The following is a 72089-nucleotide window of genomic DNA, read 5'->3' as shown; positions in this document are numbered from 1 at the left end:
TGCTCTGAGTTGCGGTATTCTGTTTGCTTCCGATAATAAAAGAAAGTTATGGGGAAATACATTACGACGCTCGATCTAACAAAGTTAATTTTTTCTTCATTACTGTAAATTATGTTTTGTAAACAATATTTTTTGTTAGCAATTTAATTCATCTTTGTAACAAAGACAATGTTATTACGTGGTAAACTAACCTGGCTTCGGGTACTCAGAAATAATAAAATTGGTATCCAAAATCTTCAACCCGTAAGTAATTCACTGTCTTCACTTTTTGCCAAGCAATTATAGGTACAATAAACAGCTGATATTGCACTCCGCATCGGACTCCCAGTACTAAATTTTCATATAGTAAACCGATTTAGTCTACGTTGTAGTGCAAATATTGATAAACAAACTCCGCGTGGTACAGGTATTAATCGAAACTTGGCCGGCGACTTGTGCCAACTTGGGTAAGTTATGACAGCCGCGCGCGGGCGACAGATGAAACTGACAGTAGCTATGTGGTGTGCAAATATGTAGCAACTACATGGAGAGATTTAAGATGTGTGGTTGGTTTTTTTGGATCTGATATGTATTATAATCTGAAGTAACGTATCGGGTGAGGAAATATCCGTGTGTAAGTCAAATTGTCTAGTTTGGGTAACATTATTTTATCTCTTCTTTACAATGCCTTATAGCTTCTGAAAGCTTCATGCTTTAAAATAAATGTTTGATATGAGGTGAAAACTCTATTCTGAATATCCGAGTTCCTGATTTCCGAGTTACTTTATTCATCGATATTCATTCCAGATCCGAAAACATCAAATGTTAGTTTTGATTTAGTGCTCATCATCGCATCAGCATTTGTTTCCATTTGTTTGAATATCAGCCAGTACTTACAATTTCACTGAGTTCATAAATGTTCTACTACCTGGAATGAATCAGTGTCTCATATATTTATTCCATCGCTTCATAACTATAATGCACATGTACATACTAATAATAAATCGAACGAAAAATAACTAAAAATGACAAATTCCCACCCAATACAGGTGTTAATCGAAACTTGGCCGGCGACGCAGAAGTTTGGTAACTCGTGACAGCCGCCCACTGTTGACAAATGATCCTCACTAGGGGACACAGGGTAATGCGGTGACTCCTGTACTTGTAGAAGGGACTACCTTCGGGGAAAATACTGGCTTATAATGTAGCTAACTTGGCTCGTAAAATCAAATAACCCAAGGTGTTGACGCAATAAGGAAAATCTTCTGTAGTATGTTGTTTAACAATTAAGAAAATCATTTCAATTATCAATTCACTTTGTGTTGTATTGAAAGGTAGATAATCTTAATGCGAATTAAATCAATCAATCTATAAATAATTGCAGGCTATTTAGAGGTGTGACAGCACCCTTATCAAGAACAAACATAATTACTCCCAATCTGGATCACATTTTAACAGACGCCTATTATCCACCTTCGCATAAGCTCGGAACCTTACCCCGTAAGTCTAAAATCGTGTTTGATCCGCTTTGAACCGCACCGAACCGGAATAATCCGGTCCACCTGATCCGGTACGATCCGGCGGCGACTTGCGGCGGCTTCGTGCTCACTATAAAATGATTAAGCAGAATATCAACTCAGAGCAATACATTGATACCGGGCCACATCAGCATTGTCATGTAAGCAAATTCAGCATTGACGAAAAATATGAAATGCTGAAATAATTTGAATTAATTTTGCTGAACAACGTTACCAACATAATATGTGTAACTTACAGTGTCGGTATATTTGTGATTGAAGTGGAACATTGTAAAGTGAGTATTCTGTCTTCATACATGTCTATTGTACTGTACTGTGCCTCAGTTTCATGTGAAAATGAAAAAGTTTTACCTATTTGGTTAGGGCTTAAAAGTTTTTCGAAGGCGAGTTTATTGAATAAGACTCTACGGGGTGCGGGAACTGTGAGAGATAAATTGATTCATACATTGTTTTAGGAAAAATATTTTGTGAATGTTACACTCTAGAAATTATGTAAGTTTAATGTAAACCAATGAAGTATATCACAATAATTTTACTTGCAAAAACTGGTTGTGAAAATACAGAATCTTACCAATTTAATTTGGGGTAAACAAGCAAAGAAAATTCGCCATTTTGTTCATCAAAAATTCCTCTATCAACAACTACAATAGGTAGGGGTCCAAAAGGGGTAGCAAAAAATTACTAGAAGGGGTTCCTCCGAATACCTGGCTAATTCATGCAAACGAATGCAAGCCAATTAATTAAGAGCAGTCTGACTGCGTTCAGAAATCTGCTGCCGCGACCAAACTGAGGCGGGATGGATTGGGGTCGCTACACACTGGGGCACGCAGCCGCTGCGCGTATATTTGTTTTGTAAAAATTGTTACGTAAGCATGTGCGTGGTGATTGTTAAAGTTTTGGAGTAATTATGCTGATCGGTTAGGTGAGCGTGAATATACGTGTAAAAATCATTAATTGTTGATTACCATGTGGGATACCAAGTGGCACTTTTTGCTCAACCAATACTTATAATCCTAAGTACACAGAGTCACATATTCGTCATCATTTTCTTAAAAAAACATTCAAGTAAGGTGATTCGTTTATAAAAAGCAGGTAGCGACTGCGTAGTTTCGTCTGAGCTGCCTTTATCTCAAGTAATTAATACTGCAATATCTCGTCTTTCTGCAACGAGATTCCGGAGAGATTAAGGTGTTTCATTATACTGATTTATCATCGCGAGTTAAAAATTACATCCATTTCAACGTAGATCTTTTTTATAATATCCTCGATGTCTACATTTTTAAGTTTTACTTTGTCAGTGATAGGCATTTTTTACGGCCTCTCGCTAGACTATAAGAAAAACTTAATACTTAGTAATAGTATGTATGTGTGTAGAATGTATTTTTAAATAGAAACACGATACATTATTGTATAATGGGGAGATATGTATTGTAATGTATACATAAGAATAATATACGGATATACGAGTAGGCATAATATGTAAAGCATGTGTATTAAGATAGCTACTTAAAATGAATTTTACTGTGAAACGTATTGTTTTTTCTTAAACCAACCACGTATTAAGGCTTTTTCTTCATAAAAGTTCCTTTAGATATGTTTTATCGTACAAAACTAGTAACTTCTATCCAAAAGCTAGGAGTAAAAATGAGTTGCACATCGCTACATTAGTTTGGGAAATAAGAATGAAATTGTGTGTTTAGAGACATCGCGAACGCGGCGGGTCACCGGTCTAGAACATTAGTTACGCGGGTGTCGCTAGAGGTCGACTTATCGATAATGTTAATATCGATACCTGACTTAGACCAAAATGTTGGATTTTTCGAGATATACAAGGATAATAAAGTTTATATAGCAGTTGTGTCTCTAAGTGCAGAACATTCGCTATAAACATATTATATTTATATAAATATTAAGAGGTAGATTGTTTGGAGAAAACCAGAAGCCGTCAAGGTGGTCTTCACTCAGATAACCACGATTTTGGTTTAAAAAAAGATGAGAAAAAAATACTTTAGTTTTTAGTTTATCAGAATTTCACTTATTCTTCTAACTCACTTAAAAAAAATTAACCTTCCAAAGTTAAATATTATCGATAAAGCGTACAAGCATCAACATCTCAATTCGACGGCATACGTTTATGCAGTCTGGCGTCTCGCGAATATCGATGAATTATTGTGCTATTTACATTACATCACTAGCTAGAAGCAGAATGTATTGAATGAATAATGTAATATATCAGAACTGTTTACCTGATGGCAAGGGTTATTGTTATTTATGATTCTGTTGTAAGATGTATACATTTCAACTGGAGAGTAAAAAGTATTTACACCTGTAAAATATGAAATAATATATTTTTATTATTAAATTTAATGACGAACTTGTCTGAAAGTTACATTAAACTTATCATTACGATGATGATGTGATACTAATGTGCGCTAATGTGTACAACAGCTCAAATTGAAACTGTGCCTGATCGACAGCAAGTCAGCTGCTGGAGCGCTTCTCTATTTTGGTTTGGTTTTAAAGTGCAATTCAAGACCGAATCAAGAACCAGATCAAAATGATAAACAGAAACATTCTTGCTAAAGCCCTGGCTATTTTAGTTCTTTTTTACTTTTTTTGGAATCATTTTCTTCCCACCGTCCTGCATCAAAAGTCCCCTACACATAATGTATCTACCTGTACCCCGTACTAGCGTCCCCTTTCCATCTGATAATATGAATGAGTCTGTTATCAGCGCTGATAATCTCAAGCTCATCTATCTCTGTCACTCACGCTGCGGCCTTTTTGTTTTACCTTGGATTTTTACTGATTTAGCAATTAAAATAACCGTTTATGTCATGTTTGTTTCCTTGTTTTGTTTTTTCTTGCAGTCTTTTGTGAAGCCAATGAGTTTTAATGTAATATAAGATACTTAATGAAAATGTTCCAGGGTTGAAATGAGTGAAACTATCTTTAATTAATTTATGACATAAGCTGGAACGAGCTTTATCCGAATATACTTAAAAGCTATTGCTATGGCTGCCAAATGAAGCATCTAAGACGATCCTATCAAACTAAGTATGCAACTAAATCCAGTAGCCCTTGCCAATAAAATAAATACCTACGTATCTAAACGACAAACATTACACACTTGACGTTACTCCTCTTAATAGATAAACATTCGCATCAACAACACAGAATCACTTTTAGTGACGCTCATAACAATATCTATACACACTTATCAAGCTTAAGTATTTATAAATATATAGTGAAGTATATCTTGAGGATATTCGGCCAGTACCGCGGCCCTTTATGAGTGAAACTGTATCAGTCGCTCACATACGCCATTACCTACAAACTGAACGATCACTGGACCTCATTACTGGCGTCTTAGAACCCCCCCTCTCTCGCACCCTCCCCCTTCCCGCTTGTAGGGGGAGGCTAAGTGACTCCGAACGGAAATAAAGGTGCACGCGACTGGAGGTAATGTTAATTGAATTTCTGCAGACGTTTAGGCTAGTGGTGGGCGCTGTGTCGAGTTATTGTACGTCGATAAATTATTGTTAAATGTTATGAAATCTCAATTATTTGGATTAATTAACTAATTAATTGCAATATTTGGTCTTGTTACAATTGAACTGTCCTTTTTTATAAGTTGACTTTTTGGATTCTATTAACTAAACTTTATTTTAAAAGTTTAATTTATCGGCTTTTATTTATCTTCAAACTTATTCGCTTCAATTTGGTGTTGTAAAAAATAAAGTAAAATTATCAGACTTCTGAAAAACACCTGTTCATCGTATCATTACTAAGTTTGGTATTGATATCGATATCAGCCCATCATTAGTTACGACTGGCGAGTGATACGCGCGGCGGCCGCGTCGCACGCAAGATTAAACGTCACAAACCTTCAAGATATTTCTACCAGGAGCCAGGGACCACGCACCTGTGCTGTTACCAACACCCCTATAACAGTGCCATAAGACTTTAATTCCCTTGAATAAGCTTGAAATTAAGTTGGTAAATTAACAGTCACTTGCAGAGAATACTTTAGTCATAACGTTTTGTATTGTGTAGCAATTATTGGAGGGAAAATTAAACTTGAGACTCCGTTTGCTTTTACAAAATATTTAAGTAATTTGTTTTCCTTAAAATTATTGGAGTAATGTTTTTTGACACAATATTATGATTTTTAAAGTTGTCTCCTTACAGGGATAGCATTTTCTATACTTCAAAGTTTTACCATTTATACCACTAGGTAGCACAGTTTTCTTAAATACCAAATTACAAGAGACATCTTCATTGCCTTGCCAATCTTTTGTTATTTTAGTAATAAATTATATTCATCCTTCACCCATTTTACAAGTTTTGCTAAAATATATCAAGGTACATCAAAAATAAAACTATAATTTCGACTCTCAGTTAAAACGGCGACTTGTGATTTTGGCGGCAATTGTTTCCAAGTACCCATCAATTCCCGCTAAGTAGAGTTGCAGGGAGAGAGGCACGTACGACCTCGTAATAGCAGATTATTACAGGTAATACCCCACTCCGCTAAGTGTGTTATGATTTTAGAAAGAATCCGAAGAATCGGATACTAAATTATAAGGGAGGGAAATATAGTAAATGCGTTTGGGCTAAACTGTAGAGTAGTGTGTATACTACCTTCTTGGTTAGCATAAAAAAATACTTATTTTTGAAGTCCGTAGTTTGATGACTTGGTGTTATAAACGTACCATTGACACTTCCTTTTTATATCTGTTATACACCCTTCTTGAGAAACTTGGCCTCTCTACTCAAAAATGAAGATTCCATATTTTTATGTTAGTCTAAAAAACCTAAAACATTCGAAGGAAATAGATCTTCGCATCAAAATTGAAGTAATACTTACTCTTCTGTTTCTGCTCAAATTATAAGTAAATGAATTGACAACTCTTTTTGTAGTCTCTATGAAAAAAAATCTCGAAAAAGTCATTATTCCAAACACAGGGGTCTCATAAACACAAACAGTAACATTATCTGGAACAAGGCAAACACCTGAAATGTTTACGAACGGTAAAAGGTGGTATCCGGTTCCCCCCTGGCCAGGCTCACGTTACTAAACGCTGAGACAATGCCAGGACCATATCGAGTGGACTGCAGATCGCTTTTTTATGTTTTGGATAAAACAATCAAAACGATAAGAGAAAAAATTGTAGCGGTAAATCAGGGCAATGTTGCGAAGGTTGGTTACTTTCAACGGCGGAGTGTACCTACAAACGAGAAAATATTTGAGGAAATAAAGAAATGGTACCCTGGATAAGAGTTTATACCTAAGTACTATAGAATCTAGATCAAGTTCACGTCGAAAGAAAAATGGGTGTGGTAACTTAAAATGGGCTATTTAGTACATTACTCGAAACAAAATTCAGAATTTCTCTCAGGTTTATTCTCACCAGATTTGGTCAAAGATTCTGAAAAGCAATTTTTGCGAGAATTTTTTTGAATACCCTTATTAGATTAGACTTTTACTTTAAAAAAATGACGATGTTTTTGGAATAATCAGTATATGCCTTAAAAACTACCTTCATGGCTACCTCCTACACAGCTTAATAAGTATATAGTTAATTAACACCATCAATCAGGGGCGACGTTGATTGAAGCGCTCTTGTTTTTCTGCCGAGCTAACATTTGGATAACGCAGTAAATCACTGTGTTTTACCTTAACGTAGATAACTAATGCCACTTGTAAGCCATGTACCTACTGGCAATTTCAAAATGTTTGCGAAAAAATATATGCTGCTTGAGGTCCTTTTTCACGTTCGTCCACAGAAATCTTAAAAATTTTTGCAAAACAAAATTTAGTAAAAAGAACATAACTGGATTGCGTTTGTCTTACATTGTTAGATATATGATAAGTTGTTTCCAGATTAAATTCTATTTAGTTTTCGGACACAGTAACATGAAGAATGCATGTAAAATCGAAGTTCCTCATTTACTTTAAAGGTATACTTAACATTTAAGTACACACAAATTCGTCACTAACGTCTTGATTGCTCGGCCAGAAAGCCTGAACACATCTCCTTTAACAGCCGTCCATAAAACGGCACCGGCTAAGTAGTGGCCACTATTCATTGATAGTCAATTGGGCCCACAAATCGTCCGGTTAACCGCCACGACCGCTCTTATAAAGGTACGGCATTACCTAAGGAAGGGACAACCGTTTTTCTTCGAGCTAATGGCTCACACGTTCACTTTGGTCGATCATTCCGTGTTCACTTCGACTGGAAGGTGTATTTTTGCCTTTTGTTGAGTGAATGAATTGTAAACCGGTGTCTGTGTAGGATGCCAAGGAAAAAAGGTAATCTTGGCTTATTTACTTGCAATATTTGATCGAATACTTAACGCGCAGTAAAATCCTGGCCTTCTTACTTGTAAAGCCCGCATATTTGTTCCTGAAATTATTATTCTGTTAGTTTGTTAAATACACCTCAAAAATACTTTGACAATGCAAGAACATTTTTATTAGATCGTTTTCGGGTAAATCCAAGAACAAACTTGAAACTTTTCTTCAGACACAAAAAAGAACTCTTAAAATAATTACATTTCTTTTGTAGAGTAGTCTATATCCAGAGTAGGTATGTCGGCAGTCGGTCGGTTCCTCGGTTCACAGTCGATCGGTGCCCACCTCGCTTCACCTCTTTATGGCCGCGTGGCCCGCACTCTGATAGCGCCAATTACAGCCGGACTTCTTCAAAGATTTATAAGGATACGACTCGATGAGAATTAAAGATGGCAAAGTGATACAAAATGAATGGCAACTGAATGCATAGATGGTTACCAAGGCAAATCCATTGTACGCTACGTGTCGCGAGTTTGATCCCCGTGTGCAACAATCATTTGTGTGATCCATCAGTAGTATCATCATGAGTCTGGGTATCTTTTGCATGTGACTTGAACATTTGTGGAACCCCCCGACATAACGAAGCCCATAAAAGTAGGAATAAAAAAAAAATATTGCGTAAAAATAAAAGAAGGACCTTTCAAAGATATGCAAGAAACCTTTTTTAAAATCGTATCATCTATTTCATTCCTCATTGACTTACGAATTTACTTAGCAGTGTTATGAAAGTAACATTATAATGATATTACATTCTCAGTTCATATCCATACTATTCTAACGTAACAGTAGCATATAATGGAGGTCGGTCAGTCCCTTAGACTTTGTTACCTCTGGCGGGAAATTGCTACACATTCACTATACCTAGAGCTCTGCCCACAACGACACGTGTAAGTAATCGTTGTCTACGAATGGGTAACTTCTCTTTAATAACTGTTTGTGTTTAAGAAACTCTCGCTTTCTGTTTTCTGCTCCTTATTTGTGTGATTTCGTGAGGGATAACGGTAATAGTGTGTTCATAAAAGAACTGCTACAGAATATTTTGATTTCGAAATATTTCGATAATATAGTATGTGAACAAGATACGGACACAAAAATATTCAAATTCACCTAAAGACTTTTGATACGTGATTTTTCACGTACCAATATCGAAAGCCACGTAGCGCAAAATATATTCTCGTTTAATTTCCCAAACGAGCAACACAAGTAAATAAAGCCGAGTTCCAACTGCTCAGGTTAAAGTATTGAAGACAAACTGCGGCTCCCTCGAGTGCCGTACCCAGTGAGTGCTCCACTTAATAATATTTTTCACCTTGTTTCATTTTCCAATTTTCCGCAAGTCACTCTCGTGGGTAACGGACCGTGTTTTGATTTAGAAATGCTTCAGGAGTACGGGAATGTTTAGTGCTCACGGTACGACTGCGACACGATGAGTTATGAGTGAGGGATGGCATGTATGTGGTAGGTATGTTGACGGATCGTGCCGTGCCAGTTCTATCCCCGCATGTGATGACCTTAGTTTCACACTTTTTTACAATTCATCTTTATATGCTGTTTTTTTATAATAATATGTTTCTTGAAGCCTGGTTCATGATGTTTAAGTAATTATATATGTAGTGTAGGTAGAGACAATATATTCTGGTCCTAAATAAAAGTTAAATTATTCATGACCCTTATTTTTTCCTTCAAATAAAAAAAAATGCATCAGAACAAAAAATCGAAGAAAGATTTGCGAGAGGCTTTTGCCCAGATAGAAGACTAAATAAATACGAAATTAATTATTAGAAAACAGATATTCCATATTATGATGTGACATATGTATATTGGGAATGCCTATCTAAAAAGTGGTTAAAGAAATCGTGCCATGTAAACGTTTTTTTTAGACTTGTTTGCTATTGTGGACGTTAGTTACTTTTTATTTAGTTATCTGAAATTATTTGTTATCATCGTTTCTTCGGTTTTGTTATTTTTCCTCCTTTGCGGAGTTAAAAAAAAAATATCCCAAGGTTTTATACCTTGAATTTTCTAGAGTAGATTTTAAACACAATCCAAAATTTTAAGAAGTTTTATTCTTATCACTTATTTATGCTTTTCTCATCAACATAACACTTTTATGAAACAAAAAAACATTGGGTGAGAGGGTGATGTCGTTTACATTGTTGCTCCCCACAAAAAGATCTCGGTAAGAAATAATTTTGCTAAGAGCATCTCACGTGTACCTATATTTTCCTTTATTTGATATTTCGCAGATATCATTTCATATAATATTTCTCCGTCATTGTCCGTCGTTTCGCTTGACCCCACTTGTACCAATCTAATTTTGTCCCTCTTAAAGAATGTTGGCCAAATATTTGGGCTTAAGCGCCAAGAGTTTTGTAACATGTGGTTTTCTTTGATTATAATGTCAAAATAAAATAAACTTCTTACTAAGATTGTGTATTTGGCTACCTATTAATAAAAGAATAACAGTTTCTAGAGGTAAATGTATATTTCTATGACTTTAAATCACTACAATATGAAGCGATGTATTTAAAAATTGTTGCAGATACTAACAAATTTCTGTTCGACAGGCATTCAAACCTATTCAAAACCTTAACCGACATATAACACGATCTTTATCCAATACCAACATTGGCTCAAATGTTGGGTGTCCAAAATACTTTTGTGTCGCAACGACGAACGATGGGAAGGGCGAAGAAGCAGGTAACTCGATGGAAAATCTAATTTACCAAATTGAATTACTGTGTCCACGCACCGTGGGATGTATTTCATCGGACATGTCTTTTGCTTGTATGATATTATATGGGATGGCTTTCAAGACAGGATAACTTTTAGAGTGTTTAACTTGATGTTTTCTTGGTGAACAAGTTCTTTATAACCGTACCATATATGTAACAGTATTGACATTTTGTAAGCCATATGTTTCCAAAGTCCAATCGTGGGAAGTAAAATAGTTTCACTTGATAAGGTATATTTTGTCTCTTTTCATTTCAAAAACCAGCCTGAATTTCTTCCCTCCTCTTCAAATTTGCTTCATGAAATACACTTTGAATAAAACGGTTCCACAATACACTTATAATTTGTACAAGTATTTATATATTGGATGTAACAGCGGTCGTTTCGGAGAGCAGGGGTACAGAACATTTAAAAGTAAGAGATGGCACGTGAGTTAGCTGCAATTTATATGTAAATGAGTCGCGAGCCGCGGGGAGGACTATTCCGACAGACTTGTTTTGTGTAGGGGCATGTAAGATGTCGTCATTGAAGATTATATTGTATATTTGATTACTGAGAACTTATTATTTAGTGAGGCAAATAAGTGGGGCGACGGTGCTTGGAAAGAGAAAAAGGTGTGTTTGAATTATTCTGTTGTTTTTGTCTCTGACTTCATTGGCTGTGGCTAAAAATTTGCAATTAAACCACTAAATCCTCGATCCAGAGGCAAACCCAAAACTCAATCGTGGTGTTCCACGGCTGCACTTTTGTCAGCTATACTATTACTAGCTGACCCAGCAAACGTTGTATTGCCGAATATTTTTTATCTAGTTGTATGTATTTTTAATGCCACATTATACAAAAAAATAAAAACAAACAATTTCGTCCAAAAAATTAAATATATTTTTGTAGTGTGAGCAACCCTTATCACTTATGGGTATGAAAAATAGATGTTGTTCTATTCTCAGACCTGCCCAATATGTATACAAAATTTCATAAAAATCGGTCGAACCGTTTCGGAGGAGTACGGTAACTAACATCGTGACACGGGAATTTTATATATTAGAAGAAGATATAAACAGTTAATCTGACAATGCTGCTCTGATAAGTGGATTAAAGTGATTTTAAGAACTTGTATACCGACATTATGTGATCAGCATATTTAGTTACTGCAGTCACAATAATCTGAAATGTTTTCCAATTCTTACCAGTGACATTTGAATAGGTCAGCCCTCCGTCTCGGGAGACACATATAATTGCATTTCGCTGAGGTGAGCGCGACGCAGTGAGGACAGTGTACTCGTACTTTTATATTCACCGGAGGATAATCAGATGATCGCCGTCTCTTGTCTACCGATGTTCAAGGTTTGTACCAATTGAACCTAATGTTTATGCAAAGAAAGAAATAATTATGTTATGAAGCAAGAAGTTTGGGGTCGGACTTATGACACTGAACTTTCCATAGAAATATAATTGGATACTCGATCAAATTTATTACCGTACCAACCGTTGTTTAAACTCAAATAGTATTTGTTGTTTACTTAGTATATTATTTTCGAATACGTAAATTTTGTTGGAAAATACAATTAAGCCGCATCTGATCTATTCATGTCACTAAAAAGATTAAAGTTTACCAGCACTATAAGTAAGTAAATACATGTGGAAAATTTACAATATGGTCACACAGGATCATAAGAAAAAGGCGCTTGAATATACCTCCATCAAAAGCAGTTTATCTGGCCATCAGACCTTTATCAATGGTCTCATAACACTAGTTTGGATAATACTAGTTGACATGTGTCCGGCACACCGCCGGCTAATCCGCCGGATCTGAACCGGACGGGCCGGACCGTAGCGACATAGTTTTTGTTTAACCTCCGTTTATTACAATGAAATAGTTTTGTCCAATGGATGTTGTGGACTTGTCTGTCCAGGGTTTTATGGCTTAATATCTAGACGTCGTTATAACAAAGAGGTGAGTTTACATTTTGGACCTTATATTTTTGATGAGTTTTTGATTTGTTTATGAGAAATCAATTAATTTCATGATATTCGACTCTCTTTCTTCTGTTTCGACTCTGCTGTTTAAACTGACCCTGATTTCAAATCGTCCTCCGTGGGATGCAGTCTGATGTGTGTGGGAGATGACAGTGGACCTTCCCTGGTCTTCGTAAACGCCAGTACAGCGAACTGGTACATCACGTCGACCTTCACTGGGTACACCGCTGTTGTCTCGTTACTTGGTACTACCAAAACTGTTGGAGAGCTCTCCGGAATCACATTGCTTGACATCCTCTAGAACAATTACGTATTTGCCAAATAGAATACGGGACACTCAGTTTTTAGGCAACGGCATTTTAGCCTTAATTTCTTCTGTAATCTTAAAAACGACTGCTAACTTTAGGAAGCGTCTCTATCAAAACAATAAAACGTAAAAAAATGCGCTATATTTTCGATAAACGAGAAGAACTCAGGTTAAATGCGGAGAGTTCAGTTAGTTAAAAAAATCCTTGGTGCGCGCTTCCTTGTTTGGTAGGTTATTAATCAAGACATAAGACAGTAAATGCCCCTCAGAACAGTTTAAACGTTTTGACTGTGTGAACGAACTGTGGACTGTTAGGTTAAGTGATATATATTGTAATGTGTATTGGGACTGAGATTAGAGTATGTTGGGATTCCTCACCGGGTACTCTTCTATTTCAGTCGCTACAAATTTACCTCCTTGACTCTTGTAGACGATCGTCTTTACTTTATTCACCTCCCATACTTTAACCTGTAAAACATACAATGCAATTTATTAAAAGTATTTTTTTTTAATTAGACAATGTCTATTTTGCTTCAACTAAGATTGCAGTAGAACTTCGTGGTCAAGTTAAAAAACTGATATAATATTCGTGGGTTCGGTTTTCAGATAATTAGGATTCATATTTCACCAAGTAGTAAAAATATTCCAAAGCAAGATTTATCGTGCCACGACACGAGCCATTTCTTTGTTTTTTTCTAACAAAATTATATGCATGTGAAATATTCTATACTCTGTAACTTGGAAAACTGTAGTATCTAAATTATACTCTTTAGTCCAAATTCCCATTATATCCCGGCTGTCGCATTTGTCATTCGTAAAATTGTGGTGCACCCATAAAAAGTACATAAAAAATTAAAGGATACTAACCTTGTAACCAATCACTGGATCCTGTTCATCACCACTGTCTACTGCTGTCCAGGTTAGCCTCTGCGCTGTGCTCTTGTTCGCAGGATCGTCTATACTTTCGAATTTCCAGAGATTTGGTGCCGGCAGATCCGCGTTAGGTTTGTCTACGGCTAGACTTTGACACATGGACATTAATGCACAAAGACATACTGATAGTAAATATATGAATTCCATTATGGCACAATTTTAACAATTATCTTCTTATTTCGTTTGTAAGATTTATCTAAATTGTAAGAATAAATAATTTTATCGAACGTAAAATAGAAACTAGCTAGTAAAAGTTCGTTGTTATAATGATGATAATGTTACTAGCTCCATGACCGTGAATTAAATGAGAGCATAATTGAATAGAGCGTACATTTATCGCATTAATACTATAAAACGTGTGCACGGGTCACGGCAAGCTGTCACGTTTTGATGAGAGCGTCACTCCGAAGATATCGTAATTAAGTCTTTGTTTTTGCTTAAACTAATAAGTGCATAAAGTCTGCTTTGGCTTGCCAATATTATTCACATCATAATAGGTACAAGTTTTAGAGCTAAATAATCTAATCAGCGTAACTGTTTAGCAAAAGTTACGAGAAATAAAAACGAATAATTTAATGACAATATTTTATTACAACAAATAAACAACGCATTAACATTGAGACATACGATAAAATTACAAAACTAAATAATTCATAAAATTAAAGTATTCTAATATTCAAGTAAATTAATAGCTAACATAGCTCATACAAACGAAATGAATCAACTACAAAACTAAATCTTTATCAAATAAATACAATTACTATATTAAATAGCAATCGCACTTTTAAAATTTAAAGTTGTTATTGTATTTGACCACATAACGCACAACACGCTAAGTAACAAATACTAACAAACAAAATGAATATTCGTCTACAATCCACATTGCGGAAGACAAGCATAAACTCATTTTTTTGATGTAATTAACCTGCTCCAAACACTGAAAACATATTTATCAAAACCAATAATACCAGTATTCTAATGCCAAACTATTTAACGACATTTGTTAAATTAAATTTGATAATCCATAAGTGACAGTTCATTTGGACACACAAGCACAAGAACACATTTCTCCAATGGTTGGAGAAAAAAATCCAGTGAAAAGTCCAGCTTCTACCCTAACACTACGAGAAGACTTAACTTTTCTTCTTGCACAGTTTGATCCTTATCGGCGAGGATGCCGGTCCCTCCTTGCACTTAGTGTAGGCCGCGACTCGGATCTCGTAGGTCATGTCCACCTCGACCTTCTTGTATGTGGCCTTGCACTCGTCTGCCCCCACTGTGATCTCAACCGGCTTGGTTGTAGGCTCGGCGATCAGCTCCATCGGCTGAAATGATACAGTTATTTTTTATGCTTCTTTATCTTCAATATGTTTTACTTATGGCTGAGATGTTTTGAGGCTATTTCTAACCTGGTAATGAGTTCCATTAAAAATCTTTAGTAGAACATTGTTACTCCCTATGAGACTGATTTTAATGGTTCTAAAAATAATATCACTTCTGTTTGAGAGAGTCTTCAGTTATATTTCTGTTTTGTCTTTTCAGTACTTACCTGTAATACGATTGTGGGAGGCGTGTTAACGATAGTATTTCAAATTACTTCAGATATGAAAATGCTTAGTATAGTGAACGCTGAGCATACTGCTACACATTCGATAATTTATGATGATTTTTTTGGGTTGTGATCTGAGAACGTATGTATTCAGGTTAGTTATTTTGTTCAAGGAAGCTCAACATAAGGAACGGAATACAAATAAACAATCTTAGATGAATGATAGTTCTACTTGTGACATAGAATTGATGATTATTATAAGCACCAGAAACGAACAAATTCAGAACGATTTTACTGAATCGTAAAACCACAATTTTAAAATTGCACCAATAATCTTATGAATTTTTCAGCTGCAACTGATAGAACAACAAAAAGTATAGAACAAAGTATACGACAAATTACAATGATAGTAACTTGAATATATTTACCATGTCTTCCTCCAACGGCTTTACTTCTCCGTTCAAAATAATGTATTTTGTAGTCTTAGTATTCTTTACTTCCCACACTTTGACCTGAAACATTCAAAATCATTATTAAACTGGTACAACTCATGTGAAGCTGAATCTATGTAAAGATACTGTGAAAATAAAAAGAATCTCCGATTCCTTTCGAATCCATTGTCTAAAGGTAAATTTAACGACAGCAATGAACAAAAACATTATAAGAGTCCAAAAGTGCTCAAAATTGATTAAACAACCAACAGTCAGTTTCAATACAGGACTTACTTTATAACCAAGTATAGGATCTTTCTTATCCGCTGCTTCCACCTTATCCCAAGATACTTCGAAGGCTGGTCCATCCATGACCGTCACTTTCACACAAGTAGGAGCCTCCAGCTGCGCCGCCCTCAACTCCAGCTTCATACCCTCGCAGGCAGCCACCAGCACCAGAATAAGTAGTACCTTCATATTTCGCTTGTTATTTTCAGTAACAACGGAATCAACTCGACAATTAACCGAACATGGTTTTATAAACACCGTGTAAGTTGGAATGCGTTGATCAGATCCAGTCAGATATATTTTTCAATTGTGAGAACAATCTTTGGGTTTTCTGAATGACATGAAAATATACCTGTCAGCGTATTGTCATGGTAACATCCAATCAAGTCCTCAAGTATAAAGAAGGATGTATACGCTGCAGACTAATTTAACAGAGTGACCTAATTACTAAGCCAAAGTACCATATTCTTGTAATGATAAGTAGCGAATTAAACCTATCTTCTTTAATTTTACTTTAAATTTAATAATTTTATTTTATATTATTGTCGTCTCAATCTCACAAGCTCTCAAGTTAAGGTAATCAATTTAATCAATCATGAAGGTAATCGATCAGGCTGATCATGGTGCAAACCGTAATTCTTTAAAAAACATAAATTAACGCAACATCCAAATAGGAGCAATATACATAAAACACGTTAAGTCGTCCTCCAAACAAAAGCTACTTATATAAATCACTTGGTTTTCTCGTGCAAATTAAACATTATTCTTCAACGGAATTCCTGCTAGCGACCGGGGACTTTTATTGGAATTTTTGCCAATAGCTCTACGTGCCAATACATACGTTAAACGCTTGTAACTGTTCACACCCCACGGCATTTAGCTTCTTTATGTCAATCGGTACGCACACATAAGTATGCAAATGTACACACACAGGCACACACATGTGTGGAACATGCAAATCGCGAAGATGGAACAGGGAATCCAACGTGTATTCTATTTACTGTTGCTTTTTATTGCAGCGTGAATATTCTTGATACTTTTGCAGAAACTTCAATACTTAAGTTTTAAATGTATATGTGATGAATTGAAAAATATGAAATTTTAAATTTAAGTAATTTAAAATCATATACAGCTATCGTATGTTAGAATTGAAAAAAATGCTTGTTAATTTGAAAGAATATTGTTGCAATAGGTGTTTCTTAAAATATGGTTTATAATGTAACTCTGTTTCCAGCTCATAAATATTGAATAGTATAGAACGATAATAGGAAATTATAATATTGTAAACAGCGTTCTAATTATAATGCAAAAAAAAACAAGTTAAAGAAACCAGTAGAATGAACTGTTCTAGAGTTTCTATAATGATCTTTTCATTTTATCGTGATATCGAATCTCTCATCTCAAAACGGATTCTGTAAAGAGTGGCAAGTATCAAAACCACAGGAGCGCGCTACAAATCCACTATATCCCAGTATTGTCCCTTTAACACGAAACGGAGGCGTATAACAAAATAAAATACAATACAAAAAGCGTTAAACGTGAACCTATTGATTTGCTGGAATTTTTATTAGGAGCCTACCTCCCGAGGGGACCAGTTTTATTGTAGCATCGCTTACCGGCTAGCCTTATTGCGCACTTTTAATTTTGTTTATATGGAGATTCCCGTTCGCCCTGTGACATACGATATCTTTACTTGAGGATAGCGTCGTTCATCACAGGGCTGTAGAGCCACTAAAAAATCTGTGAGCCTTTAATTGCCTCTGCTTTGAAATCTCCTTTAGGTCTTGGCTGTAAGAGATGTAAAATAAAGATTTCGTTGTTCTTATTACGTATACGTACATTTTAGGGCTTTACGATATGCTTTGAAATGACTAAATTTTTAGCTTAGCCTTACAGCTTCTGTGATAGAAACTGTGACGAAGACGTGTCTTCATCTCTATCAAGAAGAATACTGAATCCTAAAATTAGTTCCCTACCTTAACAAAGAATACCTGACATCTTAATACTTGTCTTTAAATGAACAGTACGGAGAATTAATCTGAATTGTTTGATCTCCTTAATTAATATTGAATAGAAGTCAGGAAGTGTACGTATGCGTGTAGAGCGAGCCGCAATGACTCGTGACATGACGCCGTTCATCACGGTGCAGCGCCAATGGACCGAGCACCGACGAATTTATATAAGCTCACCATCACCTTGTGATATTAGAGGTGGGGTATCGAAATATCGATAAGTGCTGTCGAGTCGAAAATTATTGTAGAATTTTTGCCAATGCCAGATTGCGATTATTTTTAACACCATAAAGGGGTTGGTTAAGGTGGCAGACATATCCGATAAATATTTGTGAGTGAGCGTTGTATCAAATGATTGAACCATAGGTACTTTAAATTTAGAGGCCTAAATTAAATAAACGTGTTTCGAGAGTCATAGGTGAAGGATACAATACGATACAATTGATGACTCTTATGTTTGTAATGTAACATGAAAGTGTTAGTCAAAGCGTAGAAGTCCAAACTCAATTTCAAAGCTTGACTTACTGTAAAAAGTGTTTTTAAACAAGAACCTCGATACTGGCCACCTCTCTATCCCCACACGTTGAAACCCATATATTTTGGTGCGATCTGTCTGGCGTTCCGTTTTGTTTTTGCATCTCACTCATTTGGCCACCTTTATTGGTCCGGCTCGTCCGACTCGTCCGAGTCGCGCGGTTCGCTCGTACGTAACGGTTTGATCCCGTCGACACGTCGATTCATCTCGTTGTTACCTCGTTTATTTGTGGACCGTTTATTGTTTTAGAAGGTGGTTCCATTTTGGTTTAACGTTTTGTCGATGTTACGCTCTGTTGTATTATCGAATTTGTGTCACTTTTGTTGTTTTGAGGTTTATGTAGAGAATTTTACTAAATTAAGATTGTTCTTTTCATGAAAACAAATTTGTTTCGTTGTATGCCTATTTATTTAATAAATAAATTAAAAGTCGGTCAGTAAGCCGACGTCAAACTATGAATTGATCGGGTTATTTTACACATGTATGCGTTAGAATGCTCACTAATGAAGAATCGAATCATCACACTCTAAAAAAGTGTAAGTTTTAATATTACATCGTCAACAATGCTTAAAGCTAAAGAAACAAACCGCAGGAGTACATCAGAAGCGAAATGAGCCAACAAATTAAACTGAAAATTTAAATGACGTAGTAGGAAATGTAATTGTGAAGGCGTGTGTACACGGCACGGTAAGGCCGTGTTTACACCGAGCGGCGCAAAAGGTACGGATTTGTTAGAATGTAAATCAAACTCGATGTTTTATTAAACACTCCGCTGCTGGATATTCAAATTAAGCGGTGTCGATGGTATTATATTGTGGAGAAGGATTCTAATGATTTATTAAACAAAAATAAGCAAGTAACATAGCCTGGAAATTGGGATGTGCATTCATTTTAGACATTGTTTTACACGCAAATTACTAAAAAATAATATCACTGAAAGTTATAAAGATAAGTGATAGTCGGAATAAAAATTACAAAATGATAATGAGTTTATATGCACGATTCTTGTTATTAATTTTTTTGTTGATTTTTAAACGATTTGATTACAACAAAATTAAAACCGGCCAAAACACAGCATGGTAAATATACCAGGCAAATAAATAATATTTGACAAAATATGTGTACCTCTCCGTACTAAGCGAACCCATAAGATTTCCACCTCAGCGTTCCCGTTGGCAATATTTACCCGTTACTTTCTGTAAACAGAGCTCGGAACATCGCGAATATAACTCGTACAAGAAAATTAAGGTTGTTTAATTATCTAACTTGTGTACCCTCCTTAGTAGCTATACATGTAGGTAGGGATAACATCTTCAAATCTTTTCGCATTGTAGCTTCAATGAAGGAGAAATAAGTAGGTAAATAAAGAAATATAATTTTATTTAAATGTTTCCAAGTTTTGTGAACAAATCTTAACTTTTCTGTACCTGAAGATGATATTATTTGTTTTGCGACTAAAATTTTCTATAATAATAACAATATCCCCTACTTTTCAGTAAATGATACTCCGTTCAACTTATCACCATTGTGTAACCACAACAAAGATATTAATCGGTAAATTATTAATGAAGATTTCACAAAAAATAAAGTAAAGATTAATTAGCCGTTCCTGCGACCATTAAAAATATTTTTCGATAAGCAAAACAGCGACTTTCCTCAACTTATTATTCACGGTCATTAATAAGAAGTACTAGGCGGGCAGAACTCGACCGGAGCAAACTTCGTATCTGCTTCCGCTAACTACTAAAAGATGGTAATGAAGCGCACTCACCTTTCTGTACCTGTCCCTCTCGCGCTCGCTACACTTGTATACTTCTATCCCGCTCTAAGCTCCTGTCACAGCCACAACGGCCGATCCAGACGGTGACAAGAAATTAATTAGGGGAAGCTCGGGAAAATAATGGTGTGCCGTGATTTTTAAATGAAATTTATTTTCTTCACTTCATTTATTTCTGGGCGACATGACACTTCGGAAATTATTAGACTTTAGGAGGGCTTTCCTCCGTAGGTAAGGTTTCAGCTTGTTTACCTCGTGACGTGCCGAGACTTTGTATATTTTTATTTGTTAAGGCGTTGATTGCTTTCAAAATGTTTTGGCATGAAATTAAATGTTTTGTATGCTGGGTTTTTCTTTATATTTTTATAAATGAAACACTTATTATTTTCTTTCAATTTAAACTCTACATAAACTACAGATTGACGAAAAAAAGAACTTAATAGTGATCTTATTAAATATTTCTATCTCGGTTTTTTTACAAAGCTTGTGACGTATGTCCATGCCGAGACAATTATTTTTGAAACTTCTATCATCAACGGCTTGGGTGAGCATTCATTCATCCATCTTCAAGTATTGTCTCCACGCCATCAGCAACATGATTTATCCTAAAATATTGTTGTTCTACCGTCACTTATGTGACACAAAAAGATTTTTCTAACCTTTGCTTTTCAATTTTGTCTCCAGACAAAAATCAGTCTTGTGTCAAAGTAGTTAAAATTCAATTTTCTCTGTACGTTATACTTGAGTGTCTGCTTGTTTCAAATTGGTAAGCTTTGATGTGTTGAAAGTGAAATTGATGGGGCCTGTCATAACACTATTAATTATATTAGATGGATAGAACAGACTTAGTCTAAAGGCTAAAAGTAACCTTGTGTTTTAGAGGTTTTTTTTCGTAAGTCCACATCCATATTTTAATATCTATTATCAAAGCAATTGCTCCAAAAGACTACAGATAATTAGTGTATTGTTTTTACTGTTTTTACATTATTCAAACAAATTCAAATGAAATAATACGGTCTATCGTAGCATCATAATGTCACCTGCCAAAAATACAAGCTGTGGAATAGCAATTATAATAAAGTGCTCTAATAAAATCAACGGCGATTATTATCAGAAGCCCGCCAAGTGGAAAACCGTTAATATTCACGATTATTGTAATAGGACAGACAATGCAAAAGGTTAACACTTATATTTTCGAAGGTCAGAAGTACATTTTTAATTACTAGATAATAAGTTCAAAATATTATAGCAAGCAATAACTTTTCTGAGCCGGATTCATAATACCACGGTCAACCCACGTTTGTTTAGCAGGATAGCCCGACTAGTTTGGACCCAACTTTAATCCTTAACCATGAGTTGACGTACCGTGGTGGGGCGCGGTCCCCACCGCGGGGCTATCCCTATACACGGGAGTAAATCGTTATTCAATAAATCATTTAAAAAAATAATAGAGTCAGAACCTATAATGAAGTTTGAAGAACAGTAACGACTGATCTACCTCGGACCAATTAGAAACACTTTCAGAAGCCCCTGAGCGATTTTTTTTCTTTCACTTACTTCTATTTCTTCTGATTTTTATTATCATTTCTCATAAACGTAGCCAACGCACAAAGTTGTATTTCTCTCTTCCCCACACCTGTCTATTGACATATTAAACGCACGGACAGATTTATTATCAGATACGATTATAATGTTACGGAATAATGGAGTCATGTCACGAGTATCATTAAAAATTTGTCATGATCCAATGTACACTTGTAATCATTTTGTGTGGTGTAAAGGTGCACTGATTCTCTGGTACTTATTGTGAAGTTAAATTCTGGCCTTTTGAAGAGGGGATAAAGAAAATTGACTACGAATACCTATAGTTTATTTGTGTATACGTCTTGTTTAGATGTTGTCTTTAGTTTGTAATTTTTTAGTCCTACTTACTTTAATGTTCTTTTTTACTTTTCCAGCTTTTCAAATAACAGCGTGATCAAAATGTTCTCAGAACGGTCATTTCAAGCTCAAATAATTCAAGAAGATTTGCAGCGAACTCCCAGGGTTCACTTCGCAACGCCTCCAAAAACAAAAAAGCCTTACCAGGTCCTGGCAGATAAAGCAAAACGTTACTTGGTACTGTTTCTGGAGACATCATCCATTCATGGACTGAATCATTTGATTTCGTCCAAAAGGCATTTTCTTGAGGTGTAAGTAGTGTTGTTTTATCTTTGTCACTACGTCGTATTGTGGAATTCAATAAACGTATTGAGTATTGAGTACGTCAATAATTAGCGTTGGATAAAAATAAATCTTGAATAGAACTAGCTGAATTCATCCCCTATAAACCTTTAGATTTTACTTGTTCCAAATCAAAAATTTATTGTCCTTACAATCTATATCGGCAAAAAAACAAATCTTGTGGCATTACTTGAGATCAAACTATCTTTAAAACTAAATTGCTCATTAAATATCTATTTGATTGCCCAACAGTATCATCTGGCTGGTCATCATAGGCCTATCCGTGTTCGGGTCGTTCTACCTCTCCCAGATAACTTGGTCTCGCTACCAGTCGTCACCCACCGTCATCTCGATGGACCGTGACATGTTCGCGTGGAACACCACCTTCCCGTGCGTCACCGTCTGTCCTACTGATATACTTGATAGGAAAAAACTTCAGGTCTACTTGAGGTTAGTATATAAAGCCTTTTAATTGATTGTATTGTATGAATTGGTACAAGTGATGGGACCGGAGGGCTTTAAAGTTAAGAGTTCCAAATTATTAAACTCGGTACTGATTCGGAGATATACTTAGTTGAGTTTACGTTACAGAACTAGATGAAAATGTTGTAAGTCCATGAGAAAGACCAGCAGCGAATGAAGGTAAAGAGAGTCAAGCTAAAAACCCTGCTGTGACATGTTATGTATTGTGTTAACACTCTTTCCAGAAATTCCAAAGAAGAAAATAAAACGTTACTAGAAAACTTCATTACTCAACTGTCCACGACAAATTACAAGAACTTCGAGGACGTCCCGGACTATTCTGGGATACCCCCGGAGAAGTACCTGCAGTTGCTGTTAAACCTGTCAGCTCCCTTCAAGCCGACCTTGACGATCGGTGTACCAAACATGGCCCTCACCATCATACCAACCATCACTGAGATAGGGTTATGTTACGCCATCAACTCCATTACGGCTGAGTATAATTCTCCCGAGTAAGTACCTACTTGAAAAACAGGAAAAAAAACTTGAATATACATTCAAAGCTCGCAGATAAAATTACTTTAATTTAATATAGTATTCAACTGCAAGAGAATGAGAGATGCAATTTTTTTGCTGACCATTATTTAAGTCTAAGCACAAGTTCAAGTAAGTGTTTTGTAAGTAATTAAGGATCTAACGGGTATATTGCTGTTTCAGGTACAGGGAAGCAAACAGATGGGATATTTTGAAAAATGAAAAGAAGTCTTTATTCATTCACCCTTTAGATGGAGAAGTTTTCGCTCAAGTTATGAACATATCTACTGCGTATAACGTGAGTTACTCATTAGTAACTTTATTGTTTTTTTTTTTTTGTAATTTACATCAACAAAATGGGTTACACTATGATATCTGATGTTTCAGGTATATATCCATAGCCCCCAAGAGGTTCCGGACATATCGACTAAGGTGCAATACTCGAATGTAAGTTACTACATGAAATTGTACGTCACTGCAGTCACCGTATACACTTCGCCTGATGCTGCTAGGTAACCTACAACAGGATCCTTGTTTCGAGAAAACCTTTTTTCCTCAATATCAAATGTATGGACATCATCCTCAGGTTGAGCATTAATCAGCGCGGCTGTCGCTTCCCCCACGAGAACAATCTGAAGCACAACTCGATATACACGTACACGATGTGCCGCATGGAGTGCCGGATACGACTCTGTTTGAAGTTCTGCCACTGTGTACCACACTTCTACAGGACTATTGGCAAGAATTATATTATCATTGATATCTTACTAAGTATACATGCTTATGATAGCTGCTGTACTCATACCTTGCATGCATCAACTGTCTCTGTGAAAAACCTTCGAGTTTTAAGAAATTTACATCTTCACCATTATTTTCTGTATTTCCCCGTGTCAAACACTCGCAATCGGTTTTATTTCACAGTGGATAAATGTTGTCATAATTATTACTTATAAATAATATGTATGTTGGTAGAAAACAATAACTTTCGTGTGATTTTCTTTCAGGTGATGAAAAAATATGTGATATCCAAGGCCTGCATTGTTTATCGAAACATAAAGGTAATTAGATATACTTGACTTGAAGTTAACTAGGCGTAGTGCTCCACATACTTATGATATTTTAATAATAATTAGTTATGTTAAACGATTTAACCAGTACTTTAACAAGTTGTAATTGTCTTTCAGATGTATTGTTCAAGTTGCAAGATAAAGATGGAAAGAGAATAAATTGTGGCTGTTATCCATTGTGTGATGACGTCAACTATGTTCTACAGTCAAACGTACGTTCGTTGCTAATAAATTTACTTGAAACTCAGAACTCATTCATTTCTTTGCAATTCGTTTTTTAGGCTCTACAAGAATGGTTCCTTGGCACCAATCTCCAGTGGGGCATGGTGACTTACCCTCGTATGCGGTACAGGCGTGACATCATTTTCGGTTTCACTGATGTCTTGGGTAAGATCGAATACTTCATCCTCATGAGTTTACAGCCCTTGGTCGAAATCTTTCTTTTTTGGACAAAGTTGTTGAGTACAAGAGTGGTATTTGAAACATGATCTGGTTGATCATGGCTTTCATATGGTTTAAACACATCTTCGGGCTTTGGAAATTTTGTCTTGATTATTTTAAGGTATTTTTTTTTTTGGATGGATTGTTCAGTTCTAGTTTGATAAATTTCAATATTATCTTAACAGTGGCTGTCGGTGGCATGGCAGGCTTGTTCCTCGGCTGCAGCGTCCTCAGTTTCATGGAGATTGTGTACTTCATCACTCTGCGCCTATTCTGTTACGCTTATACATCTAAATGATTCTCCATTGCAATCGCGTTGCTATTGGTACTTAACGTGTATGTGTTTGCCTGTCAGCATTATGTATCAAGCAACTGTTTTTGTGTTATTTTGCTCTTTAATTAGGCATTAGTTTAATTCTGTAGTCAAATGCTTTATGAAATAAAGGAAACGTTGTTTGAATATTTAAGGTTTCTGCTTTGTATGCACAATGTCAGTTTGACTAAATATCAATAATTTAATATATATCTCAAAATTATTATGATAACAATTAATATTGTGATGAAACTATTAACAATGTATAACACACCAAAACTAAAGCAATTTGATACAAAGTACTTCCTCCGGGTCAGAAAGACCCCAGGTAAATTTAATTTAGGGTTAAGCGTAATTGCAGACGACGCACATCGGGTCGTATTAACACATCGTAAATTCAACCCTTAAACACCTTGCTAATAATTAAGATCGGTCTTTGAGACCCTTGGGATTGTTTGGCCAATTTAACAATAACACCTACTGTTGTGGACGGGTTAGGGACATATCGGGTCACCTTTATTTACTGATATTTTATAAGGGTTAAGTTAACAAGATTAGTTACTGTTAGTTATGTCTTAATTTCAAGTCATTTAGGATTTATTTGAGAAATAGGTACGTATTGTGTTATTGCAGAAAATGAGAATGAAAATGATGCCTGAGCAATAATTAAAAATACACTTTTAGTTTCGATTGAAGAGATAACATGATTGTAATGTAACATAAATAACTGTAGCTTTATCAATTTTCATATAATATGATTTCACAAATTCCTATACTCATAGAAAACACGCATATAAAATGCCCTCACACTTATTCAACGATAGAAAATTTAGTCGTAGTGAAATTTAAATAAAAGCAGACTTAAAACACCTGAAGATGAACAAACCAAAGTAGTGCAAACCCCAGTATGTCGATAAAACTCATTTGAGTTATCTATCGCGGGCAAGACGCGACACATCGTCATAAAAGGCTTAGCTGCAGGGGAGCGGGAGTGAGAGGGGCGAGGGGGGGGTAATGTTTAAGATTATTGTTCAGAGTTAGCGGGCCGGGTTGAGGTAATTTAATTTTAAGACGTTATACCTTTGTGTTTGTTATATGTAATGGGATCCTGTCGATGTGTCGATATGAAAATATTACTTTTTTTTTAATTTGACTAGTTTATGGAAAACGAATTTAATAAAATATGGGTCAAAAAGACAAATTGTAAATCACAAAAGCTTTACCAAAATTTGAAACATTATTATTACTAATGCTCTGATGTCTGACGGTCTATCCATTGGTCTGTAATCAGGCAGTATCTTATAAACTGTGATAGGTAGGTAGGCAATATTTTTTTTCGTAGATGAAGTATTACTGTTGCCCCTATAACATTAAGTAATCATAAGAATAAAAGTCAATGATCCAATGGGATTGGAGTTTTATTTATATTTGATTTTCTTTAGCCTATTTGTACGGTTAACCTCAGTGTGCTGGTTTTTATTATAATAACACAACAGTATTCCTTAAATTTGTTCATCCAAAAATCATTCAACACAAACATTTTTATCGATAACGACACCCCATCACTAAAAAAGGTGTTTATTAATACTACATGTTAAGATTTTAATTGCAACCATCAAGTGGCTTTTGTTTATGAACGGGATCGAGGGGAGGCGTATATCAGGCGTAGCTCTTGAGGTTGCGAGGTGGGATACTGCGCGTATCAATTATGTTTGACATGCTGTTACTTATACGAGGAGGTTCGCGGGTGAGGTGATATGAGGCTGATAGGTAATTGGAGTAATACTGTTCGCTATAGTTTTGGTAATCGTTTGATATTAATTGAGCTTTATTTGAATATGGTAGGGTTGATTTTTATGTGTTTTAGGTAGGTGTCAGCAAGTGGTGTCTCGGTGTCTTAGATAGGCATCTTCAGCCGTCGACAGTTACAGAAAAGAGACGTAGCTATCAATTCTAAATCGACTGAGATTCTTATAAACCGCTAGTGATTGATATTTTCTATGATTGTGTTTGTGTGCAATTATACAATGAGTTTAATGCAAGAGGGCGTTATTGAAACTAGGTTTCATTTTAATTATTTCTTAATTTTTAATTTCATTAAGTCTGTGCTATTTTTTCACACTCACATATTATTTTCAGCGAAATTCTTGAAGCCATATCTACACTAATCAGTTTTTCTCCCTCACCCAACACATTACATTTTTTTACCATTTGCCACCCTTCAAAGAGTCATAAAACGTTTAATAATATCGAAGCACGTGACCAATAGTTTGATAAAACTGTTGTATATGATAGGAAGCAAGCCATTAGGGGGAGCTACAATAATTGGGATTTTGAAGGTCATCTTGTGTAATAAATGTCAAATTGAGTTTCTAATGATCTTTTCAGAGTACATAATGTGTAATTTCATTCTGAGGAGGATTACCTGTTATTTAATAGAGATGTAAACAACAGAAGATCAGGTCATAGTAAACAACGGTCGATTATAATAAATGGAAATTGTAAGTCAAGGTAACCTCACAATGTAATAAAACGAATCACGGAACGCTCATAAATTTTATCAAAATGTAATACATTGTTACCATGTCATAGCGTGAGTGTGTTGCCATCAAATCAAACCCATGACCAATCGTTTATTTACCCCACCTTTAAGATTGCCAGATAAAAAAATGCTCCCTGATTTATGGGATTTTTTCCGATAAATAGTTGTCTTGAGGGCCGGTAGGGCGGGCTGCTCTCATTTTTCCTAAGGTGGATATTGCCTTTTTTGCTGATAAAGAGATGACGAATGAGGTAGGTGCGAGATACTTTATGTGTTGCCGTCAGATTTATTACATGGGCTTTTATTTTACGATCACTTTATCATAGGTGTAGCCCGGACCTTCACGTTAAAGTTTTTTAGGATGCTTAAATGGTTCACTAGGATAGCTGAGATCTATTTTATCGATCAATGAACCAACTATTTAAAAGGCATCGTTTGGGAATTTTTCACATGAAAACCAAACGTATCACATCTCACAAAATAAATGATAAATAACTAAACGAAATGGGTAATAAGCACCAATTAATAGCAACCTCACCACGTAACCTTACATCTTAATAAACAAAGCCACAAGTTAAGTGAGAATCACCGATCCGCCGCAATCCTGAGCAGTGAACAATGTCTCCACTTCCTGACGCCGCGTTTGATGTCAACCGGTAGGAGACAGGGGGGAGGGGCGCCACTTGAGATCACGAGAACAAAGATTTAACTAAGAGACAAAACATGCTTATTTGGGATCTTACCTAGACAGTACCGACTACAGGGTGGATGATTTTTTTTTAAGTTTTGGGGAATTTATTTTGATTCTTGAAAGCCAAGTGTGATAAAAAAGAATACAGTGAACATTTTAAACCACATTTTACTGGTATAGTATGTGTAAAACTTGTCAGAGTCATAAAACAATTAGGTTTAAAACATATTTCTAAAATTGCAGAGCTAATTAAATATATTTTAAGTCTTATAGCACACTTCACATTTTGAACATATAATTACTTCACAACTCCTCAAGTCATATACTTACTAAAGATCAAAATCTTTAATAAAATCTGCCTATATTTATTTACCCACCCTGTATACAGTATAGGTGGCTCTTACCTCCCGCCTTTGTGGTAGTCGGTGACAGGCGCTCTGCCGCCTAACTTTTTAACGAGCGCTCACATCCACTGCATCAAAATCACAATAGGTGTACTGTAATGAGTCGAAAGATAGCCGAGTAGCTACTGTTCACGTATAAAGTTGATAGAACTTTAAATAATCCCATTGTGGTAAACTCTGAACTGTTCCAACTTGGTACTAATTAGCTTTGTATTTAAACCTACATATATACTTATACCATATACTTTTTTTCGGTTGGTAGAAACCAAATTAGTAGTAAATTACTGTTGGGTACTAAAGTATTAGTATATAATATAGTTATGCCATATCCTACTGTTCATAAGTATGCGCCTAATAGAAATGTTTTAGCAAAACACGTTACGGTTAATTTGCATTCTATTTTTTTATATTATGACATGTACAGTATATGAGGGACAACTATGTGTATAGTAAGCAAGATACAAATTAGTGCAAACACATTATTTGTCATGTTTTCCTTCTTACAACATAAACTCATTTTAAAATAATCATGGATATACCTACCTATATCTCATACAAGTTTGCCAATTAAATGTAATTTTGCTAATAAGGCAAACCTTTGATGAGATGACTACGAAAAAAGGCAAAATAATGAAATAATAATAATGAAACATTTGTCATTATAAAACAATATAATTAAAATACTTGTTTAACCAAAGCGTCCGTTATTCCAAAATGCATGACACCAACACTCGACTCCGATCATAGCCCAGTCGTTGGTACCGATAGTGTCGCAGTACTCCTTACACTTATTATACAGGTAAGCATCGCCATCAGTTATTTTGCCTGAAAATACGGTAAACATAAGTAAATACTCTCAGCCATGAAAACAACAGATGGATAACCAAATTAAAGAGAACAATGCTTGATATAAACAATAAGAAAATTGTATGTACGACATTTTCAGCAAATATATATGCTTTGACTTTGACATTGACTGAAATGAATACCTACGATAACGCAAATAAAAATGTAAAAAGTTTGTAACACTATATTTCTATTCTTACCTAATATCGCCTGACTAGAAGACGGGCAATTACAAATAGATAAAAAAATGATCTATTTAAGCATTGAGATGACACTTTTAAAGGTCAAAGGAGAAAATATATATAGATGCGCTCTTAAAACAAAACGTTTCATAGACCAAACTGATACCTACATAAATAGAACTGTGTTGCCTACAATGATTGTTGTTCAAAGATACATTGAACACCCGACCGAAGAAACAATAATACATTTATTACATTTTACACGTACCGAAATCATGACTCAAATGTTCCCTGACTTGTCGCTTTTCCACTGCTACGGCTAGTACAGAACTAACAAAAGAAACTAGTAATAAAAACTTCATGTTTATTAATTATATAAATAACCAGAACCGAATTGTTCCTAGCTCACTTGTATTTATACCGAGCAATTATGTGCTCTCTGAGTGTATAAATAATTACGCTAGTGACGGTTAGGTTAAAATAATAGAGCGTTAAAATCAACCGGGTTTCTTAATTCATTATCTTTATATTTCGTGTACATATTCATTTTAAAGTTCATTCTCACTATGGTGTAGAGTATGTCATGGGTTGTAGTCGTTAGATAGACAGAAGTCTTATGTGAATTAAGGTATCCAACATGGTGAGCTGACATCAACACAATAGGATGAAGGTGGAAGCAGATCATTTTTCTGAAGGTCTCTTCTGTATTAAATCATTCTCGCCCTTTGAAATAAGGTCCTTGTGGATCACACATCATATGATTTGTTAATGTGGTACCTTAGGCAATGGCCATTATTGAGGCGACATGTGTTTTGGGCTATACGTGCACTTCTAACTGAATTAGTACAATGAATCCTATGAAGCTTTTAAGTCTTTAATCTTTAAATGGCAAGAAGAATCTTTAACCATATCGTATAAACACATAGTTCGACATAAACCAATGACTCACAGCCTCAATAACAACACACTTCACACCCATTACGGCTAATCAATACATTATGCATCCTTAATTAACTAATTAGAGTGTGCTAATCTGATTCAATGCTATGCTGAATTATGCGTTTGTTAACCTATAATTATTACGGTCAATTAGGCATAACATCTTACAAATAATCAGTGGTATTATCACCGTGTAACTGAACTGGGTTAAAAGTATAAACAGGTTAAAAATTTGCTTCGCATGGGAAATGAAATGCTTTCTTTTATTTGTGTTACTTTAGATTTCTTATTACATAAATAGTAATGTTAAATCTGGTTTAAGTTAGTCATAAGCTGGGTTGGAACAATGAAGGTCCTTGTCGTTTTGTTGTTGGTCGCCTCTGTGATGGCAAATGTGGAAAAACCAAAGGAGTTAGTGCATACAGTCGGGCATCATCACGGTGAACGTGAGTCCGCTTCATATTATAGAAATAAGGCTTAACGTATGAAATATATTCAATATTTGATCTTATTGTTAGACTAAATAAGAGATATACTATCTTGTACACTATACTATCACGTTTCGTACATGGGGTCAGTTTTTGCTTAATCATTGTTACCTTGTCAATCCGTAATTAATGATTATTCACTTTTTTTCGCCCTCAACAATTTGTGGAAATTAAAATAATGAAGAATGACGATGTGTATAATTTAGTGTAGTTGTACTCCTAAGCAGTAAGAGATAAAAGCAGTATTATATGCGCTATCTAATAAACTTTTCTGTTTTCAAATGATTGATTAAGTACCATTTTTGTAATATTTTTAACAGAGTAGAAAACAATAACTTCCAATTTGTTAAGATTTTTTTCTTTTTTAATATGTATGATTTTTAAACATAAAAATACCAAGTGAACTATTTTATTTTTTTCAGTTGGCAACACAACCTGTTTTAAGCATGCGCACTGCCGTCAGATTTGCGCCAAAAAGTGTTACGGTACCGGGATGGCGATGTGCTATGAAGGAGTCTGCTTTTGTATGGTGTCGGAGTGAGGCACTCCACTGACTGAAGAAAGAGGCACGGAAATAAAATAAAATAAAGTTTTGTATTGCTTATACCAAAATTTAACTTTTATTATTCAACCTCCTTGCATTGTCTAAGGTAAAATAACCAAGACCAAGCTATCGGCCGACTACAAGTCTTTAGTGAGCGTGACCTCTAAATAGCTCTTTTAACAGTAGACACACCTCGGGCGGCAAGAACGCCTGGCTACTAATTCATGATTCACGATTCACAGCGCAGTTTCTAAGAATTACATAGAAATAAAAATAAATGATCCTTAAGTGGGTAAAACATATATAAAACATAACACGGTATGTTATCTTTGTAATTGTCATGAGGAATGTAGGGACTCATATACATTATAAAATATTGTCAACTTGTATTGCAACAGCATTGTATTAGGAGCCTTAATTAAAGAAAATCTAATAACGTACGTTTTTAAATGTCCAATGTCCACTCCATTCAAATCTTATCAAATCGGTCCAACCGTTTTTATAGTTGTAAATTGCATTGTCATCGGGTTTGAAGCTACCCTGAAAATTTCAGCCTGCTAGTTTATCGGAAACTGCCTCAACATTGAGTTGCAAAAATCAAACCCGATCAACAAACAAAAAAACAATATACAAGAAAGTGAATGTATAAAACGTGGGTAATATAATATATTATCCCTTTGCGTAATAAGCCTATACCTCTCGTTATAAAACTCCAATATACATTGAATAATTTCATGGTTACACAGCTTAAATTACAATTACTTTCTCATATGAGTTAAATATTAATAGATTAATATATATACTGCCAATGTAAGCCCTTTTAGAAATAGCAACAATTTCGCTTTGATAGTTTATGGTGCATGTACTGATTGTGTTATATTTCGTGTCTTCCTGATGCACAGCTGTAATGTGTGCTACGCTCTCGTAGCTAGCGTAGCCAGCGTAGCTACGACGTAGTAAAATTGCGACCTCAACGTGAAAACCTAACACATTACAAAACTCATGCTCCTGTTACACAGGTCTTACATATCATAGACCTATCTGAGTGCTTGTTTAGTTTTTGTAACATTATAACTATGAGGTTAAAAATTAACATTGATTTCTTTATTCATCATCATTTGATTGGCCCAGCCTTTTCCCAACTATATTGGGGTTGGCTTCCAGTCGAACCGAATTTAGCTAAGTACCAGTGTTTTACAAAGAGACACTGCCTATTTAACCTCCTCAACCTAGTTACCTGGGCAACACGGTACCTCTTGGTTAGACTTTTAAGCTTCTGAGTAACGACTGTCAAATAACATCGATTTCTTTATTAGTTACTCCAAAAAAATTGTGATTACGATTAAGTTATATAAGGTTAATGAAATTGTGCCATTATAATTATTCAGGCTGCAATGTTTAAATAGTATTCTATCCTAATATCCCAGTCAAATTGCCCTGAATGAGAATCGAAATAAAAATATAATTATTTTTGCACAGACAACTCTCATAAAGTAGACTTTTAACTAACAATAAATATTTATGGACTTACGAGGGATTTCGAAATAAAAATAATAAGTACCTAGATGAAAACAAAACATTTATTAAAATGAAAAAGAAAGCAATATGTCATTATAATGGATATCAGTACAAAATGATAGGTTTGCAGTAACAGGAGCCCTTGAAGCACAGCGTATCATCCGTTTCCGAAGTACACGAGTTTTGGCAGAGGCGAGCGCAGTCCGACTTCACCTCACACAACTTGGATTGTCCCACTGAAAAAGAAACAATACATTATTATACTTATTTTGACTTGTAAATAAAATAAAAATTGAAAAGACAGATATTTTTCTTGGCTAGGATAATAGTGATCTATGTGATTAAAATGAATGAAACAAAAACCATCTTTGTCATAACGAGTTCCTCCATGTTTCGGAAGGCACGTTAAATTGTAGACCACGGCTGTTATTCCATTCTACATCTTTGACAGTCGCTACAGTCGTACGCTACAGTCTAACCAAGGGGTATCGTGTTGCCTAGGTAACTGGGTTGAGGAGGGCAGCGACTGCCTATCTGACCTCCTCAACCCAGTTGCAAAACACTGGTAGTTAGCAGAACCTGGTTAATCTGAAAGCCGACCTCAACATAGTTGGGAAAAGGCTAGGCCGATGATACTATATAAAAGAGACAAAAATATGTTTTGCAAATATACTGCCATATAGTGAATGATCCAAGCCACAAGATCAGATATAAGGATCAATATTAATTACACGTACCATTCTGATTGTTGTTGTTAACAGCGTGCGCGTTCCGCAACCTCCAGCTAGTCTCGGCCGCGGCGGTGGCCACCAGCGCCAGCAACAGCAGTACAGCGAGCTTCATGTTGGTGCAGGGGATATTGTTGCTGTGGAACAATCACACCTGTTTATATATCAACATATCGAGGTGTTCATAATTTCTAGCCTGGTTTGTTATCAAATTAGGTTAAATAAAAGTAATTATCGTGTAAGTTGAACATTACGGTATATTTACTATTGATATGAAGCTGACCGTGTTATTGTAAATTAATTTGAGCATTCATACCTGCTCGCCATTTTTGTTCATATTAGTTTTCAAAAATATATTGCTTGCCCGATATCCAGGGCCTGAGTGCTACATGGAAGTGATGTATATCACACTAAATGGCTAGGAGTTTTTGACCGCAATGGGACAGTAATGGATATCAAACAAAAAAATATATATTAAAATAAATTTAAATTAATATTCCTTTGTGCTTTTCTAATTCCTGCCATATTAAATCTTAGAATTAATTTGTTTTAATAAACTTGGTTGTGCCTAAATCCGATCTTAAATATTCAGTATTCTTTAAAGTCCATTGTAAAATAATATGTTTTTTTAAGAACGTAAACGTACAATTGACTTCAAATAACAAAATCGGTTCACCCAGACCGTTGTTCTGGGGCAACAAACAGAAAAAACTACAGCCGAATTTGGAACTTTTTCTTTTTGAAGTTGTTTGAAATTAACAGTTGTCGTTATAATCTAATCGGATTTCAGTCCTATTAAAACATATTAAACTTAATTTACAATGCTTCATAATCATAATCAATTAGTAAGGACTAATTATGAACAGCTCGATATGTTGATATATAAACAGGTGTGATTGTTCCACAGCAACAATATCCCCTGCACCAACATGAAGCTCGCTGTACTGCTCTTGCTGGCGCTGGTGGCCACCGCCGCGGCCGAGACCAGCTGGAGGTTGCGGAACGCGCACGCTGTCACCAACAACAACCAAAACGGTAAACAGACCCTTTTAACGAGAACTAAAATCTATTTATTTTAAAAGAAAATTAATTAATTTATAAATTATTTTTCACTGAACAGTACAGGTTTTTATTTGTGGAGCCGTTTAGTTTTTTTCTGATTTAAATACTATGTCGTGTTTAAGCTGCTTATGCGAACTAACGAATATCTTCGTTAGTTTTCGCAATTAAAAAACTTATCAAACATTACTGAGACGACGCGTGATATATCTGAAGTCTAAAGTGCGTAAATGGCGTACAATTGAATTTTTATCTTCTTTGTCATGCTGCACATTAGAGCTATAAAACATCGTGAACAGTATTGGATTGGGATTCTAAATATACCTAGAGGTAATCTTTTGTATTTAAGGAATTGAGTTTCAGCCAAAAGCATACGCTATTGAAGACAAAAACTTAATTACCACAATACTTTAGCCACTTTTATGTGGAATGGTTCTGCTAGTAATGTCATGTAACTACAATTTTACCTTTCGCAGTCAGTCTGCCTTAGACGATATCACATTGTAATTGAACAGAAGACGAATAGACAGCTTTAGATCTAAAACAATGACAATTAATTTCAATAAATTACGTGACTACGACTTGTTAGTGCTATCATCACATTTATCCGCATTTACTCCGTTAGCAGTAAGTTGAGTATGCGACGAAGCTCTGACGATATTTTTTGTGTAAACATTGTTAAGTTTTCATATTATTTTCTCCTTCTCACAGGTAAAGGCCCTTTGACCGGGTGTAACATCGACCAGGATTGTAAGGAAGTATGCTCTAAACGTTGCTCTAATACGCCGCCATTGTGCTATCAAAACGTTTGCTATTGCAAATACGAGTAAAGACATACAAGACCCAAATAATTTCTGATTGTTTTTATATTCTACCAACATAAACCATTATGTCTTTGTATTTAATATTTCATTTGTTTAGCTATTGCTGTTTAAATTGCTATATTTTGTTAATAAATTTTGATGAATACTTTGTATTTTATTCCTTCCCATATTGTATACTAAGACTGGTTATCAGAATTATAAATGCTTTGCGAATGTCAGTCGGGGCCGACTGCTTAACATGATGTCCGTAGTACGATGGTGTAAATACCAACTAACTTCCTACCGATAATTCCGAGCTCTACTGAGTATTACCTAGCACGAAAGCCGGTGTTGCTGCGGCAGCGGTGTTTTACTACTTAACCCGTGATGCAAACTAAAGAACTCGATCAAAAAAGAAATCGAATTTAGATCGGTGGACTTTTGAAATAGTTTTACTCGAGTCTTTGAGTTTCAAAATTTCGATTTCTATGTCTCCCCTTAAAAACTTTCTCAGTGAAAGCGATTCGTTTTGATCGTTGTTATGATTGAAATCCTGTCAGAATCCAGTTGAGATTGAGTCGGCACTCTGGAACCCAATGCTTGTGCTAATTCAAATGACAGCTACCAACGCTAATAATCCTGCATCGCTAATCGATCTTGGTTTGGTTTGAATCAGGACCAGAGGACTCAATCCAGAAACCAGGATAAGAAAGCAGAACTGAACTATTTACAACAAAACGTGCTGATTTATATGAAAAGAGAAATAAACAATTACTCATATGCTTTGTGTTTTGCTAAACATAGCTTTTTTTTTTAATTACCAGACAAAAATCGTAAACAGTTTTAGAAAATATATAATAAATTCGAGTCGCTCGTGATTAAGGATTACGATTGGGTCTGAAAATAGTCGCATTATTCCGATAAAGAGGAATGGGTAAACCGTTATTAAATAAATAAACAGAGTCATTGCTTGTAATATTGAAAGGTTGCATTGTAGTTATTTGGACATCATTATCAGATCATTGTCTTAATGAAAATGGTAAAAAATAGGAACATAAAATAACGATCCAAATAGAGTAAGCGTCTTGACAACCTCCTACACTGATAATGTCGGTTGAAAATAAAGTCTAAAACTATCTTTACTATTACTAGAAATTTGAAGTGCAATTTTATGTAGTACATCTATAGGTTTAAATGTGTTAAATACACCATAATCCAAATATGGTTGAATTACTTTCTCTTCTTCAATTGAATTATACTTCGTACCCAGAGGTGATTGTATAGTTTCTTATGAATAAAAACCAAGGTCAAAATGTCGCTTTCACTAAATAAGAAAACACTAAAATATTTCATCAAGTTTTATTAAGAAAGGAACAAATTAAACAGTACTTTTGTAGAAACAGATAAACAATAATTTTATGTAACCATCAGCTTTTCTTGTCGCTCTATGAAGGTCAGTTTGCGGTCGTTTTCATTATTTAGTTTTGCAGTAGCATTCGCTTCTATAGCACACCCCCTTTGTCTTCAAGCATGTTTTGGCACATTCCCCGTCGCAATACGAATCCCTAAAACATCCCAATGTAGCTGTTCTACCTGAAAAACGGGCAAGAAATAATTACACACACATTACTTGATACCTTGTTCAGGTCAGGCCGTACGTGGCATGCCAAAGCCAACCAGTAGCCCTAATGATGACAAAATCGAATTCTGTTTCGAATTAATATCGAGTTAATATTCGGCACCTTAAGTCTGATAACACTACTTCTCTCTAAAGTTTCAAGACTGAATCGGCGACCTAATCAAAATAAAAAAACAAAACTAAACGGTTTTGGTGATAAGTCAGCTGTATACATTGGTATTGGCTACTACATCGACACTATGTCACATACAAGAGATTCCTACATTTACAAATGCATCATATCACACAAACAGAAAATTTATGAAATTCCACCAACTCATTGATTTGTATGAGATGTCAGAGAAAGTCTATATCATGTTTAATGAAAAACCTTTAAGCCATTAAGAAGTAAAAAAATCGAATAGTGGACCACTAAGGGCTTTATACAGCCTACCAGTACCTAGGACTAGAATGCAAATGTGAAATGATGTCTGTACGAAACAAAATTATTTTTAGCCGTCATTCTTGAACATAGTGATCCCCTTAAATGTTTTCTTTTATTTCTTACCATAGTTGCTGGTGACAGAGTGAGCGTTCCGTAACCTCCAGCTGGTCTCGGCCGCGGCGGTGGCCACCAGCGCCGCCAGTAACAGCAGTACAGCGAGCTTCATGTTGGTGCAGGGGATATTGTTGCTGCAGAACAATCACACCTGTTTATATATCAACATATCGAGCTGTTCATAATTTGTACTTACTGATTGACTGTAATGCGGAACGCAATTCCAATTATTTGACCTAAATTTAATATGGTTCAGACGTGCATTTAATCTTATGTGTGACCAATGTGAGTAACAATATTAGTTGTTGTAGTTCCAATTTGGTTTTGTGTTCAATAACAAGCGGTCAGAACAAGAGAAAGCCTGAGAAAACAACGAGTACATGTGAATATTATTTTGTTCTAGTTTATTCAATTTATGTGTTTAATATTTTGGTAATCCTCTTTATGTGATACAAATTGATATAAACGACAGTTTGCCCAACAAACAAGTGTGCACACATTTCATTAACCTTTACAGTTTAATCCGCAATCCATCGGATTCATTCGCCTTTTTTCGATAGTCCTTCACAACGTATATCGTTCTGGCAAAGCGGCTGATCAAATCAACCGTTTATTTGTACGGGGGCACTCGGCCGTGGCGGATATCGCGGATATTCCCGCGGATACGCGGATATTTGCGGTGTGCATTCGGAATTTAAATAGCGCGCTTGTGTATATTGGTGTGTTTCACTAATTTGTAGTGTCCTGTTAATTTGGTGACATGTTTGGTCGCATTAGCTTGTTTTGGATTTTCTATAATTATATGTGTCGACAGCGTGTCGGCTTTGTATTGTTAGAATTAATTGCTTTTCAGTTAATGCTTTGCTAAATATTTCTCAGCACTCCATTCATTGCGAATTAGATAACTATTTTCTTCAAATGGAATGTTTTGCAACATATATAAGGCTAAACGTAGGTATGTTTTGCTCAACTATTCGTAAAAACCTATATGTCGCAGACAAACATAATTAAAAAAATATATCTAATAAATTTAATTAATACCTACTTACCAATGAATTTGCGACAAATCCTAATCAAATCACCCTCAAACTTAAATTTCCAATTAATAGTAAAACAAAAACATTTACAAAATTAACCCTCAAATGCCAACGGCCACATAATTCGGATATTCGTATTCTGAAATTCGTATCAAAATTGGTAAATTCGTATCGACCGTTGACGGTAGGTCGGAATTAACCAGGGATTGGCAGTCCAATCAGGCTGATGCTGTGATATTGAGCCCACTTAATAATGTGCGACAATAGTGTTAACACTTTCTATTTAGTGCAACGTTGATTGCCAATCAAAAATGTTATTTGGCTGCGTAATTTGTGCTAGCTTTATAGGTATAGGGTTAAATTGTATGAGATTGATTTAACGTTAAATTGGTATAAGTATCTAAATTAAGTTTTAGTGAGCAAAAGCATTTTTAAGTTTAGGTATACTAACTCTTGGACGGCTGAGATAGTTTTTATTTTTGTGGTCATCACTTAAATTATCATAGATTTTTACATGTATACGTTTTTTAACGAATTTTCCATCTTTTTAGGAACGTCTTGAACATATGTAGTTGAACCTTAATTCCGTATCAAAGTCAGACCTGGTTTAAATGACTCACCCCTACACGTGAATACGCTTTGAACTGACTCATCAATTAGTACAATAACGAGCACATCCTTAAAACATTTCGTCACCACTCACATTACGAACCAAAGATTATGGCTGGGCATTAAATTATCAAGGTTGAATTAAAAATACTTCAAAACAAAAATCTCGCGGAACCTTAAACATGTTCAACCTAATTGTCTCTCCATTACCGGTAACAGTGCGATGACAAGCCTGTAAAGAGTAACACAAGTAATTGTTTATGTCAGTGCGTAGGTGGGGCCATAAAACCCGCGAGTTATGTGTGTTGCTCATGTCGCCTCTTTACTGTTTATTTACGTACCTGAGTTACGCAGGAAAACAATTTAAAGGATGCTTTTACAATACACTGAAAACGTTTTTGGAAATATTTTCCAGTAAAGTGAGTTGTTGAAAAATTACTTCGCTTTAAGCCTACTGTATAGCCAATGCTTGCTACGATTAGTTCAGACAAAAACTTTACTATTCACTTTACCTTTACATTTTAAATATGACGGTAAATTCTTTTTTATAAATAATTAAAACTGACATGTATGCACTCAGATAGAATATGGAACAATTCAGTAGTACCAAATATACACGCATCTTAACATTGAATTGTCACCGTTTTGTCAAAACAAAACGACAGTCAGCTGACGCCGCGCTGTAATTGGCTTCATTACGTATCTCCTTCAAGTTATTTGTCGCTCACGTTGTGGCCCGACATGTTTATTGGTGACGCGTCTTTGAAATATTTTTTATTGTTTTATTAATGGTTGATTTCTGAAAGACGTATAGAGTTCATGTTAGAAAACTTTAGAGATCATAATTTTACTACTTAGAGTCGAGTACCTAGGTCAAATTTATGCGTATTCTTCATAGTTACTTACAAGAATCAAGTCACAATATAAATTACTCACTATCGATCTATTAAATGTATATGTAACTATGTAATTTCGAAGAAAACCCCAGCGCATTTAAAATGTGCTGAAACAACTAAACATCGGTATTAAGCCGTACAATCAAACGTTAAGGGCGGTACACACGCGCAGCGGGCGGCTAATGGCGATCTGAGTGGTTTCACGTGTAGTCGCACCTTAGGCGCGCGGGGAGCCGCCCGCTAACCCCTACTTTTAGTTTTTTACTAACTTCTACGTAAAGTGCACATTGTATTGCTCTCTCATAAGAGGATTTTCACGAAGCTTAACACGGCCTGTTAATTTTATTATGTTAAAACGCAAATCTGTTTTAAGAACAACTTTGAATAAATACCTACTCTGATAACAAAGTTTTATACGGAATGTACCTATTATTAATCTTAAGTAAATAAAAAATACCGTGGGCTTCATTACTCGTATTTTTAAATTTAATTATACTAATTACTACACAAACTAATTCACAGAAGAATAAGGCAAAACGAATTCGTTCATATTAACATCGTGAACATTTGTGTAAGATATTTTATGCCATTGATCTCTATACCACCAAAAAAATCATCATAATTTTAACAAAGAACAATATTAACGCAGAGCATCCATCTTTTTATTTTCATCTATAAAACAATTTTATATTCTTTATATTACTAGGTATTCAGATACATAAGGAACTTATAAAAAGAGTAGTCGTAATAAAATATTAAACTCCGAATGTTTGGCGCGGAGAGTCATCATAAAAATGTTTTCAATACATTTTGCAGGAAGTTGTAAAAGATTTGGTGTTTCCCGCATTCGCTAATTACATTGAGAGATGTTGTTAAGTGGTTTTATAGTTTTAGAGAAAATAATAATTTTAACTTTAGTGGATTACCATGATTGTAAATAATCTAGTTTTTAAATACTTAGTTTTTAGTTCTTAGCTGTCGTATTAGGATAAGAAATCCTGTAAAGATAGTTTAAGGTGTTTTTTTTTAAATAAATAAATAAATTATACTAATGAATTCTTTTTCGGAAAAGTGAAAGAAAATGACTGGTTTGATGTGAAAATTAGTTTCTTATAACATTTTTTTACACTCCCAAAAAGGTCGTAAGGTAACGTTTTCAGGGTTATCAAAAAAGAAAAACTTAATCTTTGCAACTAATTAATTGACTTCCTGTAAGCATTTCTTGAAAATTTCGTTTCTTTGGTCTCGTATACATTAATAGTAGAAGTTTAGACTGCAAAATAAAAAAAAATACGAATGTGAAGAATGAAACTAATATGGTTGATGACTTTTAACTAAATACTTACAGTTTCTTTATTAACTGTCAATTTTAAGTTATTTGCATGCCAATCCATATAACCACATCATATATTCCAAGTTTTTTATAGCCCTACGTAGTTTCATAAATACATATTTGTCTCTAACTAAATGGAGCGCTGTTTGGCCTGCTTACCCCAATTACATTACAGTCGAGATAAAAGCTCGCATAAACGTATAATTACCGTGAAAAATCTCTCACGTAAATTATCTTCAAACGCCTGGTATGTGGGACGAATGTTACCTGTACCACACTGTTCAAGTAATTATGTTGCCATTGTGAGAGAGAGACGGCGATACATTACGGCTAGCTCTGTCTCGTTTCCACAAAACGAACAGTGAGTTTAAGATACCGTAATCGCGCAGGTTTTATAGTTCATATTATGATATTGTTTGCTCATTGTACTAGTTTCTTTTAATGTTTTATTTAGGTATTGTTGTTGAGTTATTTCACTTGAGAAACTGTTATTTTGATGTTATTTGTGACTAACCTTATTTTTCTTCGGTTCGTACATTTATACAATTTGTAAGTACCTTAGTTTTTTTGCAAGTTATTTTTAGCATCAAAATTTTTCTATTTGAGTGAACTAGATACCCAGAAACGTAAAACTCAAGCTCTACCGGTAACCGGAAGAACAAGGTAAGAATATGTATTAACAAACTTCGACCTATTTTACTCGGTACTCTTTTTTGTAATTCTACAAATATACCCAAGCCAGCAAACTGCACTACACAAATAGCTGATATTAAACCTTATTCTACAATCTTCGGCAGGGGCCGTAAATCTTAGGGTCATAAAACATGCATATAAATTATATATTACATATAAAATATGTATGTGTGTGGTGCAGTCCTTACGGAGGCGTGATGTATAGGCTCAGGGCGAACCGGCGTCATTTGCTAGTATAATTTATGTGGTTCCGTACACCTCTTTGGTTTCGTGTGTGCTGCTGAATTTTAAGAGAAATATGGCGGTTCGCGGTCATTTTCATTGTAAGAACTTCCTTTGTTTAAGAGCGAGATAAGTTATCGATGGTAGAGCAGAAGAACGATTTTATGTTGAACAAACACATAGTAACAATTTTACATTTTTTTTTCGTTTTAAATTATTTTTTGCTGTATGTTTTATGGTTTGTTTGTAACACGATCTATTATAGTCTATGAAAACAAAATAAGTTTAAGTTCATCTAATCTCTTCGTCTCCTTATCCTTTAACTATTAACAACTGTAACTCCACCGTCAAGTCACATTCATCTCCAACATAACAAAGTAGCAAACGATCACATAATCATAAAGCCATGAGCGCACGGACTGAACGCTAGCGATTCGAGAGCGACAAACTGCTCAATTAGAGTCGGGCCGCATTACCAACATAGCGTCTTCTTAATGAACTTCCTAGGTGTTGAGAGCTAAATATAATCGGTTTTCGTTGTCGCGAGCAAGTGTGCTCGGAGTCCGCTAGTGTGGCATCGGCTTTGTGCCTCATTGTTCCTAGATTGTTTAATAAATATGAAATGCCCAGTGATAATGAGATATTTTGTAATGTAAGTTAATGTAACCATCGGTAATTGAAAGTGATGTCACGAAGGTAAAAAAATATTTCTAAAATTTGGATCTTTTGCGTTTTAGTAAATAACAAGTTGCTGCATTTGTATTTTTCTGCAATACCTAATCGATCAATAAAGTTAGTGGTGAAATTATTAAACCTTCGATTTTTGTTAGAAAGAGATTAATGCAGAAATATATGATAAAATCTCGAATCGTAACCCGCACAACACACCTCAAATCTTTCAACTCTTTCAACCAACTGAATATTTATTTTCAATGGTTACCATTATTTATCAACAAGAGTGTGACAAACTTGTCCGAAATCCTCCTCCACAGTACCGACGCGACATTCAGGCAGCGCATCGCGGGAGTCAGATTGCGTTCCACACGCCAATAGCAACAGGGAAGTAGCATTGTGTACATTGTGTACATTGCGCCGCGCCACTGACAGCGCGCGCCTCGCAAATGCACGCACATGCGGCGCGACTTGTGTTCGCGAGTGTACTGTTTCATTGATGTAACTGGATTAGTGCTTGTTGTTTATTCATTATTAATTTTGCTTCACTTGTAAATTAGCGAGGTCTTTACAGATGTAGGTTGTTAATATTTTGAGGCAGGTATCAGAATAAACCTATTAAAAAAACGTTGACTGATTTTTAATTAACGCAAATTAATCGAAGTTTTAATTTGAAGGTACTCAGCTTAAAGCAAGTTTTCTAGGCAATAATCTTACAACAGATTAATCCTAAGTCTTATAAACAACATAGCTATTCCCACGTTTGTGTACACGGTGTAAAGTGGGGCAACTTAAGTAAACCAACCATCTGATACAATGAATAGGTTAAATTCACATTCCGATATCAGCATAACACAAATCGAATTACACGCAATAATGCTTCAACTAATATTTGTATTTGTAGGTTAAACAGTTGAATGCAATACAAAACAATGATGGCGGCATACGCGGGCAATGTCGTAAATACCTGCCGTTTATTGGTGCCGCCTTTACACTGGCGAGTGTAGTGGTAAGGATAGGTACTGGGCAAAATTGGTCACAACAAACATTCTTCAATTAAAGAAAAATATGTTCCAGTTATTCTGTAGGAGAAATTAAAGAGACTGAACTCACTTTACACTAACATATTACGAGGCTTCTTAAAATCAAAATTGAAACGAGCCTTTCAAAAACACAGAACCGCCGCGCTGTGATGAAATTTGGACCTATAGACTCACGAGTTAAATGTTGATGTATGCTTGATATTTTAACCAATTTATAAAACGTCTCAACAATGACCACTAAAATCCAAAACAAATAACAACTTATCCATTCCAGTAACTCTCCTAACCCACTCGCTCTCTTTATCATTAGGTGCAAACGCAGCACACCTTCACATCATAAATAGCTGCGCTATTACGAACAGTTGCCGGTAATGTGGCCGCGCTGACATTAAACGTGCGGATATTGTGTCTGTCTGCGAGCATCTGAATGTTTCAAACACCTGATGGTATGGTTAATGCTGAATTGCCTCCTATATCGCTGGGTTGTGTCGGAGTTACTGTGGGAATTAATCTTTATTGATTTTGGTAATTTCGGAATACAATTAGGTCTTTGTTGGTTAGAGCGCTATTGAATACTATTGGTATAGTATTTGTTACGTAAACTATACGATTAGTATAGAATATTTCATTAGAGGCACCGTTTTTCGCAAGGGCGTTCATGCTGTTGGATAAGGATATGTATGTTTCATATATGAATTGCACTCAATTATTTATCTCTATTATGTTTCTATTACAAAATACATCGACTGTGGAAAACAGGAAAAGCAATGGGTACTCGAGTGCCCAGCTCCTTATCGCAAGAAACAATTTTACTATCTCAGTGATTTTATCAATACTTATCGGCAACCGGCTAATTTACTTCTAGATTGTAAGAAAATTCACTTATTTTAATACAAATTGAAGCAGCTCACCTTCATATAAACACTTTCATTAAACAACCATTACATTAACGGCTCGTTATTGTTTAACGGGACACTCGCTGACATTGTTACCGGCGCCGTCTGTAAACAACACAACGTTGTTAGCTGATTACTTTAACGATAACTGCAGGTGCAAATTACGAACAGGTAATAACAATTAGCCGTTTTAAATGGCTTCGAATTGAGGTATTTTTATGTCGGACGCTTCAATGCGTAACTCTGTTTTTCTTTCTGACTTCATTAAGTTTAAGAAAAATCAAGTGTCTTAAAGCTTTAAACAATAATCGACAAAAGTGGAAGACCTAGTGGAACATTTAAAAATATTGTCAAAATATCGTAAAATTTCTGGGTCTCTGTTTAGTAAACGAGTTGTTTACTCGCTTTCGTATCTTAGTTGCTATAGCAACGAGTCTATGTACCTTACAAGTCGTAAACCTGGTTATGAGTTTGATGGAATACCGATCGGTGTAAAGCTAAGCCTAATCTTAGACCGGTCAATACCCTCACGCTAAATATCCTAACGTAAAGAAATAGCTGCGTAAGGATGCGTAAAGCTTGTTAAACTCCCATTAATATCAGTTTCTTACTTCAGATAAATAAAGTATAGAACTTCAACAATACTGGGGAACTAGTCATCTCGTAAAGCAGGATTTTTGCCATCATAAAAGAGACATACTCCGCCCTACAAGGTGTAGTTGCGTCTCTTTTTTACAACGGCAGTTCTGTTGTATAATGTGGTAGTTGGCCTCCTTCTTTTTTAGTAAATATACTATTTAACGTTTTCTTATATCAAAACTTACTTAAAGTAGGTATTATAGTAGTTAATGAAAAGGATGTAATTGATCTGCCAACGATGTATATGTGTGCGTGTTAATCGAATCACTTGCAATAGCAGACGCAATTAAGACGACTAACAAAACAATTGGAACGATATCAATGGACAGTCCATTAGTTAAGTAAGAAGCAACAAATAGTGTACAGAACCACAATACGTTCTAAATAACCTATAACCACCTGCCGTGCATTGGTAAGCGATAACAAATGTGTGACAGCCCTAAGCCGACGCGTTGTAGTGCTGGGACATACTATTAGTAACTATTAGGGCTGAGCCCGTTTGAGCCGCGGTAATGAAGACTAATCGACAATTAAATCAACAGGTTAGCAACTTAGCAAGGATTAGCTGATGTACTTGTAAGTGGATTTAAATTTGTTTTGTACCTTGATATTGGTAATCTGTTTTGTTGATGTTCGGTGTTGACAAGGCTTTATATAGCTGTGGGCAGTAATTGTTCGAAATTTATGATGTACAAAATCTTATATTTTTCGTTTAGTTGAAAGACAAACAAGTGTCAGAGCTCAAGCTCCTGATGAAGCTCAACACGTCCCTGAAAGGTTCTGAGGTGTGAGGGTCCGGAATCGGAAAATACATTTATCCGTGGATTTGAATCTAAGGACTTTTACTTGACAGTGCAATGCTCATAACACTTGGCTATTGCAATTGTGCAGCCCAGGTGTTCCATGTATTTTTATTGATTTCCGAATGGGGTTTGTTAATCACATATGTATGTTCGTGGTATGTGAACGAGTTCATAAAAAGGCTTCTACTCTTAGAAATCCTTTTTTTTATATGCGAGTATCAATTACCCAATCCAAATACGGTCACCAATTCTGACATCACTAACTGAAAAATAACTACACAAAATGAACGGTGAGAGCGTGTAACACAAAATACAGTCCGAAGATTGTAACAAAGTTGCCTCTCCACACCGATATAATAAGACTGTATTTAATGATCGAATCAACCGCTCAGTACATCAAATACTAAAGCAAGCGCACTTAATATTTTTATTACATTTCTCGTACATTTAAATGCTACGAATTGATCGTGATATACGATCGGTACCTGACATTTGTCGTAGTGTTGTGCCGCCGCCGACGTACGCGCTGCACGGCCTGCACGGCCCAGTGATACATTGTAGTCGCAGGGATATTAATTATCATCTTTAATAGCTTGAAATATTAGCATTGTGAGTAATGTGCGCCGAGGTAATAACGTTTAATGGTGTTGCATCGCTAAGATATACGCATGGACTAGTTTCTTATGACGATGTCGAAACTGAGGGAAATATCTTCATTTTAGAAGGAGCATTTTAGATACAGTAATTATTTGTGACGTAAATCTGTAATGATTTAACTATTTAGCCTGCATCTGTCGCTTCACTGAAGACTAAACAACCATTGATTTGACGTTAAATTACGAGGAAATTAGCAAACCGATAAAATTAGTGATTGATATTACCTATAATCAAAATATCTTGAAATACACTTAATATGAAATCTTCAGAAATTAATTTATCTACTAAATAAGAAATCTGTTAGAGTCCTAATAGCTGGAAACAAGATTTACAAACTTGAGACTCATAAACATTAACGCGTCAGATAAACACGCCTCAGCGCCACATTTCAATCGGCCAAAACGAACTCTTAAAGGATATTATGTTAACTCAACAAAGCCACAAGAAGCCGCACATCCGAAACTTATTCATACAACGTGTATGAGTATTAACGAAATATCTGAAGCGAAATAATAAACCGCGGCATGTCACCTCAAGATAAAAGGGATTAGCGCACTTGTGAAACAGGTTGTCTTAACTTTGCAAATACAAACATATATTCTGCAAACCATTTGAACTTTATGACGCTGAATTTAAAGAAGAATGTTGCATGATAGACTGGCACGAAGAATTTGCTGAAAATAATCAGTGTGTTATTGCAAGTGTAGGTGAATCTTTGTATAATTCCATTTCTGCGACATCCCTAATGTGTTTAGTGATGTAGTAGTGTCGATGATATATTGCGATGATTTTGTGTTGCAAATTGGCGCCAGCAATTTAAACTATGGCTAGGAATATACTATAGTACTTTGAAAGCTATTAAATTAAAATCAGACAGTTGTTCTGAATACCATAACGAAAATAAAATACATCAACATTACAACGTTTATTTCTAGATCATTCATTAGTGGCCGTAATGATTTGTTTTAATTTCTTTTTTAAGAGCGCTCGTTTCGTAAGTTTGAATTATGTTTCCAAATATTTAATGTTACTGAAGTTCCTCTAAAGAAAGCAAAGATAAGGTGTACAATGAATGTGTGCTATACAATAGAAACCTTGTTATGTTGTTATTTATTATAAAAATACGTCACAACGATTTTAACTATTGGTGATTTTTTATCACAGAAAAACAAAAGAACCTCAAAAGACATTATCGATAAATTTGAATAAATTGCCACATCACTACTCCATGCTCATCAACGGTTAATAATAAGGGGTTTAACTGCGAATTTTAAGTGGTTCACATTTGAACTGAGTTTTCCCCTTTCATACGAGATACAGGTGAAGTTACTGATGATAAGGCTGCTTGGGATGACTTACTTTGTTTACAAGATTACATTGACACAGGAGAATGCGCGGTATTCATATTATGTTTATTGTAATATTTGCAGGAGATAATTTAATGTGTTTCTTGGTTGAGTTTTCAACCACCGGTTGGGTGGTGTAAAGTTGAATGTATGGCAGTAGTAGTAGACGAAGCGGTGAGATGAAATAAATGAGTTGGCATTTCTCCTGAAAATTTAATCTCTCCATGTAGACTCTAGTGTATGGAAAACGCTAAAGGTATAATGAATGAAAATTTAAATTGACGTAGGTATTGGTAAGTTCGTTCACACTATTTTTAATTTTACTTATTGCCAAAACCTCTTTCGAGCTGACATGCTTCAGGTGCCAGGGCAAGTAAATATACTAGAAAGTTTAACTAAACATTTTCAACGAAAACACAAACCCAAAAATATCAGAATTCATATTTAATCACAACAAACTGGACTCCAAAAACATTATAAAAATAAACCTGTATATTATCGAGCTATATAAAATATGTAATAAAACTTTATCCATCGAACTCTAAACAGTGGGTTTAGCGTTAAAATAGCACGGATATAAAAATACACGTGCGCGCAGGTAATGGTGATTGCAACCGAATTGCGGCGCGCGCGCACCCGACGTGAAACACATGGCCCGAGCGTTTACACGAACTACTGCGGTGAGAGGGACTTGGTACTTGATAGATTATTCTTTAGTGATATCACCTAGTAGAGGTAAGTTTATAATTTAAAAAAGGTGTGCACTGAATAAGTTACAATTTGAACTCATGTCTACTTAGCCTAGTAGTACTATTTTTTACAGGTAAACGAGAACTAAAATAATACTATGAAATGTCTCCTTAAAATTAAAATTCGAGCTTAGTTTTAAGTAAAAGTAATTTATTGTGTTTGATTAAGCTGCTGCTATGAAAAGTATTTTAGAGAGTATTTTTTGTAGCACACACTAAAGACAATTTTAATAAAAAGTAGTTCCTAAGACACTCTAAAATCATCAAGTATCAAGACTGTAGAGTTGCACTCTACATGTCGATCAAGCGCAAACGCATCAAACATTTCAGTGGAACCAACAGGTAATTTACAGCTGCGCGCGCCGATACCGTTATATGTTTATTTTCGTTCATACTATTTATTTCGTTCCTCGCCTAACGATGATTAGATTTTATTATTACTACCATCCGATTTTTAATGGCGAAGTTCGCCACCTGTTAAAACGTGGGCGTGATTTTTAGGATTAACATGTGAAATCGATTTGTTTTTTTGCTGAATCCGTGATTTATTTAGATTTTTACGTTTCCTGATTTTTAAACGGTTTCTCAGTAATGCCGTCGTTTAAAACTAAAATGTTGTGACTGAAACGTCGAAGCCTAAAATAAAACCGTTTAATTAAATTCGCGAGTTGGTGAGCTTTAGGCGTAGTACGTATCTGGGATGCTCAGTTCATAATTCATCTATTCTTTAACCTGTTGAGAAAAGTAAAAAGAATCCATGATTCGTATCATTACGAGCACAAACTCATTCTTTAATACTTTGTGTTTAATAAATAGCCTAATTTACACCTTTATTGTTACGTTTATTACTGAACAATATTGCATAGCTACCATTTAACGCAATTCGATGCAAAATTACTGCAATAATAGAAACAATCGTATTTCAACTTGATCCAGATCCACGTACCTATTGTTAATTTAGTGTTCACCTTTTCAAAACAATTCAGCAGCGATAAATCGTTAGCACCTCGCGCTGTCGTCGCGTGTGCGGCGTGCGGTCGTCGCGTTCCCGCCGCGTGCCCACTGCGTGCCCGCTGCGTGCTCGCCGCGTGCCCGCCTCGCCGCCGCGGCACGTCGCCGGCGCGCCGCGGGCCGCGCGGGCCTCGCCGCCCGCCGCCCATACCTCGCTGGAGGTGTGAATGATAGGTGTCCGATCTTGTTTATATTGGTGATTGAGCTAATTTGTGCACAATTTAGGTCATCCGTACATGTCAGTGCCTACTGTACATGGAATGTTTAATTGATTTGGTTAACTTTGAACATTATGCTGGCAAGGTAACAGTGCAGTAACTTACACACTACACTCAATACTATTAAATAATCAACCTTCAAGAGAAACGTTTGAAAAATGAATCCGTATTTGTATATTCTACTTCTTTTTAAAGTTGGTTCTTGCCTTCTTTACCAATATCAAATCTATTTGTCTATCAAATAAGAGATATTGATATTATCATTATCAAACAAAAAGTTCTTTAACCTTCAAAAGTCAAACAAAAAAGTTTGTTTTGACAGATTCTTCCAAAAACACACACAACACGTATCTCTCTCCGTACCGTCAACAATACGTAGCGTTCGCAGTTCGCACCTTACTATACAAATTCGCGTTATAATTCGCACAGCTGCGGGACATTATTTTAAAATAATATTGTTTACTTAGAGTTCGGCGTTCCTCACGTTTGCGGCTCCCGTTTATATTAGCCGAGCGTGTTTTGAATACATTTACTTGTGCTTGTAACGTAAATATATCGGATTTAATTAATAGTTGTATTGTAATAAACATTTCTGTTATGTACGTAGGTAAATAAATTTTCATTTGACAGTGAGACAGTTCCATATTCAACAAGCTATGTACGGCTCCCAATTGAGACAAACTTTTATTGGGTGTCGATTTGTTGGCACTGTTTTGCTCTGTAAAAGAAATGGAATGATATCAAAATGGTTAAGTATTATTATTCCTACAAAATAGTTCGCAGTTGTCTGCTGACCTGCTACAATTTAATATTTATCTCTTTCTCATATCAATTCAATGAATACTGTTACGATACGGTCAGAATCTACTGATTAATGCATGCAAAGAAATCGTTTAAAGATTTAAAATAAATTTAAACAAGAATATAGATACAACAGTGGTATCTATAAAACGTACAGAAGTTTCCTGGTTCAGTGATTAAACTCGACCGAGAACATTAATACTTGATAACACAATTAATTCAACGTTCAAAAACGAAGCGTTCCCAGTGATAGCGGTAAGCGACTTCTTACAACGGAGCTTTTAACCATAAGCATGTATAATAAAATAATAATGCTGTTTTTATACTTACAAACACTGTTTTTCTTCACTTAGACATATTTCTGGAATTGAGAAAGCTTCATGCTAAATTAATATTACATTATAGGTGTCAGACAAATAAGAAGGTTTTTTTAATGATAACATTATTACGATGGACGAATATGTCCAAACGAAAAATAAAAACACTTTAGTGTGTTTTCTCAGCATTATTTACGAATCTTATAACGTGAATCCCCGTGTACCCAGAAATCGCTACCTCTCGGACCCCGTCTCAAAACTCGTAAAATTTTCAATTTGCCCGCTAAACTTTTACCTGATAAACGTGAACTTAGGTGCGTTAAAAGGAAAAGTATTTCTGCGATAAGACGCCAGCGGTCCGTGTAATTACTGGAGGGGTTCCATCGTAACATTTGTAATTTACTTACTGGGAATTAGCGATATCTGTTGATCTGGAAGCAGAGGAAAGATATTTTGCCCGGTGAGAGGGAAAGGGGTTGAACGGTACCATTTTGTGTTAAATATGCTGTGGTAGTGTACTGACTACGCGGTCAAGTGGCATTGGTGACCCCACAAACTATGGCAAAAACTGTTGCTGGGATTAAATTAGTATTTTTTAAATAGGAAAAATACAAGTTCAGAAGTATAAAAAAAATTTGTAGTGACACCTCAAAACCGAAGGTTAGGCTTAAGTGAACGGGGTATACTCGTACCTACATTTATGATGTGCCTGAATATGTCGAAAATATTCATACAGCCGTTAATGGGTTCCTAAAATATAATAAGGACTACGGCCATAATTTCACGCAGTTGAGAGACCAAAAAAACTTCCGGCCAGTCTTCACAGTTCGACTAAACAAACGCTGGCTAAGGCACGGACAAAGGGAATGGAGCTTATTTTTGTAATTCCAAAGGTAAAGGCATTTTAAGTGCACCCAGGTGCATGACCGAAATAAAGTACTGAGAACACGACGCTCAACAAAAATGTGGCTATTTTTACATCGCCACCTTCAGCTGCCGGCTATTCCAACAATGTTAAGAGCAAACGCCTATACACGCCTATTTTGGACCGCAATCATACTTGCATTATTTAAATAATTGAACAGTTTTATTTATTAGGAAGGATTGCTTAAATCTATTTTCCTAAGATAAAGTGGAGAGCTGGACAAAAGTGAAAAGCATCGTAATGGACAGTTTTGTCGGATGTGGTTGGACCTCCACTGCATAATAGTATGTAGTTCATTATAAACACCCCGAATAAGACTTTAGTTTGAAGATAAAATTACGACGAATAAGATTTTTGTATTAATGTGCTTTTAAAAATTAAAAAAAAAATCTTAAACTCAATCGTTTAAGCAAACAGTCGTCGTGAGAAAAAATCTTAAATTCCAAAATGGAAAGCAGTTAAAAACCTGCATCAGATTAAGTTATGTGAGTAGTGTTCGTGCTGTCTATATTGTAGTCAATAATGTAAATAGAATGTGAAGGTCAAATATGGACTACTTAGACGCTTAACAAAGACTCTAACAAATGGGATTACGATAAAAGTTAATAAACCCACAAGTTATGGTAACTTTTCTGGAAATATGTTTTTCATTTTAAAATCATACCTTCCAATTAGGGTGGGTTCGTAAAGCGCGTAAAAACATCGGGTGTACAGTCGCAAACACAAATAAAGACGTTAAATTTAGAGGCGTGCGGTTCGCGCACCTGGCGCCGACGGCACGTGCCACTTTCGAGCTTGACTGTACTTCAGAGATTGATCTAGAGCTGATACACTAATGAGAAAATGAGTACTATTTTGTTAAAGAAAGTCGAGAGAGAATAAATGGAAGTCATCTACGAAATACATCAAATATTACAAGCTTTAATTCTATGATTTATTATAAAATAATAAAGTTAGATGTATAACGTATTTTTTAGGTTTTACTAAATGGTGAACTATTGAGGATTCAAAGTCAAAAATGTTTTACATAAATTGAATTGTAATTGAAAAGTAAAGTCTACATTTCCGCAGGCACATATTAACATCATCATTATCAAAAAAATCTCAATATAAAATGAGAATGGCGTGGTATCAACAACTCTGATGATATTTATCGACAATCCTAAATACCTTCAGTGTATTTATTCCGGTACTTTTACGTGGAACCTGGTCGCCGGCGAACTTCTTTCAAACTTCGAATGTACAGATGTTATTATTTGCACGACCAATTGGCTATTGCTTTTATTTTTACTGTTCTTTTATTTTAGCTTCGAATTCAATTCGAATTTCAAATAAGTATTTGTTGAATGATTTTATTTTTTTATGCTAAAGGATGCTCTCTGTATCGTACCACATTTTTCGTTAAAATATTTTTGCCAAGTGCTTCTAAACTTAATTGAATGAAAAAAAGGAAAATCGTTACTTCATTTTATGTTTTTTGACTGCGATTGGCAAGGTGTAATCTGTTAAGACTTACAACTACCCAAGAGTAGTCCAGGAAAATACTAGATAGGCTAAGACCATTAAAACATTCCTGAATAGTCTGAGCCTATTAAGCGTTGACAAGGACCATTGAAAATCACCTAACTCGAAACTAAGAGTAGTTTAGTGTGACAAACAGAACATTCACTCATAACGACGAAGCAACACATTACACACGATACTTAAAGAACGTGTAATAGACCACAAACTCGAAAAGGTTACCTTTAAAATGTGTTCCGAATCATAAATCGCGTATCACTTTTCCGAGGCATCTTCAAACCGATCTTACAAATTCCTTGGGACAGTAACAACTGGGTTATTAATCACCGAGTATAAATTATGCAAGTAAATCAATTAAGTTTTATGGGCTGTGTCTCTGGCTACCCGCTTCACAGACTATATAAACCGTTACAGCCAATAGAGTTCAGAACGTCGCGATTTTCCGAAATGCAGGAATTCATTTTATGAGCGAAGTATCAATTACCCCGGACATTTATATACCTAGAGCATTTTCTTTCTAACTCCAATAAAGTGTACTTTCGAATAGTTTGGAACATTATAATAATATACGGTATGTTACGACTTTACTGTTTCATTGCTGATCGCAGAAATGATGTTAATGTTGTCATCTATGATTGATTGTCTTATACGATACAGCGTACATTATTCAGGTTTGTACTTCGAAATTTATGCGAAAAAGTACAGCTTTTTTCATTTCACACTGGTGTTGTTCTGTTGACTTTTACTATGCCTGATAAAAAAATATCATCATTGGTAGTAGTGTGAACGAGTGAACTTGATTGTAGGACAATAAAAATAAACGGTTATTTTCAGAAAAATAGACGTACTCTTTTATGAATAAAAAAATTGTATAATAAAAAAATAAAAAAAACTTCAAGAAAACATTACGATACAAAAAAGCAGGCGCCGAATCAGATGGCGGAGCAAACTTGATGCAGGCAATAAAATCTACCTTGAACTAGCAAGATGCCAAACAGAGACAAAGAACGGAAGTTGAAGGGTTTTTTGCAATCACATAGCCGAAGATTTACCACTTCTTGAATTATTTTAGTAATAGTTAGAGGCCAGACAGAGTGTCTGACCTAAAGTCTTATTCAAAAGAGAAAAAAATAAGCTACTTAGAAACACTTGCATCTCTAAGATTACGCTAGACGAACGCAGGGTACTTCAAAATACTATGCTTACGGGGAAGAAATGTCTTATAGTCGTCGAGAATATCCAGGTTAATGCACTTTCAAGGTTGCCTGACGCTATCCTCCTATTCAACCATCTCAAGTTCTGACTCCGAACCACCAGGAACATCACAATATTATAACAGTTAACCATGTAACCTCATCAGTTGCACATCATCTTGACCTGGTTTCCGTTAGATCTTATGACATCTGGCACCAACAGCTGTGACATTGGCATTAACATGTTTAATGGCTAATTAATGTCCTGAGATCAACGCTTCAATGAGCTCCTCTCTATAAGGTATGCCTAATTATAGAGTTATTGGTCTCGACAAATGTTCCAGAGGAAATCGAGAACTTAATTTAGAAATTGTGATGCTTTAAAAGACAAGTCTTAGACACATCTTAAAGGCAAAATTGCATCTATGTAAGGTTGTGTTACAATTGTTGAATGAGAAAATCCTGTTAGTACAATAATCTCATAGGATCTGGTTGAAGAAGGTTATATAATTTCTAAACTGATTACACTGAATATTCAAAGGTGCTATTGCTACGATTAATTACTTTTCTACCAAAAAAAGCCTATGGTCCCAAAATTGATGTAAACTCAATAATCTCCTAATCTAAACAAGAAAGTCAATTCCAGTAGGTACTCAAACAAAACTCACTGAAGAGACAAAAATATCACGCCACTAATCGTCACACACTCGTCACGAACAAAAACTCTGTACAAAATAAAATTCAGTTGACGTCACGGAAAAATATGCAATCAATTAACACGTATGTAGGCGCTGGTGCATATCTAAGGCAGATAGTCATCACCCATAATGCTAAATATCCGCGGCTCATTGCACGCTATCACGATATCGTAGCCTGGCCGGCTGCCAAGACCACGGCTGTGCTGGACGGCAGGTAACTGGCGTGTTCCGTGCCGCGTTCAGATTGCTAGCGGACTGGTTTAGATAATTGTTAAAGCGGGTAGTGGCCAGATCGTAGATCGTTTAATGTTTTGATACTTTGCAAGTGTATAATAATATTAACTAAAAGATTGTTGTTATATTTAAAGATTGGAAAAGTCTCCGTACCTGATTTTTTGCTTGTTACCATTTTTATTGGCGTTAAATCTATTCAGGTATTTAAGCTGCTCTTTGAACTACAGTGTCTAGAGCCTTTTGTTGTAATGTGTTTTGTATATTATGTGTGCATTTAAATAGTCTTATATGACTGAAAAAGTATATATGGCATATTTCATAACAGTAGAGTTTGTACGAAGCGAAACTTTATCTACTTGCCATTTCTACTATCCTCGCTAGCTTGCCCAACGCACTTGGTGTGAACGCGCCCGATCTACATCGGTGCGATAAAACGCAGGTATTTACGGTCGGCGTGCGGCCTATTGTTTCAATATCGATCTGCTATTCTGCTTACCCCGTGTTGTTTACGTGATAATTGTGTACGCAGCACGCACGCTACACTAGTCTGCTCTAAAAGCTTTATTGCCAAGACTTGACACGCGTGATACCCGGAAGTATAAAACTAAGTCGTAAAATGTGGTTGTGTTATTGGCAATACATATTAATTTGTTATTGTGTTACGTTAAACTAACTAGTTTGCTAGTTCATCCCAGAATTTCAGCAAATTTTTATTTCTGCTGTCCATGAAATAAAAAATTTCTACTGCTATTTTACAATATTTCTCCAAAAAACATTCAATATTTGTACGCAGAGTAATAAGGATAGTTACATGTATTGTAAAACCCTAAACTTTTATAAATAGTAGATAATTGATAATTTACAACATTCAACAACAATGATACCGTTATTCCGTAATGTCCAGAAACAATACATTCAAGTTTAACTCTATGAAAATGATAAGCTAAAATCAATAAGTACATACCGTAATAGGTAGTGAGATATGAGTCATTCCCTACATGTTTAATTTATTCCCCCGGTGGAGAGTAATGCAATCAGCATAAATTCGGACGAGGACGGCAGCCAGCGACAGATGCCGTGTAATTGTTCCTGTGACAATTTTTTTAGTCCACCCCTCTAATGTGTGATCGAATCTGTTTAAAACGGTGAGGTGTAGTGTGGAGACCGATTTTGTCCTGACTTAGGATTGTTATATGCTTGAGGATGCAACACACTGAATTAGACAGATTGATTGATTGATTGATTGATTAGACAGATATCGCGTAATGGAGTGTGTTATAATGGATCAAATATATTGGTTAAATAGACCTACTATTTTCATTAGATTTGGGACATGGATTGTTAAATGAATGGATACGAAACGGTAGAAAACGATCGTCGTAATAAAATAAAAAACGAAGTCATGTTTATAAAATCACAAACGTATGTTCAGAAACGCAAGTACTATGCACTAAGCTCCTTCTCGAAAACGTCCTTAACGTTTTGATTTTAAATCAGTTAGAACATATAGCTATGGTTGGATTTAAGCATTTATTGCTTATAAATTTACACACATTTATTCTAAAAAAGAATACTTTTTGACTACACAAGCTGTTAACTCACCGTCTATTCCAATCCTACAGTGGTAGAGATAAAAAAAATTTAATAGGTAACAAAATCTCCGTCTCCATGCTATCGTACTGTGATCCCCCACAACAAACGCAGGGGTGCAGTGTACTCAGGTGTCGAATCGCGACTGTGCCAGACCGACGTGCGTACTGGCCCTAGTGTTATGCGTGCGACGAATTAATGTGACGCGTTTTGAAAAGATATGCTAAGATGAGACCACGCACTAACTATAGCAGGCCGCAAAATCGAGATAATACATAAATATATATAAATACAATTGAAAGAAAGTTTTTTATAACTTCATTACGTTATACAATCCTTGATTTTAGTAAAGTTTTCATAAAGAGTGATAAATTTTATAGGTTTTTATGAAACTTACTACTAAAAACTTGTGAAACTTATAAAAAATTACAAAAGTAATGGCAAAAATATCACTTTGTGCATGTGAAATTGTGAATTGTATGTTTGTGGAGCCCCACGCAATATAAGGATTAAATCCCTTAGTGCGGGAATATCTATAGGTATACATACACTTAACCAAAATGCGACCTGGTAGGTACTAAATCCACCGCTTTAAAATTACTTATCCTAGGGGGATGGGTTTTATCTCATAGTGATAGTAATTATGCTGAAGCGGAACTAAAATCATAATTTCTTCCGTCGCACTATAATTAGTCGAACAGTGCGCACAGACTCGAGGGTGGTATTGCACAGGGGAGTTTTCATCCCCTGTACAGAAACTCTTTGATGTGGCCGCCGCCGTGACCGTGAAAATGTGACGTCGATTCATTTCAGCCAGATTAACGGATTCGTAATTGCATTTAAATTGAAGCTCTTGTGTTGGCCAAGTCTTTTTGATGTTGAATTAATACTTTGTGAAATTATCTATAGAAGGGAATCTAGAACAATCGGATGCTGCTGACGCGTTAAACGAAGGGTATTCAGAGGATTTGAATACCAGAAATTTATCGGATGGATCGATGTGTCGACTATGATGTGAGTTTCGTTAGCATTGAGTGTGATTAGATATTGATGGTGGCAATCAATATACTCTCAGATGCTACAAGATATTAACAAAATTCACACTAACAACAAATAACTTCTAATAACATGATTCTATAAGTAGCACCACTTAGTCTTATTTCACACTTCCACAGAACGAGAAGAGGACCAGTCTAAATCTCAACATCAAACGAAAATGTCTCATAAAATGTGCTGTATTATCTGCACTTTACAAAGAGGAAGAAATCGAGCAAGGAAACCAGTTCCCATCTCATTTCTAGGAAGACGTGCCTCGGTATTGTTCGAGCGCGTACCTTCTGCTAAAGGCGACGAACAATTTGTCACTCCAATTAGCATTAGGAATTCATACGCGTGCGACTATTAGTCTCGTCGACATTCCCTGAAGTGTCTTTTTGGACGTGTCGCGGACGACTGCGCGATTTGTCGAAGCCAATCTCTTGATGCATCGGTTACATCTGCTTTGGAGATAGATCGAGACCAATCTAGCTTTTGGTTTTTGGAAAAACATTCTCCATACTCCAGAAAAGTTGTCAAGCGTTGGTGTAGTTTGTAATTTTTAAAATTCGCAAACGCGCGATCATTTTTATTTAATGGTAAACTAACTTTACCTGATTAATAAGGTTTAACCGCAAATGTGTCAAAATATCAAAAGTAAGGTTCAGTTTGTTCCACCATTTTCCACAAGATGTCACTGTGCTTTGAGACCGCTTTTCTGAATGGCGGTGCTAAAATTTTCCGTGTATACTAATATAAGGGAGTCGAGGATTTTTTTTTTTTGGTATCATTTTATGTAATATTCGGATTTAAGTGTTTTGGTAACCACGACCAGGTGCTTTAATCAAATCAACCCCCAGCTTAATCCTCCGATACCGAGGGTTAAACAAATAATTATGAAGTTTTTCATGGCTAAAAGCCTAATGAACAGTGAATGTTACTTTAAAATTCCAATCAACTATTAATATTATTATTTGAAGTTCATACAACGTTTCGTCCATATCAGTTACATAGCCGGTGACTCCAGCATCCATCGCTACGTCACTCAAAACATCCACAGATATAGGACGAGCACATTGCCCGCATCCGTTACTGTGTTCCACGAAGGGCTAATTAACGTTGCACTTGTGTCTTGATTAATGCGCGAACTAATTACGGGGACAGGCGTTGTCTGCCGCTGATGTGGACACACCGTGATTTGTATTATTGGGCCATGATTTACTTCACTATCTACTGAATCGTGATACAAGTATAAGATGGAATACGAATGTATGTCGAAATGTACGAAAATGACTCGCCTACCCACTTCGTCAGTTATACCTGAAAACAACAATTCATTATTATTGCGATTCTCGATGGGAACCAATATGGTAAAAAATATAGAGCTCAATAGCGGTCCACTCCATAAAACTTTTCTCTTAACAATATTTGATACTTTAGTATCGATAAAAACATCTCCCCTTCACAACAGATATTATAAATCATTCCCAATACTGTATGTATATCGAGATTTTATCGACAGCAATAACTGTTTTCGCCAAACGCATCGTTTTTACAACGACATGCCTACAAAATTACATTTGCTATCCCCAAAAATGTTGGAACCACTTTATTGCGATGTGATAAAGAGAAAATTCCTTTGCCAATTACATCAAATGAAGTTACAGAACTGCATAAATAAGTTTGTATCCTTTTGTAATTGTCTAATACCCCTAGAGACGGTGCGTGGCCGTTCTATTAACATTTTAATGCTTATAGGTGTAATCAGAACATAAAAACCTAATTTATATGCGTCTAGACGACACGGCAGCGGAATAGGTCTGAGGTGAACTTAATCGAAGTAAGAATTACACCGTTTAGTTGCTATTTGCTTTTTAAATGGAATTTTCTTAAGAACCGGTCCAAAAACTATCAGCTGTTTATTTCTCACGGGCCTTGTGGAGTTCCTGAGATATTGAGTGGTACAGTGCCCGTAGGCCTTATATTCCAAACTCTTTCGGCGACAAAGTAGTAAGTAATCTCTTAAAAGAGAAAATGGATGCTATCACATTTTATTTTCGAGGGATACCAGTACAGTTTTAAATACTGATATTCTATCTCATGACATGTACCCTTCGAATTGCTTTAATGGAAAAATATACGTAGAAGTGACAAAAAAGATATGATCCAACGATTCCAAAAACGCAAATCGGAAAATTGCATACATGCAAAAAATATCTGATGACTGTAACATGTGAGTAATTACACGCCAGCATAAAGAAAATTAACGTATCTATTACACGAGGCGTGGAGTCAAAAAAGTAAACTTACAAAGACAGATTATCCATAGGTACAAACCTGCACCGACTTACTGGAGCAGTTCGTACGACACTTATTGTAATCACATAAAGTTCAAAATACCTTATTTAATGACCAAAAATATCCTGCTGAATTGACGGATTAGTAGAAAGTAAGAATCTATAACAAGGTTATGATATGCCGTTGTCTTCGCTCTTTTTCCTATCAAAATAAGACCGATATTCGCTCGTTAGAATAGTGTGTGGTGTCTCATTTGGTCAGAAAGCTCATCAATCAAGCTGGACTTTGATGGAGGTGGTGTAATCAGGTTTGTCCTGTCCGTCTATATTGTACCTCCTAAACACCTAATCATTGGGGGATCAGGTGCGCATATTTTGTTAGCTGGTAATTTGTGGATGGAATTATGTAAAGTCTACCGTTGGCTCACTTTTAATCGTTGATACCTACGGAAACCCATTAGTGTTACGTCTTTGAATTTTAGGCTAGTGAGAAAACTATAATGTAACAGAACGATATTTGCGAATTGACGTATTTTTTATCAGTGCTTCTTAATGTAAGACGACAAAAACACTCCAGAAATGAGAGTCGCACGTTTTTTCAGCAGTCTACGACTAAAATTTTAGAGAATCAGCCAAATGATCAAAACTATGGAAAGAACTAAATTAATACATTATACACGAGTAGACCAGTAACCCATCTACATAAAATTATACCTACAGGGGAACATATTGTACTCAAATTTTAATTTAACTATACAAATAAGAGGTGTACAAATAAAGCGCGCTACAGACGCGCATCTGTCGAACGGTAGAGCTGCGCCCGCGGCACTATTGAGAGCTGCCCTGATCATACATAGAAATACAGTAGTACATTTTGGATGTGGCATTATATATTTTTCTCAAATTGTTTTGATCTCTAAGTTTTTCATGGTTTAGTTTACAGTCGTTAATTGTAAATCAAGGTAAACGAAAGCTTTGATATAAATTAAGTACAGTTTTATTTGTTGTTAGTATTATATACAAAATTAAATTTTTCACAATCAATCTTCAAACTACATTATTATCGTCTTCAAAATTTCTTGAAACGGTCCTGAAGTAACTTAACCAAAATATTCAATCAATATTCCACAGCCGCAACTAATATTTAATACGTTAAGAATGCACAAAAATAAAATAAATAGTTCTTATAGTTTTAATGCCGCATCCAATCCTTCGCTACGCTGACGGTCTCATATTCGCTGCACTTCCCCTAGTTTGGCACGGGGGCTTCAAGTAGAGGTGCACCACTCACGGCTCGATCGATACCGTTTATTGTAATAGCTTCATACAATTTTTTATTATCAAGTCCTTGTTTTTTGGGCACTCAATCTGTTGTATTGTGCTGTTAGTATAGTATTCACTATTCAGCTACTTGTAGTGGAAACATCTGTGATGTAAACATGTAGGTACTTTTAAAAGCAGTCTGATCTTTTTCTCTTCTTTTGTAATACTACAATTTTATGGGACTAACGAAAGAAGGAAATGAGAATGTCTTGGTTAAATATTGCACTTATACAACGACGTTTAATTTTATTCCTCAGCCCTTTTTTGGTCATGAGTGAAATTCTCGTATACTTAAATATATTCTGTAAAATTTGAATTAGACGTCCAAAAATTTTAAATTAAACCAACCGTGATCGCATCAAACCGCAGCCGTTTATAATACCGGCCATCGTGAAATGTTTAACATGAAAAAACCTTTTTATAATCAATTGATTTTCCACACGATCGGACGAATATGTCGGCAAGCGGAGAGAGGTCATTGCTTAAAATTTATGTAATTAAATACGGCATGTCAGTCGGGATTCGGGTTTTTGTTTGACCGATTTCAAGGTTTTTAATAGGTTTTTTATTGTATTTTATTGGAATTCGTATTCTCCTGACCAACATATATCTCGGTCGTGTTACCAGAGTTTTATTAATTTTTGTCTTAGTACTTATCACCTACGTGCAAAAACTTGCGTTTCAACAAGTTTTTTTGCTGCTTCATTTATAGAACTAACCTTGCGAAGAGTCACTTAAAGACATAAACAACAAACACTGAACTTATAATGAGTTTCGAAAACATTCATAACATACTGCCAATAATTAAATCATTCATCTTCAGTTTAATTACCCACAACGTTGAAAGTTCTTATCTCAACAGACGACCAAATGCATTTATTTAAATTCGGTCCTGAGCAGCACCTTCGCGGTAAGTTTTCAAGTAATTTACGAGTGAATATTTAAGCATCACCTACCAGGGGATCAGAACACGCCAGGGGTGGAGTTTTGTGTGTTTTACTAATTGCCAAAAGATGTTAATCAGGTACTGGAGACGTATACCCATCTCCCTCAATCGCAAGAACGAATTGACACTCCATCTCTCTCACCTGTCCTTAAGATATAACTCAAAAGCTGAAGCAAAAACCATGACAAGGAATTAATTAGAACTCAAGGTAAATAATGAAGATTGTCGCTTGTACTAATGAGATTTCCTGGAGTTTTGTTTGGTAAAATAATTATAAGTACAGGTAATTAAGAAGTTTAAAGGAATGAAAATGGTACGAAGTTAATTATCCAGAAAAATTGTTGAAGAATAGATAGGGCGGCGTTCTTGTAGACCGCCTGTTTTTTTGAATTTCCTATGGTACCAAATACATGATGTACGTATAAATAAATAAAACAAGTGGGCATAATTTCTCAGGGTCTATAAACACTGCATGACCATTATTTACTTCTATCAAATAGAAAGAACAGACAAATTAAATGGCACTTTAAAACTAAAAATTTCGATAAAACTTTCACAATAAAATTAAGCTGTTATTTTCAGTTTAAAACTGTTAAAATTAATGGTTCTGTATTATGTCAGAGATAAAGTATTTCTTTATATATTTTACTCACGCCTATTGCCGTATAACGATCGTAGAAATAACTGGCAAACATCAAAACGTCACAACATCGCATTTATTATTATGAATCGCAAGTAAAAGTCTCATTCAACACCGTTCGCAAATAGTACATAATGACAAACTCACACAAACACACAGACACACAAGCAGATAGACTAGGTACCTAGTGATAAACACAAGCTAGTGGTTTTTCATTAGCCGGCGTGTAACACCCTTACACACACAATCCTTTGACCACGTTATTATGCGCCGTGCACCCTTGCTTATAAAAAACGTATTAAAACACAGAAATGTTTGAATAAGTGTGTGATTGCGGCTCGTGGAGCAACGCGAGAAAAACGTACGTTTCATTAGTAGGTAGGGAATGTTCATTTTGAGAATGTTTGTGTCGTTTTGTGCGATACCTGATGGCTAGACGGATATTAAGGTGGAAATTGCGTTTTCGAATGCGGCTTCGGCCGGCGGGGGACTTTTAATATAGGTACTAATGTTTGTACAACTCAACATTTAAGCTTTATTTGGACCTTATGTTCATCATTACCTATAGTATGTAAAGACCACAAACTGCAGTTACAGCTAACACTAACAGCTAAACAGTGCCAATGTTAAGGCAGCTGTACCTGAATCATTTCATTATTATCAACACCAAATGTATTTTTATGCAGAACATAACATATTCATACTAAAACAAAACATTGAAGTGCGAAATTACTTTTAAACAGATACAAGCGAGAAACAATTAAATCCACGTCATCCTCAACAAAGTGTTCGGTGTTTTATATTTGAATCCAAACATCGCATGTGTGGTCGTCTTCGGGCGATAAAATGTGTCCAATCAAAGCATTTAACGGTCCGGCGGCGGTTGTCAGCGGCTCGCGTAATTTGAATTTGGAATACAACGCGCGATTGGCAAGACGCGGCGTCAATGACGCGAGGACGCGCCACCGTGTCACCCCGCTGTGTGGGGCGGCTTTTATATTCTAACCTCAAATGTTTTATACACACGAAATGTCTGAATTTTTAAAGGCTATTAAAAAGATTTAGTGGTACTTTTGAACAGTAACAAACAAATCGAGCGAAGATAAAAGGGTCATTATAATCAGTTGTATGTTTTTGTATATTCACCTTACGCCGAATGTGTGGTGGAATGAAAACATCTATTTTATCTTTATCTAATTATACACTAAGAGCCTGAGTGGTCTGAATCACTCAAAAATGGGTTACCTCGGAGAAACAATTTATAGTACGCGTTTAATTGCGGCTGGCCTTTGAATAAGAGAATAATATTATGTCTGTAACAGCGCTTTTAAAACACGTTGACTACATCCTTTTCTTTAGGAAGTGTATTTTTCTAAAGATCACGCTAATGGCATTACCTATTAGAGGTCCTCATAAAATCACAAGCTAGGAACAAAAAGTCTAACTTTTTCAAACTATTTCAGATCATCTTGCTATGTACTTTGCTAACATTACCATATAGTGAATGTTAGAAATATTCTGTGTATGAGCGTCGGCGCTCACTGGATGGGCTTGCGACAGGCCGCGTTATGCCGCGCGTTATGACGCGTGTCGCGGCCGCGGCCCGAGTAGTTTGTCTCCGCTGACCATTTCCTGCACATCCCTCCTGTGTAACACGAAAATGCTGTGGAGAATCCAATCATAAAAGTTTTGAACTATGAATTACGGTTTTATTTTTAGGAAATTCTTTATGTTGATTGTAAATAGAGTCTGGATTCATGAAAATACTTAAAACCTGTTAGTTCAATTTCATGGTGGTACAAATACGTGTCATATTTGATCAAATAACAACAAGAATCAGTCTTATGAACCTTCTTATTCCGCAAAAAGCTAACCTAAGTAACACAAAGTTTTTCGAAAATCGTTTTTCTTTTTAATTATTATGAATCGTACTTGGGTATCATTATTTAAATAACCTAACTTAAACAATGTTAACTCATTTCACGTATCAAGCAAATGCTAGTTTAACTCTTGATTGTGACGGCATAAAACTCAAAAAAGGACATAACCAACTTTTAAAAGGAATACACCGTCAAAAATATCTCCATAGCGTTCGATGTCGCGGCTAGGTAGTTCCGCCCCCGAGGGAATATTTCAAGAATATTATTATGTAAGAACATGCGCGGGACTTTATGATCACCTAGCCTTTCACGGTGACCGCTCTGCCGCGTCGCAAACAACAGGGCTGGCGGACAAATATATGTTTGAATTAGATTTCTTATTTGCGTTTTTGGGGAATACAAAGTTAGTAGTTTCGTTACATAAACGTTAAAATAAAAGAAAAAAAAAAGTTTTTGAAAAATAGCGGTTTCATTTCCTGACTTTTTCAGCTTCGTTGAATTGTGGATTCCGGCTGTTATTTACACACCTTTGATAGACATTACGAGTTCTGACAACCAGTCTTATTACGCGGTTTTGTGTTGCCCAGGTAACTGGGTTGAGGAAGTCAGATAGGCATTCGATCCTTGAAAAACACTGACACTTAGATGCATCCGGTTAGATTTTATAGTGACCCCATCATATTTGAGAAATGGCTTGAAAGACGATGACTTTTTTCAGTTCACATTATTGGAAAACTGATAAGTTAGGTTACTTACTTCAGTGAGTACCTACTACCACATCAGTTCCAATATAATAATGTTCAAGGATTTACTTTCTTCCCCTAAACAAGTTTAGTTAAACGGGTAAGGCAGCAGCCCTGGTTTGTCCGGAAGTTTGTCCGCGGATTCTTTATATTTATATTCACCTTGTCGTTCGTCCGGCAGATTTATTCACTTCTTTAGAGCGCGCGCACTGACCGTGTCCACGGAGCACCCCCATGTGTGGCCGCCCTACTTTGTATACGCACTGGGCGGGGAAAACGCGAAACCACGTAAGTGAGGTAGCTAAGCCACGGTAGCGTAAGTTTAGCTGTTGAGAGAACCCATCTGATACTAGAGAGTATTTGATGTTCAAAGAAATCTTTACATTTGGTATTTAACAACCTTAAAAAATAATTTTGGAAATCTCAATTTCGTTCCAAAGGATGTATTCCATTTACACTGTAAAAATATGTTTCAAATCTTTAGAATGCGAAATTTGGTTTGATATTATGAAAAACATATTTAATTTCGCTCTAATACATATACCATCAGTCACAGCGTCCGCAGCACCTAGTGCGTGCTCCCACCGCACCCCAGCCCGCTATGATATGTGTTGCGTAAAATTTTGTTTTTCAGAAGTCAGGCCTAAGGTATCGCTGACAAATGCCCGACAGTTTATTATGGACCGGATCAAGGGATAGTGGACGTACCTTAAACATGTTTGTGTGCACTTCATTTTTCTTTGGATTAAGGTTAGAGATTTGCTGTTTTGTTTACATATTCGTAAAACTTAAATGGTGCTGAGGGTAATTGGAATTATGACTTTTTTTAACTTCTCAGCTTCGTACGAGCAGTTTTTCTAAGATGCGAAGTGTTCTAAACTTTGAGGGCACAAATAAGTCCTTTAACTCTTGGTGCTATGCTTTGCATTAGCTCATACAAATCACGAAACAGACCTTGATTATTTTCATCATGAGCTTTCAAGCGCTTTAAATATTTTTTCATCGATCACAAGATATGCCTAACCCATTTGAAGAGTTTATAAACTCTCAACTAAATAATAACATCATCTTTCTCTTTTCCACCTGCAACATTGTAGATTTAATTAATTATTATGAGGCTGAGGATCACGCGTCGCCGCGCGTCACCGGTGACGAATGTCATCGCGTCCCACTTTGATGGCCAGTATGACATCAGTGACTTTTGTATAATCAATAGGACTCATTGTCATAGCTTTATTGACTTGGTGAGCTATTGAGTGTGTCGAATCACCTGGGATAATGTATTGCCAGCCAATTAGATACGTATTCAGCTACACTGCTTTGCGGTTACTAGAGGAACCGTGTTACAACAGATAATTGGCTGTTTACTTTGATGTAAAAATGGTCGTGTAATTTGGAGCATTACGAACGGAAAAAGTCCTGTTGCAAATAATTCTGTGTGAATTTGAATCTTCACTTCATCTTCAATGGTCTTCAGAAAATAGTTTTAGCTTATTTATTTCACTCTCGTAAATCAGCATAGCATCACAAAATACTATTATACAGCTATTTGATTCAACAGCACAATTTTAGACTAAGCCCGAAGTATAGATGATACAAAAATTCAGAGGGTTAAAATGGATTTTATAAAAATACCTAAATCCTTGGAACGCTATCGGGTGCAGATGGGAATCAAATACGCGTGCACACAAATCCCTTTAGTGGAGTCCAGGTAGGGATTATGGTGTACAGTTATGCCGCGGGGGAGCTGATCGCAGCAATAACGGAGATTAGGGTAGTTGGAGATCGATGCTTGCTTTTAGTCGGCGGAACGCTGCAATTGGACAATTGGAAACAGCACTTTAACTATATGCCTATGCATGTATGTATTTTAGATGGGAAGATTTTCCGTATAATGTCCACGTGTCTAATGAATCATTTTTGATAATCAATTTTGACTGTCATTCCTCGGGTGACAATCATAAGCTTCTGTTCAATTGTAGAAATATGCACTAATCAATGTGTTTTTATTTTTTATGTGAACATTCAAATCTTTTTAATAATCCTCGTCTACAGAATGCTTATTATTTTTACCATCACACCCGCAACGATGCAGCAGTCTGTTACACAACTGCACACTGCTAATACCTATATAATTTACCGGTCGATAAAACATTTCATCCGCGCACACATCCAATTACCACTCAACAAAACTACACATCTGGCCAAAACGATGGCTCTCAAATTGCAATCCACAATCGATCTCACCTCAGGAATCGCTCCCACTTGAGATCGCCCCCATTCGCTCACTTATTACGCCCCGCGGCTAGTGGGGCAGCACTATTGTTCGATCTTTTCATTAAATGCTTCACCTTTAAAATGTATTTGGGAGTAGGGAACGTGGTGCAGACGGGATGAGCTCGTGATGGGAACGTTTTGTTAATTGGTTGGCGATTGTGACTTGCTCTTATGATGCTCATTGTCGACATGCTTTGGAAAAGGCAAATACGTGAATGATCCATAAAAAGCAACATTACCTGATTGCCTTGGCTTCTTAGCAGCAGCATAAGCCGGTACAATACATTAGGAATCATATAGAACTACATATTTTGGTTCATAAAAATCAAAATTATCACTAAATCATGTCAGAAAAAGTGCAGATGTATCTGCTAGCATCAAAAATAAAATAGAATATATAAATGCTGGCAGATACATCATTGAACCCTTTGACATAAAATAAAATACCAACAATAGAACGCATTCGTATGCAGCAACTTAAGCGGCCATTTTAAATGTTTTTTGAATTAAGAACTCGCCCGCGGCGTAACGGTCATTTTTTCCTTTTTTCTCTTTTGATATTATTTTATTTGCTGTGGGGCTTACTGGGCAATAAAGGTAGGGATGGGTTAATAAATTTCGGACGTGTGCCAGTAATAAAAATGTTGATTGTGTTTTATAATATCGCGGGGTTATGGTTCATTGTAAGGTGAGCATTGTGATTTCGAGTGGATTTTTAGGGTTAATGTAAATGTTGTCTGGACGTTGGATTAATTGAATAGTCGGATGTATGTCAGAGCGCTGCTTGGCCGGGTTGGCATGTGGGCTTTAGTATTTTTATTAACGTTACTAGCCATTGCCTGCGGCGACGTAACGCCATTCAAACTTATCCGAAAATTCAACAAACATTACATAGTTAAAAGCAAATCCAACATAAAATTAGTTTTTTTTAATAGTGACAAAAATAATAGTTTAGCTTTACCTACCTTTTTTTTGATATGGATTTTAGAATCTTAGTAACGCATATCGTTAGGCAAAATACATATTTGAAATACTCTTAATAAGCACTAGACAAAAATCAACCAAATAATAAAACAAAAAAAAAACGAATCGACCAACTAAACATTAATCACAAACCTTACCGTGAAACAAACCATAAAGCTACAGCTACTCCCCGCTAGAGGCGCCACCAGCGCCGCCCACGCGCCTGTTCAATGAATGAACGTTCTTTGCCCATTTCGCCAAAGGTATGTACATATTACACTCATCTCGATTCCTAGAAGATCGTTTATAGATGGTTTAGCGAGCGTCTTGTAAAGGATGATTTAAATGTGTTTTGATGTCTCTATGTCAGGATTTTTTTACTGAATCTTGTCAATGTAAATGTATTTTTAGATCCCCTTTTGGGTGTAATTTGTTTGGGATAAATCCTTGTGGGTGTTTGTAATTCCGTTAACTCTATTTCCGTAATCGTGTTTATGAGTTATAGATATATACTTAATATCGTAGGTTGATTATTAAGGCTTTTTGGAGTGATTGGTTTGATTATAGTGCAATCGCTCTATCTTTATACTTTAAAAGTTATCCTGATAATTTATATTTTATCAAGATAACTTTTCACCGATTATTTGCATATCGTTTGTAAGAGTGCACTTCTATTTCAACCAAATCGATCATTATTTCAATCATTTAAATTCAGTCAAAAAAGTGGAGCTAAAGTATGTAGCAAAATAAGAAGGCAACCTGGGGTTCAACCCTTTCCTAATGCAACAGCGCACACTGCACTCTATCATCGTCTCTTACTTACAGTTACTCCTTGACTGATAAACATCTGACAGCTGTCAAAATAATGCATCGTTTTGCGTATTACTAGAAAATAAGTAGTGGAAGCTTTTAGCGAGTCGACGCGCGACGGTGCGCCGCGACACAGATAATCAATTAATTCCGCCGGTCGCGGCAATTAGTCGCAAGTCGCACCTCTCGCTTATGATTATGATTAATATTTAGGATCGGTTTATGCTGTACTGACTTACTTACTTATTTTAATGAGTTTTTTTGATAGAATTCAGCATTCTGTAAAGACAGTTGTGTAAATGAAGAGATATTCTGGACTTATAATTATATTACACTAGCTGTTGCCCGCGACTTCGTCCGCGTGGTTAGAAGATATAAGTTATAATTTATACCTGCCTTCTATCTATCTATCTGCCTTCTATCTATCTTGTAGGATTCAGTCAGCGATCGCAATGTAAGCGCAAAAAATGTGTTTTTCTACGACCTCACATTAGAAACCTCAAAAATTGTAGCTTTTTTGTTATTCTTATGTATAAGCTATATTGTGATAGAGCTTCATTCAAATGTTTTTACGTGAAAGAGTAACAAACATCCATACATCCATACAAACAAACTTTCGCCTTTATAATAGTAGTAGGATTTTAACTTAAATATACCAAATTCAAAGCTTCTCCACGCATTTTTTAATGGC

General features: G+C 35.7%; 2 protein-coding genes and 1 long non-coding RNA gene across 3 annotated transcripts; 1 reads left to right on the top strand and 2 right to left on the bottom strand.

Moving 5' to 3' along the window:
• Positions 1-12675: 12675 nt before the first annotated feature.
• On the bottom strand, positions 12676-14153 carry LOC113501421. The gene is made up of 3 exons (XM_026882550.1): positions 13763-14153; positions 13274-13363; positions 12676-12885 (listed from the first exon to the last, which is right to left on the bottom strand). The coding sequence occupies exons 1-3, from the start codon at positions 13973-13975 to the stop codon at positions 12676-12678; spliced, it is 513 nt and encodes a 170-aa protein (XP_026738351.1). The 5' UTR covers positions 13976-14153.
• A 4056-nt stretch (positions 14154-18209) lies between these two features.
• LOC113501419 lies at positions 18210-25959 on the top strand. The gene is made up of 12 exons (XM_026882548.1): positions 18210-18306; positions 20140-20197; positions 22379-22612; positions 22896-23097; positions 23349-23617; positions 23823-23937; positions 24027-24136; positions 24181-24539; positions 24644-24697; positions 24824-24918; positions 24988-25093; positions 25333-25959. Exons 1-12 carry the CDS (start codon positions 18210-18212, stop codon positions 25443-25445), a joined length of 1812 nt encoding a protein of 603 aa, XP_026738349.1. The 3' UTR covers positions 25446-25959.
• Positions 25960-37482: 11523 nt separating this feature from the next.
• Positions 37483-46013, bottom strand: LOC113501089. The gene is made up of 3 exons (XR_003401259.1): positions 45798-46013; positions 38391-38515; positions 37483-37797 (listed from the first exon to the last, which is right to left on the bottom strand). It is a non-coding gene; the product is annotated as an uncharacterized LOC113501089 (long non-coding RNA).
• Between the last annotated feature and the right edge of the window lie 26076 nt (positions 46014-72089).

The sequence above is a fragment of the Trichoplusia ni genome, chromosome 15 (genome assembly GCF_003590095.1).
Source record: "Trichoplusia ni isolate ovarian cell line Hi5 chromosome 15, tn1, whole genome shotgun sequence".
NCBI classification, from domain to species: Eukaryota; Metazoa; Arthropoda; class Insecta; order Lepidoptera; family Noctuidae; genus Trichoplusia; species Trichoplusia ni.
This window is presented reverse-complemented; position numbering and strand designations above follow the sequence as displayed.

What these genes read in the sequence shown, in the direction of transcription:
- LOC113501419 (XM_026882548.1), top strand. Translation starts at nt 18,210, where the DNA reads ATGACTCGTGACATGACGCCGTTCATCACGGTGCAGCGCCAATGGACC. An exon ending in AAAAGGCATTTTCTTGAGGT is followed by an intron (nt 22,613 to 22,895) that starts GTAAGTAGTGTT and finishes ATTGCCCAACAG; the next exon opens with TATCATCTGGCTGGTCATCA. An exon ending in GCTGAGTATAATTCTCCCGA is followed by an intron (nt 23,618 to 23,822) that starts GTAAGTACCTAC and finishes TTGCTGTTTCAG; the next exon opens with GTACAGGGAAGCAAACAGAT.
- LOC113501421 (XM_026882550.1), bottom strand. Translation starts at nt 13,975, where the DNA reads ATGGAATTCATATATTTACTATCAGTATGTCTTTGTGCATTAATGTCC. An exon ending in ATCCAGTGATTGGTTACAAG is followed by an intron (nt 13,364 to 13,762) that starts GTTAGTATCCTT and finishes TATGTTTTACAG; the next exon opens with GTTAAAGTATGGGAGGTGAA. An exon ending in CTGAAATAGAAGAGTACCCG is followed by an intron (nt 12,886 to 13,273) that starts GTGAGGAATCCC and finishes TAATTGTTCTAG; the next exon opens with AGGATGTCAAGCAATGTGAT.